This window comes from Amblyraja radiata, chromosome 27, assembly GCF_010909765.2.
Source record: "Amblyraja radiata isolate CabotCenter1 chromosome 27, sAmbRad1.1.pri, whole genome shotgun sequence".
Taxonomy (NCBI): Eukaryota; Metazoa; Chordata; class Chondrichthyes; order Rajiformes; family Rajidae; genus Amblyraja; species Amblyraja radiata.
Genome location: NC_045982.1, coordinates 24,814,837 through 24,886,925, shown reverse-complemented (window position 1 = coordinate 24,886,925; position 72,089 = coordinate 24,814,837). Strand labels below are relative to the sequence as shown.

The following is a 72,089-nucleotide window of genomic DNA, read 5'->3' as shown; positions in this document are numbered from 1 at the left end:
ACAAACCAAAAATGTACAACAGATGCATAAATCCGTGTTGGAGATGCGGCAGGTTGACAGAACATTCATAAAGCAAATAGGATTCAATTAATAAAGCAAATAGGATGCAAAGATATTAATATAAAAAAAAATTTAAATGATGTTGCATAAGACAACACATTGTTGGGATCATAAGACTAGAATTGCATAAGGTTATATGTTATATGTATTTGGTTACAGTCATCATACATTAGGAAGGTAATTAGGCATTAATGTGTGTTCCTCATGGCACGTTGTTGCCCCCTTGGATATGGGAGCTGCATAAGTGCAACAGAGTCTAGATCAAAGATCATAGTCCTACGATTTCTGGTTTAGAGGTTTAGCTGAATTTGTATGAGATCCTGAAAGAAATTAGATTATTTATCCTGCCCCATCTCTCCCACTTGAGAGCTCAGATAGTCGAGTCCTGGCAACGACTCGACTATCTGAGCTATAGGGAGAGATCGGGCAGGCTAAATAATATTTTCACTACACGACAGAAAGTACTAAATTTTTTCTCTGTGTTTATACAAAACATGTATACAAAACCCTGAAGAAGGGTTTCAACCCGAAACGTTGCCTATTTCCTTCGCTCCATAGATGCTGCCTCATCCGCTGAGTTTCTCCAGCATTTTTGTCACCCATGTGAGTTTTCGGTTACATATAACCATTTAGTTCACTGTTGACACAGTTCAGTGTTTGCACTGTTCAGATATTCAGTCTTCATAGCCATATTTTTTTGAGGGGGCTATTTGAATAAGCCAAAATGTTATTATAGAGGTGCTTAAATGTATTTTCTAGTACATAATACTGGAAAAATAGTTTAGCGTTAGACAGGAAGATTCGATTTGTAAAATGTTTGTTTGGAAGAGCTTGCTGCTTCTTTCTATAGCAGATATCTTGGGTGGGGAGGGGGGTTATGTCACTGCCAGTAACATTTTAGCAATTTATATAAACACATCATTACACACTAGTCATTTTCAACCTGCACTGACCCGTTGCTTCGTTTTCAGCCTGCAATTTGGTTCATTGTATTTACATTACAACTTAACGTTTTTCTTTATTATGCATGGCTGGACACATAAAGCTAGTGAGCTGGAATGTCAAAGGTTTAAACCATCCTGTTAAAAGAAGAAAGGTTTTTTCATATCTTAAACAACCCAAAACAGAAATAGCCTTCATGCAAGAAACTCATATCCGTTGCTCAGACAATGGCCGTCTCTTGTCAGGTTGGGTGGGGCAGGGGTTCCACTCTTCCTTTCAGGCTAAAGCCAGAGGAGTTTCAATCCTTATTAGTCAGAATATTTTCTTTGAGCCACATAATGTGATCTCTGACAAGTTTGGTCGGTATGTAATTGTGACTGGAAAATTCTACTTCGGAGTCATGTGAGTGACTACGTGAAGAACCCCGCCAGGACGCATGCGTGTCATATCTCTACACGCATTGCAACGAGTCACAGCAGGAGGAACGACGTTCCCCTTAGCGGCAAAAATTGAAAGCCGGGAACAGCAGGTAAGGAGACTCTGCGTTCCAGAATTTGAAAGTCGGGAACAGCAGGTAAGGAGACTCTGCGTTCCTTCCACTTACCTTACAGGTGGAGACATGGACCAGATCCACGAAGGCTGCGGAAAAGCTGGCGGGGGAGAACCACGGAGTTGCGGGCAGCCGGCAGCAGTAGCCAACGGCACGCCAATCTCCCGTAATGGGAACAGCTGTGCCCGACTTCGCTCCCGCACCGGCCACGGCCGGGCGGTAGAGCAAAGCAAAAAACTAACAGAGTCGTTGACTCCGATGAGTCCGACACTGAATAGCTGCGAGCGGCCAGTGCCCGTGCGCATTGGGGCCGGTTGGAGCAGCTTTAGGAGCAGCCGCGAGCGGCCAGTGCCCATGCGCATTGGAGCCGGTTGGAGCGGCTGGGAGCGGGGAACAAAGCAGCCGCGACGTCCAGTGCCCGTGAGCATTGGAGCCGGTTGGAGTGGCTGCAGGAGGAGCTCCAAAGTGGCAGACTCCGGGAGATGGAGGCTAGCCACAGTGGGCAGTTAGTAAGGCCCACAGCAGTACCTCTTGTGGGGCTGCACAGTGTTTCTCCCTCATCAGAGGGGAGCACGGAGGGTCAATCCTGGGCTGACTGCAGGAGCTGGAGCAGGAGCGGCTTCAGGAGCAGCCGCGATGGCCAGTGCCCGTGAGCATTGGAGCCGGTTGGAGCGGCTGCAGGAACTGGAGCAGGAGCGGCTTCAGGAGTAGCGGCTTCAGGAGCAGCCACGATGGACAGTGACCATGAGCATTGGAGCCGGTTGGGTGCCCGAGAGCATCGGAGCCAGCTGGAGCGACTGTTGGAGCAGGTAAGTGGCAGGCTCCGGGAGATGGAGACTAGTCACAGGGGGCAGCTAGTAAGTCCTACAGCAGTACCTCTTGTAGGGCTGCACAGTGTTTCTCCCTCATCTGAGGGGAGTATAGGGGGTCAATTCTGGGCTGAACCTGAAGAGGGGTGCAGAATATACCCCTTGTGCACATGGGGTGCAGGAAACCTATTGGAAGACAGTTACCATCAGGGAACTGCAAAACACTGAATGTTCCCAGTATTAACCAGTGTATTTGAAAACATGGCAGGGCCAGGGACTTGAAACAACAGAAAGTTCTGAAAGTCCTAACAGCGGGAATTACGGGTTTCGCCTGCACAATAAAGAAAAAAGAGATGACACAAGATCAGCAGGATGCACTGGCTTTATTTTGCAACTACCAATACGAGTAAACAGCATTAGGAAGAAGTGCCATCCATCCGGCTTTAGACCCTAATTTGCAGGCCTATGCAAACCTGGAACCTCCAAACCACCAATATTACTATTTGGAGGCAACTTATCAAAACAGGTAAAAGAACTTGACAAAGATTGAAAACCCTGGGGCTCATTAAAGCAACGTCTAAAAACTACTTCCTGGGGAATGCGCTAACCCTCAACACCGACCCAAGTACAGATCCAGACACCGGCACCCTAACGTCCACGGAGGATGCCGAAAAAGTAACAAAGCTACTAATAGTAACCATGGAGGAAGGTGGGTCTGGTTCCTTACGAGGTTGGTGGGAGATCACAATTCTATCTGGATGCATAGAATAAATTAACTACCGACATTTATATTTTCAGAAGTATAGGGTTATACCATAGAATTTATACAAAACATAATCCTCCAGTTCAGCATGTACCGAACCGAATGTTCGTGCTTACAGGCAAAGAGAAAATCAAAAGCGCATACTGAACTACAGTGCCCATATAAAAAAGGGGTAATGGAGGATATCCAACACGAATCACAGGATATCGTGTCCAAAATCTTTATCATAAAATAAATGGTGGTTGCCACATCATCATAGATTTGACTAATTTGAATACTTTCGTACTTTATATTCATTACTAGATGGGAACCTTTGTTACTGCTAAGCAGTTGATTCCTAGGTTACTACATGGCAAGCATCGTATTAAAAAATGCTTACTATACAGTACCCATTAGAGGTGACCACAGATGTTATTTAACACAATGGATCATCTGCGGTTCACCCTTAACACAATTCGCATGTCAGTGACTTTGCCGAAAGAAAAGGTTATAGCCGTAATGGAGGCTTGCAGCAAAACAAAACCATCCATCAGACTGGTAGCAAGAATAATTGGCATTATAGTGGCTGCGTTTCCAGCCACACAAATCGGACCTTTACATTATCAAAAATTACAGAGGGCAAATATTCGTGCACTCAAAAATTATGGGGGTCATTCTGACAGACCAATGAAGCTACCAACAGAGGCCACAATGAAACTAAAATGGTGGAAACATAACATTAGACATTGTTCCGATCCAAACATTATCAGCTACCCGTCTATGGAACTACATACTGATGCCAGTGCACTTGGATGGGATGCTACCAATTCCATCTCCAGCTGTGTGGGAGATGGAATGCACAGGAGGCATCATTATTACAAACACTGGGCATAAACTACCTGGGAATGTTGAGTGCATTCCATGGCTTTAGTCATATTGTTCAGGGTTATATCACCAGCATGTTAGACTACAAATTGACAACACCACCGTGGTAGCATATATCAACCATATGGGTGGAAACATATTGACATCATGTGACAATCTGGCCAACACGATTTGGCAATAGTGTATCCAGAGAGAGATATTTGGATATCAGCTACCTACTTACCAGGTAAACTGAATTTAGTGGCAGACAACAAGTCACGTTAATTCTATGAAAACACTGAATGGATGTTGGATAAAAATAAATAAAAAATTTATTGCTGAAATTACAGCACGGTATGGAACACCAGATATCGACCTATTCGCATCCATCCTCTCACCAGTTATCGAATTATGTTCATGGGAACCAGAACCTGGGGCAGTGGCTACAGATGCATTTTCGCTGCATTGGGGGATTATTTATTTATGCATTCCCTCCTTCTGCCTCATCAGTCGGGTATTTAGGAATATACAGTAGTCTCCGCATCTGGTATTTTGATAGTACCTGATTGGCCTACTCAACCATGGGTCCCGGTCATACACGACATGGTTTTAGAACCATGCATCACCATCCATCATAGACCTAATTTACTGGTTCTTCCCGCAACAAGGGGTAGTTACCCATGTCATAATTATATAAACCTATTAATTTATAGAGTTGAAAGCACCTCTACTACACCTGGGACTGACGGACCGAACAGTGGATATTATTTCAGCGGCCCACAGACAGTCCAACAAAAAACATAACTTGGTGTCTTCAAGAAATGGAAGTACTGTCACAACAATAAACATCACCCACAGATCTATGAACATCCAGTCTGTTCTGGAATTCCTGGCAAGCCTCCATTACGATGAGAGGCTCAGTCATAGTGCCATCAACTGCGCCAGAAGTGCTCTGTCAACATGCCTGTGGCAAGGAACAGAGCGGCATTCTGTTGGGACACACCCTGGTAACAAAACTCATGAGGGGCATTTTAATGTTAATCCCCCAAGAACCAGGTACTCCCAAATATGGGATGTGAGCATTGTACTGACCATGATCAGAAACTGGTCTCCAGCTACAGCTCTGTCCCCACAGAAACTGACTATGAAAACAGTCATGCTGATGGCCTTGGTCACGGCACAAAGGGTCCAGTCACTACAGAAACTAAGGCTGGACAACATGATTATTTCATCTGTAAATTTAACTTTTCACATCAATGAATTAGTCAAACAGAACAGACAGGGGTCAGCAGGCCTAAAAACAGAATTCAGGGCCTACCCGACAGATGGTCGTCTCTGTATTGTAACACACTTACTATTATATATGGAGTATACTAAGATCATCAGAGGGAAAGAAATGTCACTTTAATCAGCTACAAACAGCCACTCAAAACAGTGACAGTCCAGACCATATCTAGATGGCTAAAACAGGTCCTAATAAAGGCTGGAGTAGACACTAGCATTTTTAAATCTCACTCCACCAGGGCTGCAGCTACATCGGCAGCTATGAAGTTGGACGTTCCTATGGACCAAATCCTCAAGACAGCAGGATGGTCAACGGAGGAAGTGGCGGCGCTGTGATACAGCTGCGGCTCGCCTGCAGTCTGTCTGTTTTTACTTTTTATGTTGTTTTTTTTTGTCTAGTTTAGTACATTTTTTGGTTATTAGGTGGTGTTATGTGTGTGGGGGGAGGGTGAAACAGAGCTTTCTGTCTCTCCCTTCGGGGGAATGCGACTTTTTGTCGTATCCCCCTTCTCTTCCCCCGTCTGCGCTGAGGCCTAATGGCGGAGCTGGCGGCCTCCAACCTGCGACCGACCTCGAGGGTCCGGAGGTAGAGCCAGCCAGGACTCACCAACGCGAGGCTGGCCGTCTTCGAGCTGTGGCGACGTCCGGGTAGCGGCACGACTCGGCGCTCCGGTGAGGGCGAACGGTGCGGAGCTGAGACACTCCTGTGCGGCCGGCAAGGCTACCGGCTGGAAGGTGCTCCCGTGTGGGCGGCCCGGTGCGGGGCTGAGACGCTGCCGTGTGGGCGGACCGGCTCCCGGCTGGAAGGTGCTCTCGTGGGGGCAGCCCGGTGCGGGGCTGAGACGCTGCCTTGTGGGCGGCCCGGTGCGGAGCGGAGACGGTGCTACGGCGGCTGAGGCGGCGTTCTGGCGGCGGCGACCTGGATCCGTGGCTCGGCTGCGGGCCAGTGGAGGACAATGTCGGGAGCTCGCAGGTCACAGGCTGGTGTCTGTTTTCCGGAGCACCCGTTGTAACAGCTGCGGGCAGCTACGACCACCCCCCGGGCCGCGGAGCTTGAACCGTGGGACTGATGCCATCGCCCGGTGGGGTATCGCCTCGGCGCAGAAGGAGAAGAGGAGGGAAGAGACAGTAACTCTAAGACTTTTGCCTCCATCACAGTGAGGAGGTGTTTGGTGAACTCACTGTGGTGGATGTTAATTTGTGTTTATTGTGTTTTGTTATTATTACATGTATGGCTGCAGGCAACAGCATTTCGTTCAGACCGAAAGGTCTGAATGACAAATAAAGGATTCAATTCAATTCAATACAGTTATCTGTGATTTCACACCGCTGCTTTGAAGAATGACACGCATGCATCCTGGCGGGGTTCTTCATGTATTCCCTCAACGTTACTCCTCATAAAATGACGATCAAACTTCAAACTGGTAAGTTCTCGTTTAATCTTACTATTATACAATACACTGGTAGTATTTGGCAATGTGTATGCCCCTAATGTAGACGATGTAGGATTTTTCGAGCAGTTATTTTCATTACTTCCAGATCTGAACACATACTCTCTTATACTCGGTGGTGATTTCAATTGTTGGTTAGATCCTCTTTTAGACCGATCCTGTACTAACCCCAGTACAGTAAGTAAATCAGCTTGTTTCATCCAAGCCTTTCTCTCCCATTACGGTGTCTGCGATGTGTGGTGCTCTTTACATCCACAAGATAAGGAATACTTATTTTTGACTATAGAATTGACTATTTCATTCTTGATAACCAACTTGTACCCCTGGTTCATTCCTGTGACTATTAGAGTATTGTCATTTCTGACCATGCCCCTATTGCTCTGGCCTTGTCCCTTCCAGATCTCGCTCAAAAGAGCAGGCAGTGGCGATTCAATTCAACCTTGCTCTCGGATGATAAGTTTGTAGAGTTTATGGAAAGAGAGATAGCCTTTTTTCTTCCCACTAATATATCCCCTGAAATCTCTAGCCTGATCGTATGGGATGCCCTTAAGGCTTACCTTAGGGGGCAGATCATATCTTACACTGCTCAAATGAAGCGGAAATCCAATAATGAGCCTTTAGATCAGGCTCATCAAATTGGAGAAATTGACAAGCAATATGCGCAAACTCAAAATCCAACTCTTTATAATAGACGATTGGAACTGAAAACCCAATGTGACCGACTCACTCGCTCACTACTCGCTCACTACTCGCTCACTACTCACTCACTACTCACTCACTACTCGCTCACTACTCACTCACTACTCACTCACTACTCGCTCACTACTCGCTCACTACTCGCTCACTACTCGCTCACTACTCACTCACTACTCGCTCACTACTCACTCACTACTCGCTCACTACTCGCTCACTACTCACTCACTACTCACTCACTACTCGCTCACTACTCACTCACTACTCACTCACTACTCGCTCACTACTCGCTCACTACTCGCTCACTACTCGCTCACTACTCACTCACTACTCGCTCACTACTCGCTCACTACTCACTCACTACTCCCTCACTACTCGCTCACTACTCGCTCACTACTCGCTCACTACTCACTCACTACTCGCTCACTACTCGCTCACTACTCGCTCACTACTCGCTCACTACTCACTCACTACTCACTCACTACTCGCTCAATTGAACACATACTTTAAAAAAATAAAGCCATGTTTTATACATATGGAGATAAAACTGAAAAAATTACTTGCAAATCAACTTAAAGGTGCTAAAGCGAGACAGAATATTTCTAAAATTTGCATGCTTAATGGCCAGTTCACTTCGGATCACTTGCAAATTAATGACGCTTTAAGAGACTTTTATTCCCAGCTTTATACTTCAGAATCTCAACCGGATCATAAGGTAATGCATAACTTTCTGAGCAGTCTAAATATTCCCAAACTCTCATTAGATTTTAGGGAAAGATTGGATGAACCCATATCACAGGCAGAAATAGCTTCAGCCATTTCCTCAATGCAATCAGGCAAATGTCTGGGCCCTGACGGCTTCCCGGCAGAGTTGTTTTTAAAGTTCTCTCTACTCCTCTCCCCACAGTTGTGTTCCATTCTATCTGAATCCTACATACAAGGTTCTCTCCCTTCATCTTTTGTCGAAGCCTGTATTACTCTTATCACCAAAAAAGGTAAAGATCCAACCAAATGCGCCTGCTACAGACCCGTCTCCCTTCTAAACACGGATGCTAAAATGTTAGCTAAGGTTCTAGCTCGTAGACTAGAGAATGTCCTCCCTACTGAAGACCAAACCGGCTTTGTTAAGAGCAGACATTCCTTCCTTAACATATGTCGATTATTAGATATTGTCTACTCTGCTTCTGAGGATGTCCCTGAGTGTGTCATATCTATTGATGCAGAAAAAGCATTTGACCGCGTTGAGTGGGTCTATCTATGGGCTGTTCTGGACAAATTTGGTTTTGGAAGAACTTTATTTCATGGAACAGGTCACTATACTCTCATCTCAACTGCAAATAACAGATGGTGTCACCTGGTCCATGAACATCACTGGGATTGTCAAACGGGCCCATCAGCGACTGCACTACCTGAGGAAACTCAAACAGGTCTCACTTCCCACCAACATCCTCAGGACTTTTTACAGGGGCACGGTGGAGTCTGTACTCACGTACTGCATGAACACGTGGTACTCCAACTGTAACTGCTCAGACAGGAAGTCTCTGCAGAGGGTAGTGAGGGGAGCAGAGAGGATCATTGGTGTCTCGCTACCCTCGGTACAAGAACTGTTCCAAAGCCGCTGCCTGAAAAAAGCACTGAGCATAGCAAAGATTGCACCCCCTCCACACACATCTAGATCTCCTGCCATCAGGAAAGAGATACCGCAGCATCAAAGCTCAGACAACCAGACTGCTAAACAGCTTCCTTCCACAGGCTGTGAGGCTGCTAAACAGTCATTCCACCTGATTCTGCTGCTTTTGCACTGACAATTGAATAACTGGCACTGAGTAATAACTCTGGCACTGGCTCAGATGGCGGAACAAGATGGCGGAGGCTGGTTGCTAAAATGGGTCCTATATTCGCCCATGAATCTGCCCATGACCGTACTACATGTTTTGCGTAGGAGTAGGCCATCTTGCTCTGCTATAAGATCTTTGGGTCTATCTATGGGCTGTTCTGCACAAATTTGGTTTTGGAACAACCTTTATTTCATGGATCAGGTTACAATACTCTCATCCCACAGCCTCAGTTCGGACTAATTCCCAGTTGTCCAAGCCGTTCGACTTGCATCGTGGAACCCGCCAGGGGTGTCCTCCGAGCCCCATGCTTTTTGACTTGGCCATCGAACCACTTGCCATGGCCTTTCGCAGCTGTGAGGACATAGCCAGTATTTGGAGAGGCAGTACACAGCGTAAGGTCTCACTATATGCTGCCGACCTTTTGCTTTTTGTCTCAAACCCAGGCACCTCTCTGCATTCTGCTATGTCACTGCTCAATAATTTTGGTCAATTTTCAGGTTATAAAATAAATCTTGGAAAAAGCGAACTGTTTCCTATTACCTATAAAGTACAACCCTCGAATCTTACCAACTTACCATTCAAAATTGAAAAAAACAAGCTCTCATACGTGCATTTCAGTTACGAGTAAATACAAGGATCTTTTCAAAGAGAATTTTATTATTCTGTTAAACCAGATCAAACAGACGCTAACACAGTGGTCACTCCTGTCAATGTCACTTGTCGGCCGGATAAATTCAATCAAAATGACCATTTAACCAAAATGTTTGTACCTTTTTCAGGCCTTACTGGTTTTTATCGCCTGGTCCTTCTTTGACCATCTTGACTCAGTTATTTCCTCCTATATATGGAGAGGTAAGCGGCCTCGTCTTAATAAGGCCCACCTCCAAAAAACCAAGGCAGCTGGTGGCCTGACTCTCCCAAACGTTTGCTTTTATTATTGGGCTGCTAACCTGCGCTGCCTTGCATTTTGGTCTTTCTTTCACAGCCAGCCCAAATGCCCTGACTGGGTAGCCATGGAATTACACACAGATGATAATATTTCCATACCTGCACTACTTGGTTCCTCACTTCCGCTCCCCTCAATTAAATCTGTAAAAAATCCAGTGGTTAAACACTCTTTGAGGATATGGGTTCAATTCAGGAAATGTTTTGGGTTGCATAACTTTTCTACTGAGCCCTATTGCATCAAATCACCTTTTTAAACCATCAACTCAGGAACCTGTCTTTAAAAAACGGCATAGGAAGGGTATTGTGCGTTTAAGGACCTGTTTATGGGTAACACTGTCGCATCATTTGAACAATTAAGCAACAAATTCAATCTTCCAAAGTCAGATTTTTTCCGATACCTGCAAACAAGACATTATGTGTTCTATAAACTGCCCAGCTCTTCTATACCAACAGACACAACCCTTGTTGATACAGTTCTTACTTTAAACCCCTCAGAATAGACTTGTCTCAGCTTTATATGGCAGGATGTTGGATCTAAGACAAGCTCAAGGCAGCCTGGGAGGAAGACTTGGGCTTTTCTCTCTCGGAAGATACATGCAGTTCCATTCTTAAACTGGTTAATTCCACCTCTCTATGTGCTCGTCACTGCCTGATCCAATTCAAAGTGGTACATAGGGCTCATATCTCAAAAGCCAAATTATCTACAATTTACCCTGAGGTTAGTCCATTCTGTGTTAAATGTAAAATTTCTGAAGCCTCTCTTACACATATGTATTGGACATGCCCCAGCCTTAACAGGTTCTGGCTAGAGATATTTCATACATTATCCCAGGTGTTAAACATCAAATTGGAACCAAAGCCTCTAATCGCTCTTTTTGGGGGTCACTGGTGAGGAGGTTGGATTAACTGCAGATAAACGCCGCACTATATCTTGTGCTTCTCTTCTGGCTCGGCGAACAATCCTGCTCAGGTGGACGGAACCTACCCCGCCCACTCATACACAATGGCTGACAGATATTATGTCCTGCCTAAAGCTTGAGAAAATAAGTTACTCACTTCAACATTCAAATGGATGGTTTCAAAAAGCGTGGGAACCTTTTTTAAATGCATTCCAGGCTTTGTAAATGCTTGATCATCAAGTACAGTTTAACAGTCTATCCATTCATTTATCGTGGATTATTGTTGTGACAGGCTGATATTTGCATATGCTCACTGGCAGTGACTGGGGAGGGATTATTTTTGGTATCTCGTTTTTCTTTTATTGTTGTTGTCTTGTTATATGTTGGCATAAGTTCTTTTTTTTATTTATTCTTTATTTATTCCTCCGTACACTCTGTAACAAATAGACAACTTTGCACTTTGTTATGTCCTGAAAACTAAATTAAAAAGATTTTGATTTAAAAAAAAAAACGTACAAGGCATTGGTAAGGCCAATTCTGGAATATGATGTACAATTCTGGAGGCCAAATTATAGGAAAGATGTCAACAAAATAGAGAGAGTACAGAGGAGATTTATTAGAATGTTGCCTGGGTTTCAGCACCTACGTTACAGAGAAAGGTTGAACAAGATAGGTCTTTGGAGCGCAGAAGGTTAAGGGGGGACTTGATAGAGGTCTTTAAAATTATGAGAGGAATAGACAGAGTTGACGTGGATAAGCTTTTTCCATTGAGAGTAGGGAAGATTCAAACAAGAGGACATGATTTGAGAATTAAGGGACAAATGTTTAGTGTCAACATGAGGGGGAACTTCTTTACTCAGAGAGTGGTAGCTGTGTGGAATGAGCTTCCAGTGGAAGTGGTGAAGGCAGGTTCGTTTTTATCATTTAAAAATAAAGTGGATAGGTATATGGACAGGAAAGCACAAGATGGCGGCGCTGCCTTAGCAGCTGCGGCTCGCCTGCAGTCCGTCTGTTTTTTTTCTTTTTAGTGTTGCTCTTTTGTCCTGTTTTAGTTCATTTTTGGTTTATTGTGTATGTGTGTGGGTGGGGGGGAGTAAACATGGTTTTGGTCTCTTATTTCGGGGGGATGTGACTTCTCTTGTCGTATCCCCCGTCTCCGTCTCCGCCTGCGCCGAGGCCTAATAGTGGAGCTGGCGGCCTCGGAGCGGGCAGCGGCGACCCGACCTCGGAGCGGGCAGTGGCAGTGGCGACCCGCGCTCGGAGCTGGGGCAGTGGCGACCCGACCCCGGAGCGGGCAGCGGCAGTGGCGACCCGAACTCGGAGCGGGCAGCGGCAGTGGCGACCCGACCCCGGAGCGGGCAGCGGCAGTGGCGACCCTAACTTGGAGCGGGCAGCGGCAGTGGCGACCCGACCCCGGAGCGAGCAGTGGCGACCCGACCCCAGAGTGGGCAGCGGTAGTGGCGACCCGACCCCGGAGCGGGCAGCGGCAGTGGCGACCCGAACTCGGAGCGGGCAGTGGCGACCCGACCCCAGAGCGAGCAGTGGCGACCCGACCCCGCAGCGGGCAACGGAAGTGGCAGCAGCGATCCGACCTCAGAGGACTGGCCGCGGGCCCGGTGGACGACATCGTCGGGAGCTCGCAGGTTGGTGACCTGTTCTCCGGCGCTCCCGCGACAACAGCTGTGTCCTCTGGACTGGAGGACCGCAGCTTCGGCGGCTTCGACCACCCTGGGCCGCGGAGCTGAACCGGCCCGTTCGCGGAGCTTGGATTCAGCCGCGGGACTGACATTACTTGCCATCGCCCGGCGGGGTCACAACATCCGAAGCCTGGATCGCCTCGGCGCAGAGGGAGAATAAGAAGGGAAGAGACATAGACTGAAGACTTTTGCCTTCCATCACAGTGAGGAGTATTCACCTCACTGTGCTGGATGTTAATTTGTGTTTTTTGTGTGTGTTTTTGCCATTTTTTACTATATGTAGGACTGCAAGGCAACAAAATTTCGTACAGACCGCAAGGTCTGAATGACAATAAAGGCTACTTTACTTTACTTTACTTTACTTTACTTTAGATGGGACTAGGTGAGAGTATGTGTTCGGCACGGACAAGAAGGGCTGAGATGGCCTGTTTCCGTGCTGTAATTGTTATATGGTTATATGGTTATAGGTGGACGTGGGTCAAGTGAGAAGTGAGAAGCTGATAGCAATGGCAGACAGAGATCATCCAATTTAGGGAAACACAGAGGAGAAGCCCCTGGGATCTGCTCCCTGAGATAAGTCAGTGAATGACAGTTGTAATGTGCTGTAACTCAGTCAGATCTGTATTTAGTGTGGTCACCCCTCAATATGCAACCTTTCACCACCAGGCATGTAGAAATAAATTTTCACATCTGCACGACGACTGGATTCCCGAGAGCGTCTGATAGGTTTCGAAGAGCTTGATGCAAAATAAGAAAAATCAGTAATTAATTTTCTCCAGAAACAAACAGAAGTGTAATAGGGAGGTTACACATAAGGTTGTAAGGTCAAAGGGCGTGACTCACGGATTAGTTTAATCCTTCTGGAGTACAAGGCAGCTTCAGGCTTACACTGATAACACATGAAACACGTACGTTCTTATGTGTAAAAAACTACCAAAATTGTCAATTTTTGCGCTGTTCCACCCACCCCCTCCTTCTCAACACTCCTGCCCTCCCCGGAACTTTACCCCTGGCAGCCCAGCCATGCTGACCCGGGCCTGATTCTCCATGTGCTGTGGAAGGAACATAGGCACATTTTGGCTTTTTATTTCTGTCATTCATGGTAAGATTTACATAGTTGACATTGTTTTGAGTGCGAGATATACAGGATTACAGTGTTTCAAATATCAGCTAACCAATGACGGCAGTTCTTTGACAAGTACTCCGTATTTCGCTGTAGGAGATCTTGTCGACGAGTATTCTGGACCCACTGTCGACATCTGAAATTACAGAAAATATCATATAGGATTAATTTATAAGAACAATCTTATTATAAGATTAACTCATAAGAATATCTTATAGGATTGACATAAGAACTAATTTGATTATAACTACATACCTGCAGAATGGATGACATATCACTTAAATGCAAAAAATGTTTTCGGGGTAGGGGAAGACATGTATATTGAAGAAGCATTTTTCCTCTAATATGTCTATTCATCTTAAATGTAGACGAGATTAAAATCTTCTTACACTCGCATGCATGCCTTACAAGAAGAACAAACCAAAAATGTACAGCAGGTGCATAAATCCTTGTAGGAGATGCGGCAGGTTGACAGAACAATTCATAAAGCAAATAGGATGCAATTAATAAAGCAAATAGGATGCAGAGGTATTAATATAAACATTAAAAAATGATGTTACATAAGATAATACATTGTTGGGATCATAAGACTAGAATTGCATAAGGTTATATGTTATATGTCTTTGGTTACAGTCATCATACATTAGGAAGGAAATTAGACAGTAATGTGTGCTCCTCATGGCATGTTGTTGTTCCCTTGGATATGGGAGCTGCACAAGTGCATCTGAGTCTAGATCAAAGATCATAGTCCCTTCTACGATCTTTGGTCTAGATGTTTAGCTGAATTTGTATGAGAGGCTGAAAGAAATTAGATTATTTATCCTGCCCCATCTCTCGCACTTGAGAGCTCAGATAGTCGAGTCCTGGCAACGACTCGACTATCTGAGCTATAGGGAGAGATCGGGCAGGCTAAATAATATTTTCACTACACGACAGAAAGTACTAAATTTTTTCTGTATTTATACAAAACATGTATACAAAACCCTGAAGAAGGGTTTCGACCCGAAATGTTGCCTATTTCCTTCGCTCCATAGATGCTGCCTCAACGGTGAGTTTCTCCAGCATTTTTGTCACCCATGTGAGTTTTCAGTTACATATAACCATTTAGTTCACTGTTGACACAGTTCAGTGTTTGCACTGTTCAGTTATTCCAAAGTTGATATTCAGTCTTCATAGCCATATTATTTTTGGGGGGGGGCTATTTGAATAAGCCACAATGTTATTATAGAGGTGCTTAAATGAGGAGGAGGAGCCATCTTGGTGAACGGCTGCTAGCCAGCAGCCGTCCGTTTTAAATCCGTTTTTTTTAATAGTTTTTAGTGAGTCCTGTTTTTTGTTTGTAGGGGATATGGTCTTTTTAATGTGGGGGGGTAGGTGTAAACTTTATTTCTAGGTCCCTACCTGGTCGGTGTGGCTGCCTGTCGACCCGTCCTCGTGGCCTACCTGCGGGCTCGGAGCGCCGTTTCCTGGCGGGGACCGCCCAGCACCTCGGCTTCGGCGGAGGCACAGCATTGGAGCGCTGGAGCGGTGCGGAGTGGAGCGGGCGATGCCTTGCCTGGGTCGCCGCGCTGGAGCGACGCGCTGGAGCTCTGGCGAGCTGGACCGCCGAGAGCAACATCTCCGGGCTGCGGGTCTGCGGAGCGGAGAGGCGGCGTGCGGAGAGGCGGCAGTGCGGAGAGGCGGCGCCGACTTTTTCATCGGGAGCCTGGGAGCTCCAAACCGGCGCGGCCTTGTCGGCTTCGGCAGCTGCGGGATCCAACCAGGAAGCGGCTGTTCCAGGTGGCCCAGCCGGCGAAAGGACTCTCCCGACGCCGGGGCAAGACCACCCGGTGAGAACGGCCAGGGACATCGGGCCTCCGTAGAGGCAATTGCGGTGGCCTCAATAGGCCTGACTTTGGGGTGAACATGGGGTGGGGACTGGACATTGTGCCTTCCTCCACAGTACTATCCACTGTGGGGGGATGAATTTTTTGTCTAATTGTAGTCCTGTAGGTCTGTGTCCAAGATGGCTGCCGTGAAGAGAGAGTGGACGCTGGCGCGCTTTGGCTGCCGCTTCTCTCTCTTCACACTGTGTTTTTGATTTTCTGTTTTTGGATTGAATTCTGTTTTTAATTTGTGTGTAAGGTGTCCTTGAGATGTCTGAAAGGCGCCCATTAAATTTATTATTATTATTATTATTATTTTCTAGTACATAATACCGGGGAAATAGTTTAGCGTTAGACAGGAAGTTTCGAATTGTAAAATGTTTGTTTGGAAGAGCTTGCTGCTTCTTTCTATAGTAGATTTCTTGGGTGGGGAGGGGGGTTCTGTCACTGCCGGTAACATTTTAGCAATTTATATAAACACATCATTACACACTAGTCATTTTCAACCTGCACTGACCCGTTGCTTCTTTTTCAGCCTGCAATTTGGTTCATTGTATTTACATTACAACTTAACGTTTTTCTTTATTATGCATGGCTGGACACATAAAGCTAGTGAGCGGGAATGTCAAAGGCTTAAACCATCCTGTTAAAAGAAGAAAGGGTTTTTCGCATCTTAAACAACACAAAACATAAATAGCCTTCTTGCAAAAAACTCATATCCGTTGCTCAGACAATGCCCGTCTCTTGTCAGGTTGGGTGGGGCAGGGGTTCCTTTTCCTTTCTCTTCCTTTCAGGCTAAAGCCAGAGGAGTTTCAATCCTTATCAGTCAGAACATTTCCTTTGAGCCACATAATGTGATCTCTGACAAGTTTGGTCGGTATGAAATTGTGACTGGAAAATTATACAATACACTGCTAGTATTTGTCAATGTGTATGCCCCTAATGTAGACGATGTAGGTTTTTTCGAGTGGTTATTTTCATTACTTCCAGATCTGAACACATACTCCCTTATACTCGGTGCTGTTTTCAATTGTTGGTTAGATCCTCTTTTAGACCGATCCTGTACTAACCCCAGTACAGTAAGTAAATCAGCTTGTTTCATCCAAGCCATTCTCTCCCATTATGGTATCTGTGATGTGTGGTGCTCTTTACATCCACAAGATAAGGAATACTAATTTTTTCACATGTCCATCATACGTATTCTAGAATTGACTATTTCTTTCTTGATAACCAACTTGTACCCCTGGTTCATTCCTGTGACTATGAGGGTATTGTCATTTCTGACCATGCCCCTATTGCTCTGGCATTGTCCCTTCCAGATCTCCCTCAAAAGAGCAGGCAGTGGCGAGTCAATTCAACTTTGCTCTCAGATGATAAGTTTGTAGAGTTTATGGAAAGAGAGATAGCCTTTTTTCTTTCCCTAATATATCCCCTGAAATCTCTAGCCTGATCGTATGGGATGCCCTTAAGGCTTACCTTAGGGGGCAGATCATATCTTACACTGCTCAAATGAAGCGGAAATCCAATAAAGAGCGTTTAGATCTGGCTCATCAAATTGGAGAAATTGACAACCAATATGCGCAAACTCAAAATCCAACTCTTTATAAAAGACGATTGGAACTGAAAACCAAATGTGACCGACTCACTCGCTCACTACTCACTCACTACTCGCTCACTACTCGCTCACTACTCGCTCACTACTCGCTCACTACTCGCTCACTACTCGCTCACTACTCACTCACTACTCACTCACTACTCGCTCACTACTCGCTCACTACTCGCTCACTACTCGCTCACTACTCGCTCACTACTCGCTCACTACTCGCTCACTACTCGCTCACTACTCGCTCACTACTCGTTCACTACTCGCTCACTACTCCCTCACTACTCGCTCACTACTCGCTCACTACTCACTCACTACTCGTTCACTACTCACTCACTACTCGCTCAATACTCACTCACTACTCGCTCACTACTCGCTCACTACTCTCTCACTACTCGCTCACTACTCGCTCGCTCACTACTCGCTCACTACTCACTCACTACTCGCTCACTACTCGCTCACTACTCGCTCACTACTCGCTCACTACTCGCTCACTACTCGCTCACTACTCGCTCACTACGCACTCACTACTCGCTCACTACTCACTCACTACTCGCTCACTACTCGCTCACTACTGGCTCAATTGAACACATACTTTTAAAAAATACAGCCATGTTTCATACATATGGAGATAAAACTGAAAAATTACTTGCAAATCAACTTAAAGGTGCTAAAGCGAGACAGAATATTTCTAAAATTTGCATGCTTAATGGCCAGTTCACTTCGGATCACTTGCAAATTAATGACGCTTTAAGAGACTTTTATTCCCAGCTTTATACTTCAGAATCTCAACCGGATCATAAGGTAATGCATAACTTTCTGAGCAGTCTAAATATTCCCAAACTCTCATTAGATTTTAGGGAAAGATTGGATGAACCCATATCACAGGCAGAAATAGCTTCAGCCATTTCCTCAATGCAATCAGGCAAATGTCTGGGCCCTGACGGCTTCCCGGCAGAGTTTTTTAAAAAGTTCACTCTACTCCTCTCCCCACAGTTGTGTTCCATTCTATCTGAATCCTACAGACAAGGTTCTCTCCCTCCATCTTTTGCCGAAGCCTATACTACTCTTATTGTCAAAAAAGGTAAAGATCCAACCAAATGCGCCTCCTACAGACCCGTCTCCCTTCTAAACACGGATGCTAAAATTTTAGCTAAGGCTCTAGCTAGTTTAATGTCCTCCCTACTGAGGACCAAACCGGCTTTGTTAAGATCAGACATTCATTCTTTAACATACGTCGATTATTAGATTTTGTCTACTCTGCTTCTGCGGATGTCCCTGAGTGTGTCGTATTTATTGATGCAGAAAAAGCATTTGACCGCGTTGAGTGGGTCTATCCAAAGATCCTATAGCGGGGCAAGATAGGCTACTCCCGCGAAATGCAATGGGCTGACGTGTAGTACGTTATGGAGGGGATCCTGGGAATTTTTCAGCGCCCATTTTAGTAACCGGAGCATACCCGACCTGACCCGACTCGCAGTGTGATCCAAAGATCTCATAGCAGAGCTATAGGATCTTTGGTGTAATTCTGTTAGTTCACACTTGTGTTAATTCTTGTCAAGAATAAAATTTGACTCTGGTAATTGTCTTGTTTTACGGTTTTTTAAATCATTTCTTTTTAAATGGTTCATAGGCTGTGTTTGAGTTGATTTTGTATTAACCGGAACCTACCCGACCCGACCCGACCCGAAGGGTAATCAACGTTGCGGGGGAACAGTTTTTGTGTGTGATATAGGGTTAGATTCATAATTCTGTTAGTTCATAATTCTGTTAACTCTTGTTAAATAATATAATGTTTATAAATTTTGCCTCTGGTAATTTTATTTTTTAATATTTTTAAAATCATTTCTTTTTAAATGGATCATATGCTGTGTTTGAGGATTTTGTATTACACTTGCACTCTGTAATTCATTCATCTAATCACATTAATGTAATCACACTGTTCACATCTGCAGTATTTGGGAAAAAAATAGCAATATGAAGATTCCAGTTGCTCTAGCCCTGGAATGTTACTTAATGTTTTTGTGCTTATTTTCTATTTTCTATGGACTTGTTTCTCCACAAATAAAAAGGGGTCTGGTCTTCCCAATAGCCAGAGAGTGGAATGAGATCTGCCTGTGGGGTTATCTAATTGAAGAATTTCACAAAATTAAATTTGTTTTGAGCAAGATTTACAAAAGATGTATTACTTAAAGATGATTTTATTCCATGAGCATAAAACTGACTAGATTGTGCTGGAAAGAACACACATACATGAATGTGATATAGATGTATATAATCATATAACACACACAATTATATTTCTTCTGATTTTTATATCCAATGATGAACTTTATTTCAGACTAGACAAGGGACATTAAATAATAAAAATTGTAAACCTCCCCGCAACAACACACACACTAGGCCCTAACCCACTACCCCCCCCCCCCCCCCCCCCCCCCGGCACTCCCTCGACTCCCCCCACACTACAATGTCTCCCCCCCTCCTATGCTGTATTCCCTTAACGCACCAGCCCCCAACCCCCACATCTCTCCCCATGCTCTCTGCACCCCGGCCCCTACCCCAACTCTCTCCCCCAAAGATCTTATAGCGGAGCTCCGCTATAAGATCTTTGCTCTCTCCCTCCTCCGGCCCTACCCAACCCTCCTGCGCCACCACTACCCCACTTGCACTACTCCCCTCCTCTCTCCCCGCTGCCCCGGGCCGTGCACCTCCCTCTCCCCACTGCCGCGGGCTGCACACCCCCTCACCACGGGCCGCGCACCCTTTCTCCCGGCTGCCCCGGACCCCTTCTCCCCGCTGCCCCGGGCCGCGCACCCCCTCTCCCCACCCAAGTCAAAGACCTAAGTGAAGATACGGGAGAGGAGGCGGAAGCAAAGATCCGATCTTTGGCCGGAAGCAAGACGGTGGGACAAGATAGGGGAGCAAGATGGCGGAACAAGATGGCGGTGGCTGGTTGCTAAAATGGGTCCTATATTCGCCCATGAATCTGCCCATGACCGTACTACGTGTTTTGCGTAGGAGTAGGCCATCTTGCTCTGCTATAAGATCTTTGGGTCTATCTATGGGCTGTTCTGCACAAATTTGGTTTTGGAACAATCTTTATTTCATGGATCAGGTTACAATACTCTCATCCCACAGCCTCAGTTCGGACTAATTCCCAGTTGTCCAAGCCGTTCGACTTGCATCGTGGAACCCGCCAGGGGTGTCCTCCGAGCCCCATGCTTTTTGACTTGGCCATCGAACCACTTGCCATGGCCTTTCGCAGCTGTGAGGACATAGCCGGTATGTGGAGGGGCAGTACACAGCGTAAGGTCTCACTATATGCTGACGACCTTTTGCTTTTTGTCTCAAACCCAGGCACCTCTCTGCATTCTGCTATGTCACGGCTCAATAATTTTGGTCAATTTTCAGGTTATAAGATAAATCTTGGAAAAAGTGAACTGTTTCCTATTAACTGTGAAGTACAACCCTCGGAGCTTACCAACTTACCATTCAAAATTGAAAAAAACAAGCTCTCATACTTGGGCATTTCAGTTACGAGTAAATACAAGGATCTTTACAAAGAGAATTTTATTATTCTGCTAAACCAGATCAAACAGACACTAACTAAGTGGTCTCCCCTGTCAATGTCACTTGTCGGCCAGAAAAATTCAATCAAAATGACCATTTAACCAAAGTTTTTGTACCTTTTTCAGGCCTTACCGGTTTTTATCGCAGGTCCTTCTTTGACCACCTTGACTCAGTTATTTCCTCCTATATATGGAGAGGTAAGCAGCCTCGTCTTAATAAGGCCCACCTTCAAAAAACCAAGTGTTTAAGAAGGAACTGCAGATGCTGGAAAATCAAAGGTACACAAAAATGCTGGAGAAACTCAGCGGGTGCAGCAGCGTGTATGGAGCGAAGGAAATAGACAATGTTTCGGGCCAAACCCCTTCTTCAGACTGATGGGGGGTGGGGGGGGGGGAAAGAAAGGAAAAAGGAGGAGGAGGAGCCCGAGGGCTGAGGGATGGGAGGAGACAGCCCAAGGGCTGAGGAAGGGGAGGAGACAGCAAGGGCTAACAAAATTGGGAGAATTCAATGTTCATGCCCCCAGGATGCAGACTCCCCAAGCGGAATATGAGGTGCTGTTCCTCCAATTTCCGGTGCTGCTCGCTCTGGCCATGGAGGAGATCCTGAACAGAGAGGTCTGATACGGAATGGGAGGGGGAGTTGAAGTGCTGAGCCACCAGGTTGGTTATTGCGCACCGAGCGGAGGTGTTCGACGAAACGATAGCCAATGTATCACCGATGAAGATCAGCTGACATCTACAGCAGCAGATGCAATAGATGAGTTTGGAGGAGATGTAGGTCCTTGTCGCACCTGGAACGACTGCTTGGGTCCTTGAATGGAGTCGAGGGGTGAGGTAAAGGGACAAGTGTTGCATCTCTTGCGATTGCAAGGGAAAGTGCCCGGGGAGGGGGTGGTACGGGAGGGAAGGGAAGGGAAGAATTGACAGGGGAGTTACAGAGGGAGAGGTCTATGCGGAAGGCAGACATGGGGGGAGATGGGAAGATGTGGCGAGTGGTGGGGCCACGTTGGAGGTGGCAAAACTGATGGAGGATTACTTGTTGTATGTGACGGCTGATGGGGTGAAAGGTGAGGACTAAGGGGACTCTGCCCTTGTTGCGAGTGGGGGGATGGGGAGAGAGAACAGTGTTGCGGGGTATGGAAGAGACCCGAGTGCGAGCCTCATTTATGGTGGAGGAGGGGAAACCCCATTCCCTGAAGAATGAGGACATTTCAGATGCCCTGGTGTGGAACGCCTCATCCTGGGAGCAGATGCGGCGTGGAAGGATGAATTGGGAGTAGGGGACGAGTCCTTACAGGAAGCCGGGTGGGAGGAAGTGTAGTCCAGATAGCCCTGGGAGTCAGTGGGTTTATAGTTGATGTCGGTCAGAAGTCTATCACCTGCGATGGAGATAGTGAGGTTAAGGAATGGTAGGGAAGTGTCGGAAATGGTCCAGGTGTATTTGAGTGCAGGATGGAAGTTAGTGGTGAAGTGGATGAAGTCAGTCAGTTGTGTGTGGGTACAGGATGTGGCACCAAAGCAGTCATCGATGTAGCGGAGGTAGAGGTCGGGGATGGGACCCTGGTACGTATCGAACAAGGATTGTTCGACGTTCCCGACAAAGAGGCAGGCGTAGCTGGGAGCCATGCGGTGCCCATAGCTACGCCTTGTTGATAACCTGATCTGGGTTGTTGCGGAGTGTGTCGATGGCAGTACGTTCGGGGGAGTAGAGAAGTTGTGAGACAGGGGAGTGGAGTAGTTGAAGCGGTTGATGTCACGGGGGCTGCGGAGTGAGTCGATGTGATAACCTAGATTGGGTTATCAAACCCGCCGATAAGGGAGGTGCCGTGGTAGTCTGGCGCGTCGATCTATACAAAGCTGAGGGCACAGGCCAACTCTCGACACCTCCTCCTACTTACCCCTGGACCATGACTGTGGTAGCTGTGTGGAATGAGCTTCCAGTGGAAGTGGTGAAGGCAGGTTTGTTTTTATCATTTAAAATTTTACTTCGGAGTCACGTGAGTGACTACGTGAAGAACCCCGCCAGGACGCATGCGTGTCATATCGCTACACGCATTGCGAAACGTCAGACGCGGTGGAAGGACGTTCCTCCGCGGCGGCAGTTTAAAAGACGCTAATTGCAGGTAAGCGTTTACTCTGCGGTCTTTTTTGTTTCCATTTCCAACTACAGGTAGGAAAATGGAGAAAACAAAGAAGACAAGGGCTGCGACAAAGCTGGTGAGGGAGGACCGCGGAGTAGCGGGCAGCCAGCAACAGCAGCCGACGGCTCTTGGATCACCCGTAGTGGGATCAGCTGTGCCCGATGTCGCCTCCGCACCGGCCAAATCCACGCGACCGGGTGGCAAGGCTAGACACAAAACTAACAAGGTCGTGGACTCAGAGGAGTCCGACTTTCAACCACCGCGGGTGGCCAGCGACCGAGAGCGCTGGAGCCGGATGGAGCGGTGTGTGGAGCATTTGCTCCAACGTGACAGACTCCGGGAGATGGTCGGGTCACTGTGGGCCCTATGATAAACCCACAGCAGTACCTTTTCAAGGGCTTCACAGTGCTTCTACCTCATCGGAGGGGAGCACTGCGGGTCAGTTCTGGGCTGACCTGGAAGAGGGGTCCGCAGAAGAAAAGACAAGTGTGCATGGGGTGCGGGAAAAAGAGAACTTACTGGACATGGTGGCCAATTTTATACAGCCGGAACAGACTGGACAAAATCTGGAGCCAAAGCTTGCCGCCAGTATAGACTACATATCTCTAAACCAGTTACAAGAGCAGGCTGTACTGGACACCACAGGAAGACACCTGGCACCGGGCAATTGCATATCTCTGAACGTTCCAATAGTTAACAACTGTATATGGAAACACATTGGAACAGGAGTCAGGAGTATGGATGTAAAATTTAAAAAGCACTGAAATTACTGACCGCAGGGATAACAGCATTTGCCCGTACAGTGGACGACAGGGACATGTCCCAGGACCAACAAGATGCACTGCCACTATTCTGCAACACCCAGCATGAAATAAATAACATCAGGAAAAGTGCCATTCAACCCACACTGAACCCAAAATTCGCGGGACTGTGCAAACCTGGGACCACGAAACCACCCATACTCTTGTTCGGAGGCAACCTATCGAAGCAGGTAAAAGAGCTCGATAAGGAAGCCAAAACCTTGGGATTAATAAAAGGAACACCAACAAAAACCCACTACAGCCAAAGACAGCATCCTTACGCACCCACCAGCAGAACTGGAGAAAGCTCGAAGGCACGGTATTTCAAACATGAGGCTTTTTTAGGCCATGGCCCAGGCCGGCCTTCTTGGAAGATGCGGGGAACCCCAATGCCAACCAAACCGAAAAACCAGACACCAGCGCAACAACAACAGCGGAAAAACTACAAAAAGAAGTAAACCTGCCACTGGTAACAATGGAGGTAGGTGGTGGGTCTGGTTCCCTAAAAAATATGGAGAGCATGGAGGTTGGGGGGAGACTACACTGGTGTTTGAATGCATGGAGCATGTTAACAACCGATACTTACATCTTAAGCAGTATCCAGGGATATACAATAGAGTTTATACACAAGTACAGCCCTCCAGTTCAACATATACCGAACCGAGTGTTCGTGCTCTCTGATAAAGGAAAATCAGAGGCACAAGCTGAACTGGAGCGGCTTTACATATAAGGTGTAATTGAGATAACTCAACACGAACCATTAGAATTCGTGTCCAATATTTTTACCAAAATCAAAAAAGATGGTGGTTGTCGCATCATCATCGATCTGACAAAATTGAATACATTTGTACAATATATTCACTTTAAAATGGAAACCTTTGTTACTGCTAAACAATTAATTTCCAAAGGTTACTTCATGGCCAGCATCGATTTAAAAGATGCTTACTATACAGTGCCTATACGAGGTGACCACAGATGTTAGTTAAAATTCAACTGGATGGGACAACACTGGCAGTATAAGCACTGCCAAATGGGCTATCATCAGCCCCCAGGCTGTTCACAAAAAATTTAAAACCAGCCCTAGCTTTTCTACGGAAACGTAAACACATGGTTATGGCATATTTAGATGACATACTCATTGTGGGCAAAACTTTGGAATTGGCCATACAAACTGTAACAGCCACAAAACAGCTATTTGAAAAACTGGGATTTATCATCCATCCAGTTAAATCTAAACTAACGCTGTCCACTACTATGGACTATTTGGGGTTCACCATTGACTCAGTTCACATGATGGTGACACTACCTAAGGGAAAGGCTAGAGATTTAATAGAGGCTTGCAATAACCTCATTGACATCAGAAAACCATCCATCAGATTGGTAGCCCAGCCACACAATTTGGACCTCTACATTACCAAAACTTACAGAGAGCAAAAATACAAGTGCTCAAAATTAATGCAGGTCACTTTGACAGACCTATGAGACTACCAATCCAAGTAAAAACGGAACTAATATGGTGGATAGACAACATCTGGCTTTGTTCAAACTCAATCATTGTCAGTAACCCTTCCATGGTACTACAAACTGATGCCAGTGCACTTGGGTGGGGAGCCACCAATACCATCACCAGCTGTGGAGGTAGATGGACGCACAGGAGGCATCTTTCTTACTCACACTGGGCATAAACTACTTGGAAATGTTGGGTGCATGCCATGGCCTAAAGTCATATTGTACTGGGTCATATCACCAGCATGTTAGACGACAAATAAACAATACCACCGTGGTAGCATACATTAACTACATGGGTGGAAACAAATCGATATCATGTGACAATCTGGCTAATTCAATTTGGCAATGGTGCATCCAAAGAGATATTTGGATATCAGCCACTTACCTACCAGGAAGACTAAATTTAGTGGCAGACACCAGGTCACGCAAATTTAATGAAAACACCGAATGGATGTTGAACAAAATAGTACTTGCTGATATTACAGCAAAATATGGAACACCAGATATCGATCTATTCGCATCCAGACTAAACAACCAGATACCAAACTATGTTTCATGGGAACCAGACCCTGGGGCAGCAGCAACAGATGCATTTTCGCTGCATTGGGGGAAATTGTTTATTTACGCATTCCCTCCTTTCTGCCTCATCAGTCGGGTATTAAGGAAAATGCAACAAGACTCTGCGTCTGGTATTTTGGTAGTACCCGATTGGCCTACACAACCATGGTTCCCAGTGGTACAAAACATGGTGTTAGAATCATGTATTGCCATCCCACATTAACCAGACTTATTGCTACATCCCGTAACAGGGGATAGCCACCCATGCCCCATAAATATTTGAACCTATTCAATTGTAGAGTTTAAAAACACCACTTCTACAACTGGGACTAACGGACCGAACAGCGAACATGATCTCGGCGGCCCAAAGACAATCGACTAAAAAACAGTATCTGGTCTACATCAGGAAGTGGGAAATGTACTGCCATAAAAACAACATCACCAACAGAAACATGAACATCCCGTCTGTTCTGGAATATCTGGCAGGCCTCCACTATGATGAGGGGCTCAGTTACAGTGCCATCAACAGCGCCAGAAGTGCCCTGTCTTCCATGGCAAGGGACAGAGCGTTACTCTGTAGGGACTCACCCACTGGTAACAAAGCTCATGCGGGGAATTTTTAATACTAATCCCCAAAAAAAACAGGTACTCCCAAATTTGGGATGTAAGCATTGTCCTGAAGACGCTCAGAAACTGGTCTCCAGCATCAGCTCTGTCCCTACACAGACTGACTTTAAAAACAGTCATGTTAATGGCATTGGTCACGGCACAGAGGGTACAGTCACTGCATAAACTTAGACTGGACAACATGACTTCCTCACCTGACAATATTACGTTCCACATCTACGAGCTAGTAAAGCAGAACAGACAGGGATCAGCAGGCCTCAATATACTATTTAGGTCATACCCTACAGATGACTGTCTCTGTATAGTTAGACACCTGTCATTAAACATAGAGAAAACAAAAATCCTAAGAGGCAATGAGAAGGGACTTCTGATCAGCCACAAGCAACCTCACAAAAGAGTGACGGTCCAGACCATCTCGAGATGGCTGAAACAGGTGCTTACACAGGCTGGGGTGGATACTAACATTTTTTAATCTCATTCCACCAGGGCTGCAGCTACATCGGCAGCAATACAATTGGATGTGCCCATGGACCAAGTCCTCGAAGCAGCAGGATGGTCAGGGGAAAGAACATTCCAATTATTTTACAATAAACCAGTAATGAAATCTGGAACATTTGCAGAAAAAAATGTTAAGCTCTGTAAATTAATTCAAACCCATAAAAGGGTTATAATTTGTGTTAATAAATTTTATGATTTCAATGTCGAATTCATGTCCAAATTATGTTAACACTATTCCTCCTACAATCAAGGCAGACGTGATGCATGGACTCGTTTCCACGGCATGAAATCACAGAGCTCTAAAATCTTCACGTAGTCACTCATGTGACTCCGAAGTAAAATAGTAAGATTAAACGAGAACTTACCAGTTTGAAGTTTGATCTGTATTTTATGAAGAGTTACGATGAGGGATTACGTGCCCTCCGCTCCCACCCTTGATCATATACTTAACTGGTATCTCTTCTCTAATCTTACTATGTTTAGTCATTAAAGTTGTCTGTGATTTCACACCGCTGCTTTGAAGAATGACACACATGCGTCCTGGCGGGGTTCTTCACATAATCCCTCCACGTAACTCCTCATAAAATACAGATCAAACTTCAAACTGGTAAATTCTCGTTTAATCTTACTATTAAATTGGATAGGTATATGTACGGGAAAGGAATGGAGGGTTATGGTCTGAGTGCAGGTAGATGGGACTAGGTGAGAGTATGTGTTCGGCACGGACGAGATGGCCTGTTTCCATGCTGTAATTGTTATATGGTTATATGGTTATAGGTGGACATGGGTCAAGTCTCTTAGAATCACAGTGAGAAGCTGTCAGCAACGGCAGACAGAGATCATCCAATTCAGGGAAACACAGAGGAGAAGCCCCTGGGATCTGCTCCCTGAGATAAGTCAGTGAATGACAGTTGTAATGTGCTGTAACTCAGTCAGATCTGTATTTAGTGTGGTCACCCCTCAATATGCAACCTTTCACCACAGGGCATGTAGAAATACATTTACACATCTGCACGACGACCGGATTCCTGAGAGCATCTGATACGTTTCCAAGAGCTTGATGCAAAATAAGAGAATTCGTTATTTCATTTTCTCCAGAAACAAACGGAAGTGTAATAGGGAGGTTGCACGTAAGGTCGTAAGGTCAAAGGGCATGACTCACGGAGTAGCTCAATCCTTCTGGAGTACAAGGCAGCTTCAGGCTTACATTAATAACACATGAAACACGTACGTTCTTATGTGTTAAAAACTGCCAAAATTGTCAATTTGTGCGCTGATCCCCCGACCCCCTCCTTCTCCAGACTCCTGCCCTCCCCTGGCAACCCAGCCATGCTGACCCGGGACTGATTTCCCATGTGCTGTGGAAGGAACATAGGCACATTTTGGTTTTTTATTTCTGTCATTCATGGTAAGATTTATATAGTTGACATTGTTTTGTGTGCGAGATATACAGGGTTGCAGTGCTTCGAATATCAGCTAACCAATGACGGCAGTTCTTTGACAAGTACTCTGTATTTCGCTGTAGGAGATCTTGTCGACGAGTATTCTGGACCCACTGTCGACATCTGAAATTACAGAGAATATCATATAGGATTAATTTATAAGAATATCTTATCGAATTAAATTTTTACTACATACCTGCAGAATGGATGACATATTAATTAAATGCAAAAAATGTTTTCAGGGGTGGGGAAAGACATGTATATTGAAGATGCAATTTTCCTCCAATATGTCAATTCATCGTAAATGTAGAAGAGATTAAAATCTTCTTACACTAGCATGCATGCCTTACAACAAGCACAAACCAAAAATGTACAACAGGTGCATAAATCCGTGTTGGAGATGCGGCAGGTTGACAGAACAATCATAAAGCAAATAGGATTCAATTAATAAAGCAAATAGGATGCAAAGATATTAATATTAAAAAAATTTAAATGATGTTACATAAGACAATACATTGTTGGGATCATAAGACTAGAATTGCATAAGGTTATATGTTATATGTATTTGGTTACAGTCATCATACATTAGGAAGGTAATTAGGCATTAATGTGTGCTCCTCATGGCACGTTGTTGCCCCCTTGGATATGGGAGCTGCACTAGTGCAACAGAGTCTAGATCAAAGATCATAGTCCTACGATTTTTGGTCTAGATGTTTAGCTGAATTTGTATGAGATCCTGAAAGAAATTAGATTATTTATCCTGCCCCATCTCTCCCACTTGAGAGCTCAGATAGTCGAGTCCTGGCAACGACTCGACTATCTGAGCTATAGGGAGAGATGGGGCAGGCTAAATAATATTTTCACTACACGACAGAAAGCACTAAATTTTTTCTCTGTGTTTATACAAAACAAAACCCTGAAGAGGGTTTCAACCCGAAACGTTGCCTATTTCCTTTGCTCCATAGATGCTGCCTCACCCGCTGAGTTTCTCCAGCATTTTTGTCACCCATGTGAGTTTTCGGTTACATATAACCATTTAGTTCACTGTTGACACAGTTCAGTGTTTGCACTGTTCAGATATTCAGTCTTCATAGCCATATTTTTTTGAGGGGGCTATTTGAATAAGCCAAAATGTTATTATAGAGGTGCTTAAATGTATTTTCTAGTACATAATACTGGAAAAATAGTTTAGCGTTAGACAGGAAGATTCGATTTGTAAAATGTTTGTTTGGAAGAGCTTGCTGCTTCTTTCTATAGCATATTTCTTGGGTGGGGAGGGGGGTTATGTCACTGCCAGTAACATTTTAGCAATTTATATAAACACATCATTACACACTAGTCATTTTCAACCTGCACTGACCCGTTGCTTCGTTTTCAGCCTGCAATTTGGTTCATTGTATTTACATTACAACTTAACGTTTTTCTTTATTATGCATGGCTGGACACATAAAGCTAGTGAGCTGGAATGTCAAAGGTTTAAACCATCCTGTTAAAAGAAGAAAGTTTTTTTCGCATCTTAAACAACCCAAAACAGAAATAGCCTTCATGCAAGAAACTCATATCCGTTGCTCAGTCAATGGCCGTCTCTTGTCAGGTTGGGTGGGGCAGTGGTTCCACTCTTCCTTTCAGGCTAAAGCCAGAGGAGTTTCAATCCTTATTAGTCAGAATATTTTCTTTGAACCACATAATGTGATCTCTGACAAGTTTGGTCGGTATGTAATTGTGACTGGAAAATTTTACTTCGGAGTCACGTGAGTGACTACGTGAAGAACCCCGCCAGGATGCATGCGTGTCATATCGCTACACGCATTGCAACGAGTCACAGCAGGGGGAACGACGTTCCCCTTAGCGGCAAAAATTGAAAGCCGGGAACAGCAGGTAAGGAGACTCTGCGTTCCAGAATTTGAAAGTCAGGAACAGCAGGTAAGGAGACTCTGCGTTCCTTCCACTTACCTTACAGGTGGAGACATGGACAAGATCCACGAAGGCTGTGGAAAAGCTGGCGGGGGAGAACCACGGAGTTGCGGGCAGCCGGCAGCAGTAGCCAACGGCTCGCCAATCTCACGTAATGGGAACAGCTGTGCCCGACTTCGCTCCCGCACCGGCCACGGATAGGCGGTAGAGCGAAGCAAAAAACTAACAGAGTCGTTGACTCCAATGAGTCCAACTCTGAATAGCCGCGAGCGGCCAGTGCCCGTGCGCATTGGGGCCGGTTGGAGCAGCTTTAGGAGCAGCCGCGAGCGGCCAGTGCCCATGCGCATTGGAGCCGATTGGAGCGTCTGGGAGCGGGGAACAAAGCAGCCGCGACGTCCAGTGCCCGAGAGCATTGGAGCCGGTTGGAGTGGCTGCAGGTGGAGCTCCAAAGTGGCAGACTCCGGGAGATGGAGGCTAGCCACAGTGGGCAGTTAGTAAGCCCCACAGCAGTACCTCTTGTGGGGCTGCACAGTGTTTCTCCCTCATCAGAGGAGTGCACGGAGGGTCAATCCTGGGCTGACTGCAGGAGCTGGAGCAGGAGCGGTTTCAGGAGCAGCCGCGATGGCCAGTGCCCGTGAGCATTGGAGCCGGTTGGAGCGGCTGCAGGAACTGGAGCAGGAGCGGCTTCAGGAGTAGCGGCTTTAGGAGCAGCCACGATGGGCAGTTACCATGAGCATTGGAGCCGGTTGGGTGCCCGAGAGCATCGGAGCCAGCTGGAGCGGCTGTTGGAGCAGGTAAGTGGCAGGCTCCGGGAGATGGAGACTAGTCACAGGGGGCAGCTTGTAAGTCCTACAGCAGTACCTCTTGTAGGGCTGCACAGTGTTTCTCCCTCATCTGAGGGGAGTATAGGGGGGTCAATTCTGGGCTGAACCTGAAGAGGGGTGCAGAACATAACCCTTGTGCACATGGGGTGCAAGAAACCTATTGGAAGACAGTTACCATCAGGGAACTGCAAAACACTGAATGTTCCCAGTATTAACCAGTGTATTTGAAAACATGGCAGGGCCAGGGACTTGAAACAAGAGAAAGTTCTGAAAGTCTTAACAGCGGGAATTACGGGTTTCGCCCGCACAATAAATAAAAAAGACATGATACAAGATCAGCAGGATGCACTGGCTTTATTTTGCAACTACCAATACGAGTAAACAGCATTAGGAAGAAGTGCCATCCAACCGGCTTTAGACCCTAATTTGCAGGCCTATGCAAACCTGGAACCTCCAAACCACCAATATTACTATTTGGAGGCAACTTATCAAAACAGGTAAAAGAACTTGACAAAGATGGAAAACCCTGGGGCTCATTAAAGCAACGTCTAAAAACTACTTCCTGGGGAATGCGCTAACCCTCAACACCGACCCAAGTACAGATCCAGACACCGGCACCTTAACGTCCACGGAGGATGCCGAAAAAGTAACAAAGCTACTAATAGTAACCATGGAGGAAGGTGGGTCTGGTTCCTTACGAGGTTGGTGGGAGATCACAATTCTATCTGGATGCATAGAATAAATTAACTACCGACACTTATATTTTCAGAAGTATAGGGTTATACCATAGAATTTATACAAAACATAATCCTCCAGTTCAGCATGTACCGAACCGAATGTTCGTGCTTACAGGCAAAGAGAAAATCAAAAGCGCATACTGAACTACAATGCCCATATAAAAAAGGAGTAATGGAGGATATCTAACACGAATCACAGGAATTCGTCTCCAAAATCTTTATCATAAAATAGATGGTGGTTGCCACATCATCATAGATTTGACTAATTTGAATACTTTTGTACTTTATATTCATTACTAGATGGGAACCTTTGTTACTGCTAAGCAGTTGATTCCTAGGTTACTACATGGCAAGCATCGTATTAAAAAATGCTTACTATACAGTACCCATTAGAGGTGACCACAGATGTTTTTTAACACAATGGATCATCTGCGGTTCACCCTTAACACAGTTCACATGTCAGTGACTTTGCCGAAAGAAAAGGTTATAGCGTTAATGGAGGCTTGCAGCAAAACAAAACCATCCATCAGACTGGTAGCAAGAATAATTGGCATTATAGTGGCTGCGTTTCCAGCCACACAAATTGGACCTTTACATTATCAAAAATTACAGAGGGCAAACATTCGTGCACTGAAAAATTATGGGGGTCATTCTGACAGACCAATGAAGCTACCAACAGAAGCCACAATGGAACTAAAATGGTGGAAACATTACATTAGACATTGTTCAGATCCAAACATTATCAGCTACCCGTCTATGGAACTACGTACTGATGCCAGTGCACTTGGATGGGATGCTACCAATTCCATCTCCAGCTGTGGGGGAGATGGAATGCACAGGAGGCATCATTATTACAAACACTGGGCATAAACTACCTGGGAATGTTGAGTGCATTCCATGGCTTTAGTCATATTGTTCTGGGTTATATCACCAGCATGTTAGACTACAAATTGACAACACCACCGTGGTAGCATATATCAACCATATGGGTGGAAACATATCGACATCATGTGACAATCTGGCCAACACGATTTGGCAATAGTGTATCCAGAGAGAGATATTTGGATATCAGCTACCTACTTACCAGGTAAACTGAATTTAGTGGCAGACAACAGGTCACGCTAATTCTATGAAAACACTGAATGGATGTTGGATAAAAATAAATAAAAAATGTATTGCTGAAATTACAGCACGGTATGGAACACCAGATATCGACCTATTCGCATCCATGCTCTCACCAGTTATCGAATTATGTTCATGGGAACCAGAACCTGGGGCAGTGGCTACAGATGCATTTTCGCTGCATTGGGGGATTATTTATTTATGCATTCCCTCCTTCTGCCTCATCAGTCGGGTATTTAGGAATATACAATAGACTCCGCATTTGGTATTTTAATAGGACCTGATTGGCCTACTCAATCATGGATCCCGGTGATACACGACATGGTTTTAGAACCATGCATCACCATCCATCATAGACCTAATTCACTGGTTCTTCCCACAACAAGGGGTAGTTACCCATGTCATAATTATATAAACCTATTAATTTATAGTTGAAAGCACCTCTACTACACCTGGGACTGACGGACCGAACAGTGGATATTATTTCAGCGGCCCACAGACAGTCCACCAAAAACAGTACTTAGTGTCTTCAAGAAATGAGAGTACTGTCACAACAATAAACATCACCCACAGATCTATGAACATCCGGTCTGTTCTGGAATTCCTGGCAAGCCACCATTACGATGAGAGGCTCAGTCATAGTGCCATCAACTGCGCCAGAAGTGCTCTGTCAACATACCTGTGGCAAGGAACAGAGCGGCATTCTATTGGGACACACCCTGGTAACCAAACTAATGAGGGGCATTTTAATGTTAATCCCCCAAGAACCAGGTACTCCCAAATATGGGATGTGAGCATTATACTGACCATGTTCAGAAACTGGTTTACAGCTACAGCTCTGTCCCTACAGAAACTGACTATGAAAACAGTCATGCTGATGGCCTTGGTCACGGCACAAAGGGTCCAGTCACTACAGAAACTAAAGCTGGACAACATGATTATTTCATCTGGAAATTTAACTTTTCACATAAATGAATTAGTCAAACAGAACAGACAGGGGTCAGCAGGCCTAAAAACAGAATTCAGGGCCTACCCGACAGATGGTCGTCTCTGTATTGTAACACACTTACTATTATATATGGAGTATACTAAGATCATCAGAGGGAAAGAAATGTCACTTTAATCAGCTACAAACAGCCACTCAAAACAGTGACAGTCCAGACCATATCTAGATGGCTAAAACAGGTCCTAATAAAGGCTGGAGTAGACACTAGCATTTTTAAATCTCACTCCACCAGGGCTGCAGCTACATCGGCAGCTATGAAGTTGGACGTTCCTATGGACCAAATCCTCAAGACAGCAGGATGGTCAACGGAGGAAACTTTCCAATGACTTTATAACAAACCAGTCATTGAACCTGGAACATTTGCAGAAACAAATTTAAGTTCTGTAATATAATTTACCCCATAAATAGGGGCAATAATTAGTGTTAATATATTTATCGTTGGGTTTCAATATCGTATTGATGTCTAATGATGTTAACTCTATTCTCCCCACAATCAAGGCAGATGTGATGCATGGACTCGTTACCACGGCATGAAATCACAGAGCTTTAAAATCTTCACGTAGTCACTCACGTGACTCCGAAGTAAAATAGTAAGATTAAACGAGAACTTACCAGTTTGAAGTTTGATCATTATTTTATGAGGAGTAACGTTGAGGGAATACGTGCCCTCCGCTCCCACCCTTGATCATATACTCAACTGGTATCTCTTCTCTAATCTTACTATGTTTAGTCATCACAGTTATCTGTGATTTCACACCGCTGCTTTGAAGAATGACACGCATGCGTCCTGGCGGGGTTCTTCACGTATTCCCTCAACGTTACTCCTCATAAAATAATGATCAAACTTCAAACTGGTAAGTTCTCGTTTAATCTTACTATTATACAATACACTGGTAGTATTTGTCAATGTGTATGCCCCTAATGTAGACGATGTAGCTTTTTTCGAGAGGTTATTTTCATTACTTCCAGATCTGAACACATACTCTCTTATACTCGGTGGTGATTTCAATTGTTGGTTAGATCCTCTTTTAGATCGATCCTGTACTAACCCCAGTACAGTAAGTAAATTAGCTTGTTTCATCAAAGCCTTTCTCTCCCATTACGGTGTCTGCGATGTGTGGTGCTCTTTACATCCACAAGATAAGGAATACTAATTTTTGACTATAGAATTGACTATTTCATTCTTGATAACCAACTTGTACCCCTGGTTCATTCCTGTGACTATTAGAGTATTGTCATTTCTGACCATGCCCCTATTGCTCTGGCCTTGTCCCTTCCAGATCTCACTCAAAAGAGCAGGCAGTGGCGATTCAATTCAACCTTGCTCTCGGATGATAAGTTTGTAGAGTTTATGGAAAGAGAGATAGCCTTTTTTCTTCCCACTAATATATCCCCTGAAATCTCTAGCCTGATCGTATGGGATGCCCTTAAGGCTTACCTTAGGGGGCAGATCATATCTTACACTGCTCAAATGAAGCGGAAATCCAATAATGAGCGTTTAGATCTGGCTCATCAAATTGGAGAAATTGACAAGCAATATGCGCAAACTCAAAATCCAACTCTTTATAAAAGACGATTGGAACTGAAAACCAAATGTGACCGACTCACTCGCTCACTACTCGCTCATTACTCGCTCACTACTCACTCACTACTCGCTCACTACTCACTCACTACTCGCTCACTACTCACTCACTACTCACTCACTACTCGCTCACTACTCGCTCAATTGAACACATACTTTAAAAAAATAAAGCCATGTTTTATACATATGGAGATTAAACTGAAAAAATTACTTGCAAATCAACTTAAAGGTGCTAAAGCGAGACAGGATATTTCTAAAATTTGCATGCTTAATGGCCAGTTCACTTCGGATCACTTGCAAATTAATGACGCTTTAAGAGACTTTTATTCCCAGCTTTATACTTCAGAATCTCAACCGGTTCATAAGGTAATGCATAACTTTCTGAGCAGTCTAAATATTCCCAAACTCTCATTAGATTTTTTTTTTAATATATTTTTTTATTAAAGGTAATCAATTACAATGCTTCAAACAACTTTATATCAAATTAATTCAATTTGCATTAAGTAAAACACTAGTAATACTTATCTACTATTTTTTTAGAAATAATGATAGAGAAAGAATAGAACAGTTATAAATCATTAAGAGAGTGATTAAATAATAATTTGATTATATATAAGAAAGAAAAAAAATTAAAAAAAATAAAAATAAAAATAAAAATTTAGAAACCACAATATGTATTATTAATAACACTACTACAAGTGATATTATCGATAAAGATATATGTTAATTCCAATATAAAAATGAATTATTCTCACCAAATCCCGCAGGGTGCACGCCGAGCTGTGTTGCCAAGAACAGCTACTTCTCTAAATACTGTATATATGGAGACCATATCTGTTCAAAAGAATTATACTTGTCCAATAGGACAAATCTAATTCTTTCCAGATGTAACGTCTCCATCATCTCTGTTGCCCACATTTTGGTTGTGGGGGATAATGTTCCCTTCCAAAATTTCAATATGATTTTTTTCCCAATTATCAAACAGTAATCAAAGAAATTTCTTTGATTTACTGTAAGTGATAGATGTAAATCCGGAATTCCAAATATTATTAGTTTTGGGTTAGGGTCCAATTTAACTTTGATGACTTCAGAAATAACTTTAAAAATTTCTGTCCAGTAATAATTCAATTTAGGACATGTAACGAAACTATGTATTAAATTTGCCACTGCTTTCTTGCACTTATCACAAATAGCGGAAAGATTCGGAAAAATACTATTTAATTTAGTTTTCGAATAATGTAACCTATATAATACTTTAAATTGTATCAGTATATGTCTGGCGTTTAATGAACACCGGTGTATTCGTTGTAGACTTTCTTCCCAGTTTTCTTTTGTTATAGCCAATCCCATTTCATTTTCCCATGCTTGACGATATATTTCCGTTATTGGATTCTCCTTATCCAAAATGATGTTATATATATAGGCTATTAATTTTTCTGTATTTGGATATAAATTAAACAGTTCGTCTAACAATCCTGCTTCTTTATTTTTATAATCTTGTGTATTGGATTTAATATAATCTCTAATTTGTAAATACCTAAACAAATGTTGTGGAGACAATCCATAAATATCTTGTAACTCCTGGAATAAAAGAAATTTTCCTTTTCTATAAAGGTGTTCTATCCTTGTAATTCCTAAATCATCCCATTGTTTAAACCCCCCATCTAATATAGCAGGTTTAAACGATGGATTATTCATAATTGGTAATCTAAATGAGAGATTATCCAAATGTAGAGTCTTAACTATTTGTTTCCAAATACGTCTATTATTATATATTATTAGGTTGTCTTTATAATTTTTTTTTTGTACTTCCGTTGGTGCAAAAATTATCGAACCTACATTGAAAGGTAGACAGTCTTCCTTTTCTATATTTAACCATGTCGGTTCATGATCCATATTTACCCACCAGAAATTCATATTCTTAATCTGAACAGCCCAAAAATAATATAAAAAGTTTGGAAGTGCTAATCCTCCATTTATCTTAGCTTTGCATAGATGTTTTTTATTTATTCTGTGATTTTTATAATCCCAAATAAAACTATTGACAATATTATCAATTTAAAAAAAAAAAGTTTTCGGAAGAAAAAAAGGAATAGCCTGAAACAAATATAACAACTGTGGTAGAAATACCATCTTTATGGCACTTATTCTACCAATCATGGATATAGGAAGTGTTTTCCAATATAAAATATTTTTTCTAAGTTTATCTAATAGTTGAGGATAGTTGGATTTTATTAATGAGTTATGAGTTTTAGTTACGTTAATCCCTAAATATTTAAGTTTGTCTGTAACTACTTTTAATGGGTATTGTTGTAATGTATTTAGATTTATTCCTGTTAATGGCATAATCTCGCTTTTATCCCAATTAATCCTATACCCAGAAAATGCACCAAACTTAGTTATAATGTTTAGCAGGTTGGGAATACTAATTTCCGGTTTTGTAATATAAATCAAAACATCATCTGCATATAAAGAAATTTTATTAATTGTTGTATCAGTATTATAGCCATATATTTCAGGTTCAGATCTAATTTTTTCCGCCAATGGTTCTATCACCAATGCGAACAATAAGGGTGATAACGGACATCCCTGTCTGCATCCCCTAGAGAGTTTGAATTTGGCTGATAAAATTTGGTTAGTCAAAATTCTTGCCATAGGATTCGAGTATAAAATTCTTACCCATTTACAAAATCTATCCCCCAATTGAAACTTTTCCATTATATTAAATAAATACGTCCATTCCACCTGATCAAACGCTTTTTCTGCATCTAGTGATATAACCGCTAGTTCCGTATCTCGTATTCTTTTTGAATATATAATATTAAACAAACGTCTGAGATTATGGGATGAGTAACGTTTTGGGATAAAACCTGTTTGATCATAATGTATTAATTTAGAGATCACTAAACTTAATCTCCTAGACAAGACCTTAGTTAATATTTTTTGGTCTGTATTTAAAAGGGCAATCGCTCTATATGATCCAGGATCTTCCAAATCCTTATCTACTTTAGGGATGAGTGTAATTGTGGATTCATTTAGAGATTCTGGTAATTTTCCTTGGTCATATGCATATCTATACATTATTTGTAATCTTGGAGAAATCAGATCTTGAAATTTTTTATAAAATTCTGCACTCAGGCCATCTGGGCCCGCTGCTTTTCCGTTATTTAGCGAACTAATTGATTCTATAATGTCTTTTACTGTTATTTCAGCATTTAACAATTCTCTACCTTCCTGATCTAAGCTATTGATTTGACATTCTTGTAAAAATATTTCCATACTATCTGTTTGTCCTGTTAGTTTTGACGAATAAAGATTTTTATAATATTGTAAAAATCTATCATTAATATCTTTTGGAGTAATTAATATATTTCCATACTCAGATCTAATTCCGTGTATCATCTTCTCATCTTCTAATTTTCTAAGCTGTTGTGCTAGTAATTTTTGTGGCTTATCTCCAAATTCAAAATACACTTGCTTAGTTTGTTGAAAAAGTTTAATCACTTGATTAGAATATATTTTATTTAATCTATATTTTACTGATGCAATTTTATTACTTAACTCTTTGGAAGGCTGTTTTATATTTTCATTATCTAGACGTTTTATCTCATTTTCTAAATTTTGTTCTATTTTTCGATTTTCTTTATTGAGATGTGCTTGTGCGGATATTATTGCGCCACGCATGAATGCCTTAAATGTGTCCCAAAATAGTGATGGAGAAGTTTCAGGATTATCATTAGTTTCAAAAAATAATTTAATCTGATCCATCACATATTTACAACAGTCATTGTCCTTTAATATCTGAGGGTTAAATCTCCAGGTAGTAGTTTTATTAGATATATCTTTTAATTTTATCTTAAATGTTAATGGCGCATGATCCGAGATGATAATATTATGATATTTTGCATCATACGTAAAAGGAAGTAATTTAGAATCTATTAAAAAATAATCTATCCTCGAATAGGTTCCATGTACGGGCGAGAAAAAAGAATATTCTCGTCCGGATGGGTTATCTAACCTCCAGATGTCTTTAATATTAGATGTATTGATAAAAGCATTTATGAATTTACTTGATTTCGAGGCAGCTTTCCTTTTTGCAGATGATCTATCTAGATAGTTATCTAAAGTACAATTTAAATCACCTCCAATTATTAAATTGTGTTGAGTGGATATAGGAAGATTATTAAATATTTTCTTAAAAAATAGTGGATTATCAAAATTAGGGGCATATATATTCATTAAAATTACCTTTTTTGAATATAATTCCCCTGTAATTATTACATATCTGCCTTCTTTATCCTCTATAATAGAACTTTGTATGAAAGGTATACCTTTGCGAATAATTATTGCAACTCCTCTAGATTTATGAATAAATGTAGAATGATACACCTTAGAAATCCATTTAGCTGTTAATCTATGTTGAGCATCTTTTTTAAGATGAGTCTCTTGAAGGAAAATGACATCTGTCTTCAATCTGTTCAACTGAGCTAACACCTTTCCCCTTTTAATTGGTTCATTAATTCCTTTTACATTCCAACTGCAGAAGGTTACTCCATCACCCCCAGTCTTCACCTTTATATCATGCATTTTACTATTAGGGTGGCTTTTTTTGGAGTAGCCTTCTTGACTCCCCCAGCTCCCCGTTGCACCCGGACATCAATCCAATGAGAATTTCTATCCACCTTAATCCGCATCTATGTCTTCTTAAACTAAATACATAATATCCTTCACATCTACATTCAAATAATATATAATATAAGATCAATAAAAAACAAAAACAATAAGAAATATCAATAATAAAAAAAAAGTAAAGGGTGTTAATAGGGTGCTCAGAAAAAAAAGAAACTACACTTGTATAGTGTGTAGTATGTGAAAGTGAAAGCCACACTAACGTGGCCATTAATCTAAAGACTTCCGTTTTTTTAATAAAAAAAAAAGATGTTAATTATACCAGCTCCTATCTCAAATGCTATATATATTGGGGTGGGGTACTAACTTTATATACTTAGTACTTAGTAATTATTTCTATTATTCATATTACTATTTGCTAATTACTAATATCAATTGTATTTAATACTATAATATGTAATACTATTATCATGGAATAATTAAATATTTTCTAATAATTAATACAGAACTACAACTAAATGTCCATTATTCCACTTCCTTCTAAGTGAGTATTTCATAACCACAGGTCGATGATAAAAGTTCAGTCCTCTCCTTCTCCCTCGGGTTCTTCCTCCGCGTCTTCTCTCTCTTCATCTTCTGGCTTTTGCTGTATGCCTTGGGCGAATTTCAATGCTTCAGTATGCTTAACGAAACGATATTCCTTGTCATCATAAGTTACTCTCAGTGTTGCTGGGTACATCAAGCCATATCTCAGATCCTTAGTATTCTGTAAATTCCTCAGGATACCTTTTGTTTCTTTAAATAGTGATCTTTTCTTGGCCACTTCTGCGGGGTAGTCTCTAAAAATACTGATGTTGTCTCCCTCGTATTTCAGGTTTCTCTTTTTTATTATTATCTTCATCATTTCTTCGAAGACATGGTCAAAGGCCACTTTTACAATCATTTGTCTGGGCGATGAACCTATCCCAGGAACCCGTCTTAGAGCCCTATGTGCACGGCTCAACAGGGGTTCATGATCCAAATTCAGAATATCCATTAAAAGTTTTGCAACAAATTTTCGAGGATCTTGACTCCCCTCACGACCTTCGCTCAGACCAACTATACGCAAATTTTTACGGCGTTGGCGTCCCTCCAGATCAATACATTTCTCGTTTGTTTTACGTAATAATTCTAAGAGGCGTTTGTTCTCGGCACGGAGTTTTTCGGTCTCCTTAGTATTCACTTCAGCAATCTTAGTTAGCTCTTTAATTGCTTCGCCTTGTTGGTCTAGCGAAATTATAGTAGGATCTATCTTGTCATCCAGCTTTCTTTCCATCCCAGTAGCTATATCCTTTACCTCCTCCATTTGAGTTTGTAACTCGGCATTAGCCTTTTCCTTCCACTCATCCATCATACTTTTTACCGTCGTTATAACTTGTTTTATTAAGTCTTCTTTATTTTTCTCGTGAGACACCAGCATATCCGCTTTTAAACTTTTTATCTCCTCCATATACTCCATATACTCCTTCCTCTGCTTCTTTATCTCCTCCATATACTCCTTCCTCTGCTTCTTTATCTCACCTAGAATGGTAGTCTTGAGTTCCTCCATTTCAGCTTTCCTCTGTGAGACATCTTCTTGAGAAGCAGAAGCAGCACCCGAGCTGAGGCCAGTTTCCCTTCTCGTAGATTTTTTTCCAGTGGTGGGGGGAGGGGAGCGCTGGGTCATAATTTCTTCTTAAAATCGCGCGCCTGATGACGTCACGCACCTTTTAAACGCTGCCGGAGCCGTTCGCAATCGATCTCCTGTGGTAAGTGCGTTTGTTTGACCCTTTTACCCCCGTTTTAAATTCAGTTTTTTTCGGAGCTGTAATGGCGCGATTCCACTCACATCGTGGCGCCAACCGGAAGTCTCTCCAAACTCTCATTAGATTTTAGGGAAAGATTGGATGAACCCATATCACAGGCAGAAATAGCTTCAGCCATTTCCTCAATGCAATCAGGCAAATGTCTGGGCCCTGACGGCTTCCCGGCAGAGTTGTTTTTAAAGTTCTCTCTACTCCTCTCCCCACAGTTGTGTTCCATTCTATCTGAATCCTACAGACAAGGTTCTCTCCCTCCATCTTTTGCCGAAGCCTATACTACTCTTATTGCCAAAACAGGTAAAGATCCAACCAAATGCACCTCCTACAGACCCGTCTCCCTTCTAAACACGGATGCTAAAATGTTAGCTAAGGTTCTAGCTCGTAGACTAGAGAATGTCCTCCCTACTGAAGACCAAATCGGCTTTGTTAAGAGCAGACATTCCTTCCTTAACATATGTCGATTATTAGATATTGTCTACTCTGCTTCTGAGGATGTCCCTGAGTGTGTCATATCTATTGATGCAGAAAAAGCATTTGACCGCGTTGAGTGGGTCTATCTATGGGCTGTTCTGGACAAATTTGGTTTTGGAAGAACTTTATTTCATGGAACAGGTTACTATACTCTCATCTCAACTGCAAATAACAGATAGTGTCACCTGGTTCCAGGAACATCACTGGGATTGTCAAACGGGCCCATCAGCGACTGCACTACCTGAGGAAACTCAAACAGGTCTCACTTCCCACCAACATCCTCAGGACTTTTTACAGGGGCACGGTGGAGTCTGTACTCACGTACTGCATGAACACGTGGTACTCCAACTGTAACTGCTCAGACAGGAAGTCTCTGCAGAGGGTAGTGGGGGGAGCAGAGAGGATCATTGGTGTCTCGCTACCCTCGGTACAAGAACTGTTCCAAAGCCGCTGCCTGAAAAAAGCACTGAGCATAGCAAAGATTGCACCCCCTCCACACACATCTAGATCTCCTGCCATCAGGAAAGAGATACCGCAGCATCAAAGCCCAGACAACCAGACTGCTAAACAGCTTCCTTCCACAGGCTGTGAGGCTGCTAAACAGTCATTCCACCTGATTCTGCTGCTTTTGCACTGACAATTGAATAACTGGCACTGAGTAATAACTCTGGCACTGGCTCAGGTCACTTAAATCAGCGGCCCTGGACATTTTACGACTTTTTTTTAAATTGTATTTTAATGTTGCTTTTTTACCTGCACTTTTTTTTAACTATTCGTACTGTTTCTATCAGGAACTGGATTGTTTTTATTTATGTGGGAAATGTTTAAGTTTTTATGTGCGATGCTCCGGTATTCCCTGAGAAACGTCTTCTCATTTTGCACTGTACAATTTGTTGCTTTGCATGATGACAATAAAGAATGATGATGATGATGATGATGATCCCACAGCCTCAGTTCGGACTAATTCCCAGTTGTCCAAGCCATGCGACTTGCATCGTGGAACCCGCCAGGGGTGTCCTCTGAGCCCCATGCTTTTTGACTTGGCCATCGAACCACTTGCCATGGCCTTTCGCAGCTGTGAGGACATAGCCGGTATTTGGAGGGGCAGTACACAGCGTAAGGTCTCACTACATGCTGACGACCTTTTGCTTTTTGTCTCAAACCCAGGCGCCTCTCTGCATTCTGCTATGTCACTCCTCAATAATTTTGGTCAATTTTCAGGTTATAAAATAAACCTTGGAAAAAGCGAACTGTTTCCTATACCCTATAAAGTACAACCCTCGAATCTTACCAACTTACCATTCAAAATTGAAAAAAACAAGCTCTCATACGTGCATTTCAGTTACGAGTAAATACAAGGATCTTTTCAAAGAGAATTTTATTATTCTGTTAAACCAGATCAAACAGACGCTAACGCAGTGGTCACTCCTGTCAATGTCACTTGTCGGCCGGATAAATTCAATCAAAATGACCATTTAACCAAAATGTTTGTACCTTTTTCAGGCCTTACCGGTTTTTATCGCCTGGTCCTTCTTTGACCATCTTGACTCAGTTATTTCCTCCTATATATGGAGAGGTAAGCGGCCTCGTCTTAATAAGGCCCACGTCCAAAAAACCAAGGCAGCTGGTGGCCTGGCTCTTCCAAACGAAACGTTTGCTTTTATTATTGGGCTGCTAACCTGCGCTGCCTTGCATTTTGGTCTTTCTTTCACAGCCAGCCCAAATGCCCTGACTGGGTAGTCATAGAATTACACACAGATGATAATATGTCCATACCTGCACTACTTGGTTCCTCACTTCCACTCCCCTCAATTAAATCTGTAAAAAATCTAGTGGTTAAACACTCTTTGAGGATATGGGTTCAATTCAGGAAATGTTTTGGGTGGCATAACTTTTCTCTACTGAGCCCTATTGCATCAAACCACCTTTTTAAACCATCAACTCAGGAACCTGTCTTTAAAAAACGGCATAGGAAGGGTATTGTGCGTTTAAGGACCTGTTTATGGGTAACACTGTAGCATCATTTGAACAATTAAGCAACAAATTCAATCTTCCAAAGTCAGATTTTTTCCGATACCTGCAAACAAGACATTATGTGTTCTATAAACTGCCCAGCTCTTCTATACCAACAGACACAACCCTTGTTGATACAGTTCTTACTTTAAACCCCTCAGAATAGACTTGTCTCAGCTTTATATGGCAGGATGTTGGATCTAAGACAAGCTCAAGTCAGCCTGGGAGGAAGACTTGGGCTTTTCTCTCTCGGAAGATACATGGAGTTCCATTCTTAAACTGGTTAATTCCACCTTTCTATGTGCTCGTCACTGCCTGATCCAATTCAAAGTGGTACACAGGGCTCATATCTCAATAGCCAAATTATCTACAATTTACCCTGAGGTTAGTCCATTCTGTGTTAAATGTAAAATTTCTGAAGCCTCTCTTACACATATGTATTGGACATGCCCCAGCCTTAACAGGTTCTGGCTAGAGATATTTCATACATTATCCCAGATGTTAAACATCAAATTGGAACCAAAGCCTCTAATCGCTCTTTTTGGGGGTCACTGGTGAGAAGGTTGGATTAACTGCAGATAAACGCCGCACTATATCTTGTGCTTCTCTTCTGGCTCGGCGAACAATCCTGCTCAGGTGGACGGAACCTACCCCGCCCACTCATACACAATGGCTGACAGATATTATGTCCTGCCTAAAGCTTGAGAAAATAAGTTACTCACTTCAACATTCAAATGGAAGGTTTCAGAAAGCGTGGGAACCTTTTTTAAATGCATTCCAGGCTTTGTAAATGCTTGATCATCAAGTACAGTTTAACAGTCTATCCATTCATTTATCGTGGATTATTGTTGTGACAGGCTGATATTTGCATATGCTCACTGGCAGTGACTGGGGAGGGATTATTTTTGGTATCTCTTTTTTCTTTTATTGTTGTTGTCTTGTTATATGTTGGCATAAGTTCTTTTTTTTAATTTATTCTTTATTTATTCTACCGTACACTCTGTAACAAATAGACAATTTTGCACTTTGTTATGTCCTGAAAACTAAATTAAAAAGATTTTGATTTAAAAAAAAAAATGTACAAGGCATTGGTGAGGCCAATTCTGGAATATGGTGTACAATTCTGGAGGCCAAATTATAGGAAAGATGTCAACAAAATAGAGAGAGTACAGAGGAGATTTATTAGAATGTTGCCTGGGTTTCAGCACCTACGTTACAGAGAAAGGTTGAACAAGATAGGTCTTTGGAGCGCAGAAGGTTAAGGGGGGACTTGATAGAAGTCTTTAAAATTATGAGAGGGATAGACAGAGTTGACGTGGATAAGCTTTTTCCATTGAGAGTAGGGAAGATTCAAACAAGAGGACATGATTTGAGAATTAAGGGACAAAAGTTTAGGGTCAACATGAGGGGGAACTTCTTTACTCAGAGAGTGGTAGCTGTGTGGAATGAGCTTCCAGTGGAAGTGGTGAAGGCAGGTTCGTTTTTATCATTTAAAAATAAAGTGGATAGGTATATGGACGGGAAAGGAATGGAGGGTTATGGTCTGAGTGCAGGTAGATGGGACTAGGTGAGAGTATGTGTTCGGCACGGACTAGAAGGGCTGAGATGGCCTGTTTCCGTGCTGTAATTGTTATATGGTTATATAGTTATAGGTGGACGTGGGTCGAGTGAGAAGTGAGAAGCTGTCAGCAATGGCAGACAGAGATCATCCAATTTAGGGAAACACAGAGGAGAAGCCCCTGGGATCTGCTCCCTGAGATAAGTCAGTGAATGACAGTTGTAATGTGCTGTAACTCAGTCAGATCTGTATTTAGTGTGGACACCCCTCAATATGCAACCTTTCACCACTAGGCATGTAGAAATAAATTTTCACATCTGCACGACGACCGGATTCCTGAGAGCGTCTGATAGGTTTCGAAGAGCTTGATGCAAAATAAGAAAAATCAGTAATTCATTTTCTCCAGAAACAAACAGAAGTGTAATAGGGAGGTTACACATAAGGTTGTAAGGTCAAAGGGCGCGACTCACGGATTAGTTTAATCCTTCTGGAGTACAGGCAGCTTCAGGCTTACACTGATAACACATGAAACACGTACGTTCTTATGTGTAAAAAACTACCAAAATTGTCCATTTTTGCGCTGTTCCCCTGACCCCCTCCTTCTCAACACTCCTGCCCTCCCCGGAACTTTACCCCTGGCAGCCCAGCCATGCTGACCCGGGCCTGATTCTCCATGTGCTGTGGAAGGAACATAGGCACATTTTGGCTTTTTATTTCTGTCATTCATGGTAAGATTTACATAGTTGACATTGTTTTGAGTGCGAGATATACAGAATTACAGTGTTTCAAATATCAGCTAACCAATGACGGCAGTTCTTTGACAAGTACTCCGTATTTCACTGTAGGAGATCTTGTCGACGAGTATTCTGGACCCACTGTCGACATCTGAAATTACAGAAAATATCATATAGGATTAATTTATAAGAACAATCTTATTATAAGATTAACTCATAAGAATATCTTATAGGATTGACATAAGAACTAATTTGATTATAACTACATACCTGCAGAATGGATGACATATCACTTAAATGCAAAAAATGTTTTCGGGGTAGGGGAAGACATGTATATTGAAGAAGCATTTTTCCTCTAATATGTCTATTCATCTTAAATGTAGACGAGATTAAAATCTTCTTACACTCGCATGCATGCCTTACAAGAAGAACAAACCAAAAATGTACAGCAGGTGCATAAATCCTTGTAGGAGGTGCGGCAGGTTGACAGAACAATTCATAAAGCAAAAAGGATGCAATTAATAAAGCAAATAAGATGCAGAGATATTAATATTAAAAAAATTAAATTATGGTATATAAGATGATAGAAAGATTAAACGAGAACTTACCATTTGAAGTTTGATCTTCATTTTATGAGAAGCTAAAGTGAGGGATTACGATAAGAGCCCGCCAGCCCGCATGCGTGTCGATCTTCAAAGCAGCTGTATCAAACCACAGAATAGTTGTTGACCTAACCTATAGGAAGATTAACGAGCTTAGAACTACCGAATGATCTTTGTGAGAAGTAGGGTTGGGAGTAGAGGGCACGTATCCCCTCACTTTAACTTCTCATAAAATAAAGATCAAACTTCAAACGGTAGGTTCTCGTTTAATTTTTCTATTTTATTTCGAAGTCACGTGAGTGACTAAATGAAGACTTCAAAGCTCGGTGGTTTCATGCAGTGACACAATCTGTGTGTGAAACACTTAAACAGATAAACCATTAATGGTAGAAAAAAACATGAGTTATTAATATCATTACGCTAACTTGCATACATAGCCATTGTTCTTAACCGGACCGTAGTCCCAATAGACTGTTGAGTTAGACAATGGATGACATATCACATAAACGCAAAAAATGCTTTCAGGGGTGGGGAAAGACATGTATATTGAAGACGCATTTTTCCTCTAATATGTCAATTCATCTAGCATGCATGCCTTTCAACAAGAACAAACCAAAAATGTACAGCAGGTGCATAAATCCTTGTAGGAGATGCGGCAGGTTGACAGAACAATTCATAAAGCAAATAGGATGCAATTAATAAAGCAAATAGGATGCAGAGATATTAAGATGATAATTAAAAAATGATGTTACATAAGGTAATACATGTTGGGATCATAAGACTAGAATTGCAAAAGGTTATATGTTATATGTATTTGGTTACAGTCATCATACATTAGGAAGGAAATAAGGCATTAATGTGTGCCCCTCGTGGCATGTTATTGTTCCCTTGGATATGGGAGCTGCACTAGTGCAACATAGTCTAGATCAAAGATCATAGCCCCTTCTACGATCTTTGGTCTAGATGTTTAGCTGAATTTGTATGAGAGGCTGAAAGAAATTAGATTATTTATCCTGCCCCATCTCTCCCACTTGATAGCTCAGATAGTCGAGTCCTGGCAACGACTCAACTATCTGAGCTATAGGGAGAGATCGGGCAGGCTAAATAATATTTTCACTACACGACAGAAAGTACTAAATGTTTTCTCTGTATTTATACAAAACATGTATACAAAACCCTGAAGAAGGGGTTTGACCCGAAACATTGCCTATTTCCTTTGCTCCATAGATGCTGCCTCACCCGCTGAGTTTCTCCAGCATTTTTGTCACCCATGTGAGTTTTCGATTACATATAACCATTTAGCTCACTGTTGACACAGTTCGGTGTTTGCACTGTTCAGTTATTCCAAAGTTGATAATCAGTCTTCGTAGCCATATTTTTTTTGGGGGGCTATTTGGATAAGCCAAAATGTTATTATAGAGGTGCTTAAATGTATTTTCTAGAACATAATACTGGAGAAATAGTTTAGCGTTAGACAGGAAAATTCGATTTGTAAAATGTTTGTTGGGAAGAGCTTGCTGCTTCTTTCTATAGCAGCTTTCTTGGGTGAGGAGGGGGGTTATGTCACTGCCAGTAACATTTTAGCAATTTATATAAACATTATACACTAGTCATTTTCAACCTGCACTGACCCGTTGCTTCATTTTCAGCCTGCAATTTGGTTCATTGTATTTACATTACAACTTAACGTTTTCCTTTATTATTCATGGATAGACACATAAAGCTAGTGAGCTGGAATGTCAAAGGTTTAAACCATCCTGTTAGAAGAAGAAAAGTTTTTTCGCATCTTAAACAACTCAAATCAGAAGTAGCCTTCATGCAAGAAACTCATGTCCGTTGCTCAGACAATGGCCGTCCCTTGTCAGGTTGGGAGGGGCAGGGGTTCCACTCTTCCTTTCAGGCTAAAGCCAGAGGAGTTTCAATCCTTAGGGAGTTAGAAGAAAGGCCGTAGTGATAGGGGATAGTATTATTCGGGGGGTAGATAAGGTTCTCTGCGGCCAGCAGAATATGTCCCGAAGGCTGTGTTGCCTACCCGGTGCTAGGGTTAAGGATATCTCTGCGATGCTGGAGAGAAATTTGCAGAGGGAGGGGGAGGATCCAGTGGTCGTGGTCCATGTGGGGACCAATGACATAGGAAGGACGAGGAAGGAGGATATGCTGAAGGAGTTTGAGCAGTTAGGGAATAAATTAAAAAGCAGAACCTCGAGGGTACTGATCTCCGGATTGCTACCTGAGCCACGGGCCAAATCGGCGAGGGTACGTAAAATTAAAAAGCTGAATGCGTGGCTCAAAGACTGGTGTGGGAATAATGGGTTTGGTTTCTTGGGCCACTGGCACCAGTACTGGGACAGGGGGGATCTGTTCTGTAAGGACGGACTTCACCTGAACGGTGCTGGGACTGGGGTCCTGGCAAATCATATAACTAGGGCAGTAGAGAGGTCTTTAAACTAAGTAGCGGGGGGGAGGTATCAAGGGGGGTAATAACGGCAGGGGTAGAGGAAATAGAGCAGGGTATCAGTGGGGAAGCGGAAAGTCAAAATGTGACAGGAGACAGAATGTGTGAAGATAAAGCTCTAGATGTAAAAGGGGCAAAAACGGAAAGGAAGGGTAGTAAAAATCATCTGAAAGTGCTTTATCTAAATGCACGGAGTATTCGTAATAAGATAAATGAATTAACGGTGCAATTAAGTATATATAGTTATGATATCGTGGCCATTACGGAGACATGGCTGCAAGGGGATCAGGACTGGGAGTTAAATATAGAGGGGTACTCGACAATTAGGAAAGATAGACAGGAAAGAAAGGGAGGAGGGGTGGCCCTTTTAATAAGGGAGGGAATAACGGCAATAGAGAGGAAGGATATTGCGTTGAAGGATCAGGATAGTGAAACAGCTTGGGTACAGATAGAGAATAACAAGGGGAAAAAAACACTAGTGGGTGTAATTTATAGACCTCCAAACAGCTGTGACGCTGTTAGTCAGAACATAAATCTGCAAATAGTTGACGCATGTAAAAAGGGAACTGCTGTAATCATGGGGGACTTCAATTTTCATATTAATTGGGCAAACCAAACTGGGCAGGGTAGACTAGAGGAAGAGTTTATAGAATGTATTAGAGACGGGTTCCTAGAACAGTATGTCACAGAACCAACAAGGGGGGAGGCAATCTTGGATCTGGTCCTGTGTAATGAAGCAGGATTAATTAAAAATGTCATAGTTAGGGACTCGTTGGGAACAAGTGACCACAATATGGTCGAATTCCATATTCAAATAGAAGGGGAGCAGGTTGAAACTCAGGCTAGGGTGCTTAGTCTAAATAAGGGGGATTATGAAGGTATGAGGACTGAGCTGATCAAAGTTGACTGGGATAGCAGACTCAAGAATAAGACGGTACATGAGCAGTGGTGTACGTTTAAGGGTCTACTGTATAACCTTCAAGAAAAATTTATTCCTATGAAGAAAAAAAGGGGTAAGGGTAAGAACAGTCAGCCATGGCTCAGTAAAACTATAAAGGATAGTATTCGGCTGAAGGCAAGGGCATATAAGGTAGCCAGAGATAGTGGGAGGGTAGAGGATTGGGAAGCATTTAAAGGTCAGCAAAAAATAACTAAGAGATTAATTAAGACGGGGAAAATAGACTATGAAAGGAATTTAGCGAACAACATAAAAACTAATAGTAAGAGTTTTTATAGCTATATAAAAAGAAAAAGGGTGGCTAAGGTGAACGTTGGTCCATTGGAGGGTGAGACTGGAGAGTTGTTGGTGGGGAACATGGAAATGGCAAAGGCATTAAACAAGTATTTTGTATCAGTCTTCACCATAGAAGACACAAAAAATATTCCAACGCTGGATAAACAGGGGGCGGTAGGAATGGAGGAGCTAAATACTATTAAGATCACCAAGGAGGTGGTATTAGGGAAATTAATGAGACTGAAGGAGGATAAATCCCCTGGGCCTGATGGATTACATCCAAGGGTCTTGAGGGAGATAGCGGTGGGGATTGTGGATGCATTGGTGATAATTTTCCAAAACTCCCTGGAGGCAGGAACGGTCCCAGTGGATTGGAAAATGGCCAATGCAACACCTATATTTAAAAAAGGAAGTAAACAGAAGGCGGGTAACTATAGACCGGTTAGTCTAACATCGGTGGTGGGTAAAATGTTAGAGACAATTATTAAAGAAACACTAACGGGGCACTTGGATAAACATGACTTCATCGGACAGAACCAGCATGGTTTTATGAAGGGGAAATCCTGTTTAACGAATCTGCTCGAATTCTTTGAGGAAGTAACAACCCGGGTGGATAAAGGGGAACCGGTGGATGTGGTATACTTGGACTTCCAAAAGGCTTTTGACAAGGTGCCACATAAGAGACTATTGCTAAAAATAAAAAATTATGGGATTGGGGGTAATATATTAGCATGGGTAGAGGATTGGCTAACGAATAGGAAGCAGAGAGTGGGGATAAATGGTTCATACTCGGGATGGCAACCGGTAACTAGCGGGGTTCCACAAGGGTCGGTGCTGGGACCCCAGTTGTTCACAATTTATATAAATGATTTGGAGGAGGGAACCAAGTGTAATATATCAAAATTTGCGGACGATACAAAAATGGGAGGAAAAGTAGGGGATGAGGAGGATAGGAAGAGTCTGCAAAAGGATATAGATAAGCTAGGTGAGTGGGCAACAACTTGGCAGATGAAATTTAATACTAATAAATGTGAAGTCATTCACTTTGGGAAAAAAAATGATAGGGCAAGTTATTTTCTAAATGAGGAGGAGCTGCATTGTAATGCAACGCAAAGGGATCTAGGGGTATTAGTACATGAATCACTAAAAGTTAGTATGCAGGTGCAGCAAGCAATCAGGAAGGCCAATGGAGTTTTGGCCTTTATTGCTAGGGGGATTGAGTATAAAAACACGGAGGTCTTGCTGCAGCTGTACACAGTATTAGTGAGACCACATTTGGAATACTGTGTACAGTTCTGGGGTCCATACTTAAGAAAGGATGTACTAGCCCTGGAGGCAGTGCAGCGAAGGTTTACAAGATTAATTCCTGCAATGAGGGGATTGACATATGAGGAAAGGTTAAGTAGGCTGGAACTCTACTCTTTGGAGTTTAGAAGAATGAGAGGCGATCTCATTGAAACATATAAGATCGTGAGGGGCCTTGATCGGGTGGATGCACCGAGGATGTTCCCAATGATCGGGGAAACTAGAACTAGGGGACATAGTTGCAGAATAAGGGGGGGCTCTTTTAAAACTGAGATGAGGAAGAACTTCTTCACCCAGAGGGTGGTTAATTTATGGAATTCACTGCCCCAGGGAGCAGTGGAAGCAGAAACTTTAAATATATTTAAGACTAAAATAGATGGTTTTTTAGCTGCCAAGGGGATAAGGGGCTACGGGGAGAGGGCAGGGATATGGACCTAGGTATGGTTAGTATAGTAAGACCTGAGTGATCTCCTGGACAAGTGTCGATCGCCTGGATTGGGGTCGGAGAGGAATTTCCCGGATTTTTTTCCCGAATTGGACCTGGGTTTTTATCCGTTTTTTTGCCTCCCCCAGGAGATCACGAGGTTCTTGGGGTGGAGAGGGGTGATAGCGGTATAAAGGGGAGGGTAGTGTCGTGTGTTCTGTGTCTTGTGTCTACTGTTTGTGGGTAAGTGTGTCTGTTTAGTGTTCAGCCATGAGCGAATGGCGGTACGGGCTCGACGGACCTGGTGGTCTACTCTCGCACCTACTTTCTATGTTTCTATGTTTCTATGTATCAGTCAGAACATTTCCTTTGAGCCACATAATGTGATCTCTGACAAGTTTGGTCGGTATGTAATTGTGATTGGAAAATTATACAATACACTGGTAGTATTTGTCAATGTGTATGCCCCTAATGTAGACGATGTAGGTTTTTTCGAGCGGTTATTTTCATTACTTCCAGATCTGAACACATACTCCCTTATACTCGGTGGTGATTTCAATTGTTGGTTAGATCCTCTTTTAGACCGATCCTCTAATAACCCCAATACAGTAAGTAAATCAGCTTGTTTCATCCAAGCCTTTCTCTCCCATTACGGTGTCTGCGATGTGTGGTGCTCTTTACACCCACAAGATAAGGAATACTAATTTTTCTCACATGTCCATTATACCTATTCTAGAATTAACTATTTCATTCTTGATAACCAAATTGTACCCCTGGTTCATTCCTGTGACTATGAGAGTATTGTCATTTCTGACCATGCCCCTATTGCTCTGGCCTTGTCCCTTCCAGATCTTCCTCAAAAGAGCAGGCAGTGGCGAGTCAATTCAACTTTGCTCTCGAATGATAAGTTTGTAGAGTTTATGGAAAGAGAGATAGCCTTTTTTTTTTCCACAAATATATCCCCTGAAATCTCTAACCTGGGATATGGGATGCCCTTAAGGCTTACCTTAGGGGGCATATCTTACACTGCTCAAATGAAGCGGAAATCCAATAAAGAGCGTTTAGATCTGGCTCATCAAATTGGAGAAATTGACAAGCAATATGCGCAAACTCAAAATCCAACTCTTTATAAAAGACGATTGGAACTGAAAACCGAATGTGACCGACTCACTCGCTCACTACTCGCTCACTACTCGCTCACTACTCGCTCACTACTCACTCACTACTCACTCACTACTCGCTCAATCGAACACATACTTTAAAAAATAAAGCCATGTTTTATACATATGGAGATAAAACTGAAAAATTACTTGCAAATCAACTTAATGGTGCTAAAGCGAGACAGAATATTTCTAAAATTTGCATGCTTAATGGCCAGTTCACTTCGGATCACTTGCAAATTAATGACGCTTTAAGAGACTTTTATTCCCAACTTTATACTTCAGAATCTCAACCGGATCATAAGGTAATGCATAACTTTCTGAGCAGTCTAAATATTCCCAAACACTCATTAGATTTTAGGGAAAGATTGGATGAACCCATATCACAGGCAGAAATAGCTTCAGCCATTTCCTCAATGCAATCAGGCAAATGTCCGGGCCCTGACGGCTTCCCGGCAGAGTGTTTTAAAAAGTTCTCTCTAATCCTCTCCCCACAGTTGTGTTCCATTCTATCTGAATCCTACAGAAAAGGTTCTCTCCCTCCATCTTTTGCCGAAGCCTATACTACTCTTATTGCCAAAACAGGTAAAGATCCAACCAAATGCACCTCCTACAGACCCGTCTCCCTTCTAAACACGGATGCTATAATTTTAGCTAAGGTTCTAGCTCGTAGACTAGAGAATGTCCTCCCTACTGAAGACCAAGCCGGCTTTGTTAAGAGCAGATATTCCTTCCTTAACATACGTCGATTATTAGATATTGTCTACTCTGCTTCTGAGGATGCCCCTGAGTATGTCGTATCTATTGATGCAGAAAAAGCATTTGACCGCATTTTAGTGGGTCTATCTATGGGCTGTTCTGGACAAATTTGGTTTTGGAAGAACTTTATTTCATGGAACAGGCCACTATACTCTCATCCCACAGCCTCAGTTCAGACTAATTCCCAGTTGTCCAAGCCATTCGACTTGCATCGTGGAACCCGCCGGGGTGTCCTCTGAGCCCCATGCTTTTTGACTTGGCCATCGAACCACTTGCCATGACCTTTCGCAGCTGTGAGGACATAGCTGGTATTTGGAGGGGCAGTACACAGCGTAAGGTCTCACTATATGCTGACGACCTTTTGCTTTTTGTCTCAAACCCAGGCACCTCTCTGCATTCTGCTATGTCACTGCTCAATAATTTTGGTCAATTTTCAGGTTATGATAAACCTTGGAAAAAGCGAACTGTTTCCTATTAACTGTGAAGTAGAAAGCTCGGATCTTACCAACTTACCATTCAAAATTGAAAAAAACAAGCTCTCATACTTGGGCATTTCAGTTACGAGTAAATACAAGGTTACTATACTCTCATCTCAACTGCAAATAGCAGATAGTGTCACCTGGTCCAGGAACATCACTGGGATTGTCAAACGGGCCCATCAGCGACTGCACTACCTGAGGAAACGCAAACAGGTCTCACTTCCCACCAACATCCTCAGGACTTTTTACAGGGGCACGGTGGAGTCTGTACTCACGTACTGCATGAACACGTGGTACTCCAACTGTAACTGCTCAGACAGGAAGTCTCTGCAGAGGGTAGTGGGGGGAGCAGAGAGGATCATTGGTGTCTCGCTACCCTCGGTACAAGAACTGTTCCAAAGCCGCTGCCTGCAAAAAGCACTGAGCATAGCAAAGATTGCACCCCCTCCACACACATCTAGATCTCCTTCCATCAGGAAAGATATACCGCAGCCTCAAAGCCCAGACAACCAGACTGCTAAACAGCTTCCTTCCACAGGCTGTGAGGCTGCTAAACAGTCATTCCACCTGATTCTGCTGCTTTTGCACTGACAATTGAATAACTGGCACTGAGTAATAACTCTGGCACTGGCTCAGGTCACTTAAATCAGCTGCCCTGGACATTTTACGACTTTTTTTAAAATTGTATTTTAATGTTGCTTTTTTACCTGCACTTTTTATCTGTAATATATTTTTTTATTAAAGGTAATCAATTACAATGCTTCAAACAACTTTATATCAAATTAATTCAATTTGCATTAAGTAAAACACTAGTAATACTTATCTACTGTTTTTTTAGAAATAATGATAGAGAAAGAATAGAGGAAGAATAAATCATTAAGAGAGTGATTAAATAATAATTTGATTATATATAGGAAAGAAAAGAGAAACGAAAAAAAAAAAAAAAAAAAAAAAAAAAAAAAAAAAAAAAAAAAAAAAAAAAAAAAAAAACATTTTTAGTAACCACAATATGTATTATTAATAACACTACTACAAGTGATAGTATCAATAAAGACATATATGTAATTCCAATATAAAAATGAATTATTCTCACCAAATCCCGCAGGGTGCACGTCGAGCTGTGTTGCCAAGAACAGCTACTTCTCTAAATACTGTATATATGGAGACCATATCTGTTCAAAAGAATTATACTTGTCCAATAGGACAAATCTAATTCTTTCCAGATGTAACGTCTCCATCATCTCTGTTGCCCACATTTTGGTTGTGGGGGATAATGTTCCCTTCCAAAATTTCAATATGATTTTTTTTTCCAATTATTAAACAGTAATCAAAGAAATTTCTTTGATTTACTGTAAGTGATAGATGTAAATCCGGAATTCCAAATATTATTAGCTTTGGGTTAGGGTCCAATTTAACTTTGATGACTTCAGAAATAACTTTAAAGATTTCTGTCCAGTAATAATTCAATTTAGGACATGTAACGAAACTATGTATTAAATTTGCCTCTGCTTTCTTGCACTTATCACAAATAGCGGAGAGATTCGGAAAAATACTATTTAATTTAGTTTTCGAATAATGTAACCTATATAATACTTTAAATTGTATCAGTATATGTCTGGCGTTTAATGAACACCGGTGTATTCGTTGTAGACTTTCTTCCCAGTTTTCTTTTGTTATAGCCAATCCCATTTCATTTTCCCATGCTTGACGATATACTTCCGTTATTGGATTCTCCTTATCCAAAATGATGTTATATATATAGGCTATTAATTTTTCTGTATTTGGATATAAATTAAACAGATCATCTAACAATCCTGCTTCTTTATTTTTATAATCTTGTGTATTGGATTTAATATAATCTCTAATTTGTAAATACCTAAACAAATGTTGTGGAGACAATCCATAAATATCTTGTAACTCCTGGAATAAAAGAAATTTTCCTTTTCTATACAGATGTTCTATCCTTGTAATTCCTAAATCATCCCATTGTTTAAACCCCCCATCTAATATAGCAGGTTTAAACGATGGATTATTCATAATTGGTAATCTAAATGAGAGATTATCCAAGTGTAGAGTCTTAACTATTTGTTTCCAAATACGTCTATTATTATATATTATTAGGTTGTCTTTATAATATTTTTTTTGTACTTCCGTTGGTGCAAAAATTATCGAACCTACATTGAAAGGTAGACAGTCCTCCTTTTCTATATTTAACCATGTCGGTTCATGATCCATATTTACCCACCAGAAATTCATATTCTTAATCTGAACAGCCCAAAAATTTACCTGCACTTTTTAAAAACTATTCGTATTGTTTGTATCAGGAACTGGATTGTTTTTATTTATGTGTGAAATGTTTAAGTTTTTATGTGCGATTCTCCGGTATTCCCTGAGAAACGTCTTCTCATTTTGCACTGTACAATTTGTTGCTTTGCATGATGACAATAAAGAATGATGATGATGATGATGATGATCCCACAGCCTCAGTTCGGACTAATTCCGAGTTGTCCAAGCCATGCGACTTGCATCGTGGAACCCGCCAGGTGTGTCCTCTGAGCCCCATGCTTTTTGACTTGGCCATCGAACCACTTGCCATGGCCTTTCGCAGCTGTGAGGACATAGCCGGTATTTGGAGAGGCATTACACAGCATAAGGTCTCACTACATGCTGACGACCTTTTGCTTTTTGTCTCAAATCCAGGCACCTCTCTGCATTCTGCTATGTCACTCCTCAATAATTTTGGTCAATTTTCAGGTTATAAAATAAATCTTGGAAAAAGCGAACTGTTTCCTATTACCTATAAAGTACAACCCTCGAATCTTACCAACTTACGGTTCTTTTGAAAGAGAATTTTATTATTCTGTTAAACCAGATCAAACAGACGCTAACACAGTGGTCACTCCTGTCAATGTCACTTGTCGGCCGGATAAATTCAATCAAAATGATCATTTACCAAAATGTTTGTACCTTTTTCAGGCCTTACCCGTTTTTATCGCCAGGTCCTTCTTTGACCATCTTGACTCAGTTATTTCCTCCTATATATGGAGAGGTAAGTGGCCTCGTCTTAATAAGGCCCACCTTCAAAAAACCAAGTGTTTAAGAAGGAACTGCAGATGCTGGAAAATCGAAGGCACACAAAAATGCTGGAGAAACTCAGTGGGTGCAGCAGCATCTATGGAGCGAAGGAAATCGACAACTTTTCGGGCCGAAACCCTTCTTCAGACTGATGGGGGGTGGGGGGGAGAGGGGAGAAGAAAGGAAAAAGGAGGAGGAGGAGCCCAAGGGCTGAGGGATGGGAGGAGACAGCCCAAGGGCTGAGGAAGGGGAGGAGACAGCAAGGGCTAACAAAATTGGGAGAATTCAATGTTCATGCCCCCAGGATGCAGACTCCCCAAGCGGAATATGAAGTGCTGTTCCTCCAATTTCCAGTGTTGCTCGCTCTGGCCATGGAGGAGATCCAGAACAGAGAGGTCTGATACGGAATGGGAGGGGGAGTTGAAGTGCTGAGCCACCGGGAGGTCAGGTTGGTTATTGCGGACCGAGCGGAGGTGTTCGGCGAAACGATCGCCAAGCCTCCGCTTGGTCTCACCGATGTAGATCAGCTGACATCTAGAGCAGCAGATGCAATAGATGAGGCTGGAGGAGATGCAGGTAAACCTCTGTCGCACATGGAACGACTGCTTGGGTCCTTGAATGGAGTCGAGGGGGGAGGTAAAGGGACAAGTGTTGCATCTCTTGCGGTTGCAAGGGAAAGTTCCCAGGGAGGGGGTGGTACGGGATGGAAGGGAAGAATTGACAAGGGAATTACGGAGGGAACGGTCTTTGTGGAAGGCAGACATGGGGAGAGATGGGAAGATGTGGCGAGTGGTGGGGTCACGTTGCAGGTGGCGAAACTGATGGAGGATTACTTGTTGTATGTGACGGCTGGTGGGGTGAAAGGTGAGGACTAGGGGGACTCTGCCCTCGTTGCAAGTGGGGGGATGGGGAGAGAGAGCAGTGTTGCGGGGTATGGAAGAGACCCTGATGTGAGCCTCATCTATGGTGGAGGAGGGGAACCCCCGTTCCCTGAAGAATGAGGACATTTCAGATACCCTGGTGTGGAACGCCTCATCCTGGGAGCAGATGCGGCGTAGACGGATGAATTGGGAGTAAGGGGTGGAGTCCTTACTGGAAGCAGGGTGGGAAGAAGCGTAGTCCAGACAGCCATGGGAGTCAGTGGGTTTATTGTGGATGTCGGTCAGAAGTCTATTGCCTGCGATGGAAATAGTGAGGTCAGGGAATGGTAGGGAAGTGTCGGAAATGGTCCCTGTGTATTTGAGTGCCGGATGGAAGTTAGTGGTGAAGTGGATGAAGTCAGTCAGTTGTGTGTGAGTGCAGGATGTGGCACCAAAGCAGTCATCGATGTAGCGGAGGTAGAGGTCGGGGATGGGGCCCTGGTACGTATTGAACAAGGATTGTTCGACGTACCCGACAAAGAGGCAGGTGTAGCTGGGGCCCATGCGTGTGTCCATAGCTATGCATTGTATTTGGAAGAAATGGGAGGAGTCAAACGAGAAGTTAATGAGGGTAAGGACCAGCTCCGGAGGCAGAGGAGAGTGTCAGTGGCCGGGTATAGGTTACTTCTCTGGTCGAGGAAGAACCAGAGGGCTTTGAGACCATCCTGGTGGGGGATGGAGGTGTAGAGTGACTGGACGTCCATGGTGAAGATGAGTGGGTGAGGGCCTAGAGAATGGAATATGCGGAGACGACGGAGAATGTCTGAGGCGTCTTGAACATAGGTAGGGAGGGATTTAACCAAGGGGTATAGGATGGAGTCAAGGTATGTGGAAATGAGTTTGGTAGGGCAAGAACAGGCAGAGACAATGGGTCTACCGGGACAGTCAGGTGTGTGGATTTTGGGGAGAAGGTAAAACGGGCCGTGCGGGGCTGTGGAACAATGAGGTTGGAGGCTCGGGCGGGCAGGGCGTGGGAGTTGATGAAGTCGGTGATGGTGCTAGAGATGGTGGCCTGGTGCTCATCAGTGGGGTCATGGTCCAGGGGTAAGTAGGAGGAGGTGTCCGAGAGTTGGCGCGTGGCCTCAGCTTTGTAGGGATCGACGCATCAGACTACCACGGCGCCTCCCTTGTCGGCGGGTTTGATAACCCAGTCTGGGTTGTTGTGGAGTAAGTCGATGGCAGTACGTTCGGGGGAGAGAGATTGGAGTGAGACAGGGGAGTGGAGAAGTTATCAAACCCGCCGATAAGGGAGGTGCCGTGGTAGTCTGGCGCGTTGATCTCTACATAGCTGAGGGCACACGCCAACTCTCGACACCTCCTCTTACTTACCCCTGGACCATGACTGTGGTAGCTGTGTGGAATGAGCTTCCAGTGGAAGTGGTGAAGGTAGGTTCATTTTTATAATTTAAAAATAAATTGGATAGGTATATGTATGGGAAAGGAATGGAGGGTTATGGTCTGAGTGCAGGTAGATGGGACTAGGTGAGAGTATGTGTTCGGCACGGACGAGATGGCCTGTTTCCATGCTGTAATTGTTATATGGTAATATGGTTATAGGTGGACGTGGGTCAAGTCTCTTAGAATCACAGTGAGAAGCTGTCAGCTACGGCAGACTGAGATCATCCAATTCAGGGAAACACAGAGGTGAAGCCCCTGGGATCTGCTCCCTGAGACAAGTCAGTGAATGACAGTTGTAATGTGCTGTAACTCAGTCAGATCTGTATTGAGTGTGGTCACCCCTCAATATGCAACCTTTCACCACTAGGCATGTAGAAATAAATTTACACATCTGCACGACGACCGGATTCCTGAGAGCGTCTGATACGTTTCCAAGAGCTTGATGCAAAATAAGAGAAATCAGTAATTCATTTTCTCCAGAACCAAACGGAAGGGTAATAGGGAGGTTGTATTGTATTGTATTGTATTCAAATTTATTGTCATTGTCTCAGTTAGGGACAACGAAATGAATTTCCCTTACAGGCAGTATCATAAAAATAATAAATAAATAAATAATAATAAATAATAAAACATATTAAAAATAAAATAGAATTTAAAAAAAAGCACAAACAGTGAAAGTCCACGACACAACATAACACAGTGGCACCAAGGTGAGGAAGGCACCATAGTCCAGCCAGCCTCCACTCCGTTCTTCCCAGATGTTCATTCGTGGTCGAGGCCCTGGGTGGCCCGATGTTCAGGCCCTCACGCCGGGCTGGTGGAAGGCCGACGCCGAACCCTGACGGTGAACATCCTCCTCAGCGGCCCGGACCTCCCGATCAGCCACCTCCCGCAGCCGGAGTCCGCAGCTCCCGTGTCCGCAGTGCCCGAGCCGGGCAGAGTCGCAGGACCCCGCGCTGTCCATCAGCGCCGCCCGCGTTGGGAGCCCGCAAACCGCAGCTCCATGATGTCGGTGCCACAGGTCCAGCACTCCGGGCTCCAGACGGCGATCCCCGGTAAGGCATCGCCAGCCCCGTGATGTATCAGCGCTGTCCCGCCGCTGCTGGAGCTCTGGTCGATCCCGGCAGGAAAGGCCACGCCAATCCAGTAGGTAGGCCGCTGGGGGGGGGGGGGGGGAGTGAGGACGCGACTCGAATAATAGTCGCGTCTTCACCAGGAAGCGGCTGAAGGACGGTATCCCCCGCACCGTACCCTCTTCCCCCATATAAAAACACAAAAACCCCACAAAAAAATACACTTTTACATAACTAAATAAACAAAAAAACAAAAAGATACCGGGCTGTAGGTGGAGGCTGCTGGCACCAGCGCCACCGGAAGTACAACACCGGAAGTACAACGTAAGGTTGCACGTAAGGTCGTAAGGTCAAAGGGTGTGACTCACGGAGTAGCTTAATCCTTCTGGAGTACAAGACAGCTTCAGGCATACACTAATAACACATGAAACATGTACGTTCTTATGTGTTAAAAACTGCCAAAATTGTCAATTTTTGCGCTGATCCCCCGACCCCCTCCTTCTCAACACTCCTGCCCTCGCCGTAACTTAACTCCTGGCGGCCCAGCCATGCTGACCCGGGCCTGATTCCCCATGTGCTGTGGAAGGAACATAGGCACATTTTGACTTTTTATTTCTGTCATTCATATTAAGATTTACATAGTAGACATTGTTTTGTGTGAGAGATATACAGGGTTGCAGTGGTTCGAATATCAGCTAACCAATGACGGCAGTTCTTTGACAAGTACTCCGTATTTCACTGTAGGAGATCTTGTTGACGATTATTCTGGACCCACTGTCGACATCTGAAAATACAGAAAATATCATATAGGATTAACATAAGAATATTTTATAGGATTAACCTATAAGAACTAATTTGATTATAACTACATACCTGCAGATTGGATGACATATCACTTAAATGCAAAAAATGTTTTCAGGGGTGGGGAACGACATGTATATTGAAGACGCATTTTCCTCTAATATGTCAATTCATCTTAAATGTAGAAGAGATTAAAATCTTCTTACACTAGCATGCATGCCTTATAACAAGAACAAACCAAAAATGTACAACAGGTGCATAAATCCTTGTTGGAGATGCGGCAGGTTGACCGAACAATCAGAAATCAAAAAGGATCCAATTAATAAAGTAAATAGGATGCAGAGATATTAATATAAAAATTAAAAAATGATGTTATATGATAATACATTGTTGGGATCATAAGACTAGAATTGCATAAGGTTATATGTTATATGTATTTGGTTACAGTCCTCATATATTAGGAAGGAAATTAGGCATTAATGTGCGCTCCTCGTGGCATGTTGTTGTTCCCTTGGATATGAGAGCTGCACGTGCAACAGAGTCTAGATCAAAGATCGTAGTCCCTTCTACGATCTTTGGTCTAGATATTCAGCTGAATTTGTATGAGAGGCTGAAAGAAATTAGATTATTTATCCTGCCCCATCTCTCCCACTTGATAGCTCAGATAGTCGTGTTCTGGCAACGACTCGACTATCTGAGCCATAGGAAGAGATCGGGCAGGCTAAATAATATTTTCACTACACGACAGAAAGTACTAAATTTTTTCTCTGTATTTAAACAAAACATGTATACAAAACCCTGAAGAAGGGTTTCGACCCAAAACGTTGCCTATTTACTTCACTCCATAGATGCTGCCTCACCCGATGAGTTTCTCCAGCATTTATGTCTACCTTCGATTTTCCAGCATCTGCAGTTCCTTCTTAAAAATGGTTTCTCACCTTTCGTTTTTCGTGGGAACCTGAAAACAGCTCGGGTCAGCTACATTGGCGTGGAGCAAATTATAGCAGAGCAGTACGGAGATGTGGACACTGCCACGACAGAAGCTGGTTACGGGAATGTCGCTACTACGGCTTTTTCACGGAGTGGTCCATCTTGCTCCGCTCTAAGATCTTTGGGTGTGACTTCAGTTGGAGGAATACCAACAGGATTGGTGTCTCACCACGGCAGTGGTAATATAATAATCCAGCCAGTGGTGGGAACAGGATAAGCAAGGGTAAAGAGCTCCCTCTGGTGTTGTAAACCGGTAACGCTCTCGGTGAGCTGTGCGGAAACTTGAGGACAAACTGATCAGTCAGATACTTATGTCAGAGCGACACCTGGAGCTGCTTTGTTCTTCATCAACTCTGAGGATGAGACACCTTCTCCCAATGGTCGCCCCATCATTATGTTGGGGCCTGCCAGAGGTGGTGGCAGAAACAGATGCCACATAAATAGTCCCCCTGAGTAGGCACTGAGTCTTTTTTTTTAAATCAAATTGAACTTTATCCAGAATAAAACATTCATACAAAACAAGAACTTTGCTAAAGTTCTTCTGACATTCTCAGTCTATACATACATTCATTTGTGCAATATCGTAGTTTTCACAAATATTTTACCCAGCATCCTTGCCATTCATGTGGCCTTCTGGGGAAATATCCTTTCCTACATTTGAGGGGTGTCTCCACCACACCCTGCCCCAAATGAGCAGCAGCGGTAGGACCCTAGACTGTGGTCCACCCCCACAGAGCCTTGCAGTTGGCTACCAGGCTTCAATACTCACTGTGTCAATCTCTAACAAGCCGGCCTCACCTCAGGTGGGTCCATTTCCCTGGGCACAAGCTGCTGCAATTTATATTCTGCTGAACCCAGTCACAGGCAATCGCAGGAAGGAACTGTGGAGGTGGAGCAAACTCTGCTGCCATCCAATACTCAAATCCGTGATGGTCGGAGAGGGAGAGGCACACATTCATGTATTGGATTCTTGCCATGAGGTTGTGGTCAGGACCTCTGACAGCTGATTCCTGGAATACATGCTAAACGTTTGGGTACTGCCTGGACTCACCCCTGGGAACGTGTCCGATCAGGGAATGAGTGGGTACAACTTAGACTTGGAGCCATATAGCACAGGAACAGGCATTTAGACTCAACTTGTCTATGCCGACCAAAATGCCCCATCTACATTAGTCCCAGCTGACAAGATTTGGCACATATCCCACTGAAACTTTCTTATCCATGTTCCTGGCCAAAGTCCCGCTCAACGCTGTGTGGAAAGAGTTGCCCATTAGGTTCTCTTAAATCCTTCCTCTCTCAAATAAAACCCATGATTGATTACCCTACTCTGGCTAAAAGACTCTGTGCATTCTCCTTACACATTCCCCTCCTGATTTTATACACCTATATAAGATCACCCTTCAGTCTCTAATGCAGGACAAACTCTGGCGAGTGATGAGTGGATTCAGGTGAGGGGAGGTTTCTGTTAGGCAGATGGTTGGTCAAAGGTCAAAGATGGAAGAAAAAAGGCGTGAGCTATGGATAGAAGCTGAAAATGTTATACTTAATGCCCCGACTAATGCAGGCAAGCATTCCATACGCCTCTTTACCACTCTATTTGCTTGTTTTGACACTTTCAGGAGCAATGGATTTGTTTCTCAAGATCCCTCCGTAGATCAACGCTGTTAAGGGTCTTTCTGTTAACTGTATAGTTTCCACTTACATCCAACCTCACTAAGTACAACACCTCACCTTTGCTGGGATTATAAAACATCTGCCATTTCTCCGGCCATTTCTATAGCTGATTTATATCCCACTGTGGGATATGCAAAGAACACCTTTAGTATCTCGCCTACATTCTCTGACCAATCACAAATTCCCTTCTTTATCCTTGAGCAGTCCTAACTTATCCCTGGTCACCCTCTTGGAAGGTGGGTAAATCCCTGGCGTCTGATCAAGTGCATCGTGGGACATTGTGGGAAGTGAGGGGAGATTTTACAGGGGTCAAGGCAGAAAGACATGATCATCTTCAGCCACAGGGGACAGAGCAGAGACTGGGGTGGGGGGGGGGGATAAATTTGTGACTTTACTTCAGAAGGCTGCAAAGACAAGCCTGGGAACTACAGGCCAGTGAGCCTAACATCGTTGGTGGGGCATTGGTTGTGATGAGTTAATTACCTAAACTAATCCACCAGGCCACATGTAAAGCACAAAGGGCAGACGGGGTTGGAGTGACACACAGGCACGGAGAGTGGAGTAACTAACAGGAAACAGAGCAACAATAGATGGGTCAATCAGTAAAGGGCCTGTCCCACTTGGGCGTCATTTGCGCGTCACGCAGATGGCGCACGAAGATTTTGTACAACCCAAAATCCTGGGACACAGCCCACGACCCCGCGTCACTGCTTATGTCACCACGCACCATGCGCGCATAAGTGGATCAGTCCCTTAACTCGTGGGAAAGTCATGAGGATGTTGGGCCTCAACTGTTTACATTCCACATTAGTGATGGATGAAGCGACTGAGTGAACTGTAGACAGATTTATGGTGAACAAAGACTCGTGGATGAACAAGTTGTGAGGAGGGCACAAGGAGCCTGGAAATGGATATGGACAGGTTAGTTGAGTGGACACTAGCCGTATACACCGATTAGGGCTGGATCTCCTTATCATTAGGGTTATTGGCATGGCTTCAGGCCACTTTAAACCTGTCTCATGATATAATTTAGTCTAGAGTATTCCGTTTTGTCTTTCAACTGCCCCTGATGATTGTGGGTGATATGAAGCAGAATAAATGTTGTTGCATTGGAGTCCCTTCATTTGTCCCTTTACAAGTAAACCAGTAAAGTAGGTCCATTGTCACTTGATATAACCTCTGCAATGCCAAATCTCGGTATTACTTCTTTCAGTAGCACCTTGGCTACTGTTGTGGCATCACTGCGGTGGGTGGGAAAGGCTTTTAGGCATCTGGAAAACAAGGAAATCTACATTTAACAACACATACTTATAACTCATACATTCAGGCATTTGTATAAATGTATTTGCATATAAATTTGCATACAAAAGGTCCCCGTGGATGGGGTTGTGAAGCAGGCTGTACATTGGGAGATTTTCTCTTGTTATACTTTTGATATGTCATACTTTAGCAGTAACTTTATCAGTAAAAGCAGCAAAATTAATACTATTCCTCCTTTTGCAGCATGTGTAAAGTGATGACACACATGTGCCAACCAGGGTAGGAGTTGATTAGGGGCAACTCTGCGGCCGGCCGTCACAGGAGACCTAATGATCATTAGGTAATTAAAACCATTTGGCATTGATCCACAATTGGTGCTCAGAAACATCGCCAGCAGCGTGTATCTCTATTATTTCATTAATAGAGGGCCCTGGGAATTACAATTTTGTAGACACAGGTGTTACTGTTTTATTTCTGAGAGTAAGGTGGCTGCTGCTCGGAGTGCTGCCTCAACTCGGGCATTGCTGAAGGAGATATCATCCATCATGTGTGCGGAACATTTCACTACTGGTTCACCCAGTAAGGTGATACACTATGGAAAACTGCTTCAATTGGCGAGCTAAATCGGGCGAGGGTAGCCGCCGAGTTTCGAACCCTCCGTGAGTTTAGGGACTTGCTCAGTCTGGTGCAAAATCTCTTCCGGCAGATTTGACAGAAGAAATCCGCTGGACATTTCTACGGCCAGGAAAGCGGCTCAGCAGCGTACTGTGGAGCAAAGATCGATCTTTGCTCTGCTATAGGATCTTTGGTCATGGCCATCCACTGCAGCTAAGGGAGTTTCCAGCCGTAACGACTAATGTGCCAATGGAATCCAGCTCCTGCGGCCGAGAGGGTGGAGTTATTCATGTCCAACCGTCTCACCACTGGAACACTGCAATCCCCAAAGTATCTAGGTGTGGTCCTCGATCGCATGTTATCGTATCGCTAACATGTTGAGAACACCAAGGCAAAGGTCAACACTCGGAACAATGTCATCGAAAAATTGGCAAACAGCTCATTTGGAAGTGACCCAACAACAATCCGCACTGCAACCCTGATACTCTGTTTCTCAGTGGCAGAATATTCAAGCCCCGTGTGGAGCCGCTCTAAACATGCACGCAAGGTGGACTCTGCATTGAACACTGCCTGCAGGAAAACCACAGGATGCCTGAAGCAGACAAAGGTTGAACATCTGTACAAGCTGGCTGGCATCCTAGCCCTGCTCCTACAGATGTTCAACCTTTGCTGTCTCAACCTCTCTACCATGGTCATCAGTGGCTGCCGATATCTTCGACTGGCACGGGAAGCACTATCTCGTGTTAGTGGACTCGTACTCGAACTGGTTTGAAATTGACTTCCTGCCAACCACCTCCTCAGAGATGGTCGTTCAGAAGCTCCGACAACACTTCTCTGTACATGGCATTCCAGCTCGTCTCCAGACTCATAACGGGACCCAATTCACCAGCCAAAAGTTCAAAGTCTTTGCCAAATGATGGAACTTTCAACATGTCACCAGCACCCCAGAATATCCACAGTCCAACGGACTCAACGAACGCGTCTACCCAACATAATTTCCTGAATAATGCGAAATTCATTCAGTTCCTCCGTCACCCTAGATCCTCTGTCCCCTATTACATCTGGGAGATTGTTTGTGTTTTCTTCAATGAAGGCAGAACCAAAGTACCTGTTCAACTCATCTGCAATTTCCTTGTTCTCCATAATAAATTCACCAGTTTCTGTCTTCAAGGGACCCACATTTTCTTAACTAATCTTTTCCTTTTCACATACCTAAAGAAGCTTTTATCATCTGTAGATTAACCCTTATTAATCCATGCCCTTTATAACCTTCACTACACAAATGTGCATGCCATCCTTTTAAGACCACTACGGTAATCACACAAAGACACACTCTCTCTCCCTCTCTCTCAGGACCAGTTGATAAGCGAGACGCATGCAACACTGACTGTTGACAATGCTCAAGTATACTTGATGTAATAAAGTTGGACTCTATTATGATTGTGTTTTATTCATTGAGCCAACACTAAACATGGTGTCAGAAGCGGGGTACGAACCCACCAGTCTGTCGGTCTTCCCTCCCTCTCTGCGACTGCTGCTCCAGCGATTCATCTGCCGGTGGCAGCGCCATCCCTGCCTTCCCCGGTGTCCCAATCTCCACTGGTGTCTTCTCCTCTACGTTCCCCCGACATGGAACTTGCTTCCCCAGCAAAGAAGGAGGTGTCTGCCGGAGGTTATTATCGTACACGTGCAGGTCATGTCTGCAAGCCTAACCCGCTAATTGGGAAATTTACTGGCTACACCTGAACAGTGCATGACCTGTTTAGTTTATGTGCTCTCACATGCATTACAATATTAGATACCGCCTTTTAAGAGCACTACGGTAATCACACCAAGTCACTCTCTCTCTCTCTCAGGACTAGTTGTAAGCGAGACGCATGCAACACTGACTGTTGATAACACTCAAGTATACTCGATGTAATAAAGTTGGACTCTATTATGATTGTGTTCTATTCATTGAGCCACCAAAAAACACCAAGCTCCATTATATTCTTGGCTAGCTTACCTTCGTAATTCATCCTTTCTCCCTGTATTGCCTTTTTAGTTACCTTCTGTTGTTCTTTAAAAGTTTCCTAATCCTCTGGCTTCCCACTCATCTTTGCAATGTTATACGTCTTCTCTTTTAGTTTTATTGCGGAGGCACTTTACAAACTCCCATTTAATGTGATCGTGGCTGATCATCCCCAATCAGTTACCTTGCTTGTCCTGTTCCCACCACCTGAGCCAAAACCTTTGCATGTGTTATTCCGTATGAATGAATGAATGAATGAATGAATGAGTTAATTAGCCAAGTATGCACATACAAGGAATTTGCCTTGGTGCTCTGCCCGCAAGTGATAACATGACATACAGTGACAGTTAGGAATGACACATAAAACACTAATAATAAAACATCGATTAAACATGTGAATTAAATAATATACCAGAGCAAAAGGAGGCTCCAGATATTTGGTTATTGAGTAGAGCTACTACTCGTGGAAAAAAGCTGATTTATGTCTGGCTGTGGCAGCTTTGACCGTCCGGAGTCGCCTTCCAGAGGGAAGTGATTCAAAGAGTTTGCGACCAGGGTGAGAGGGGTCAGAGATGATCTTACTGGCTCGCTTCCTGGCCCTTGCAGTGTACAGTTCGACAATGGAGGGAAGGTTGCAGCCAATAACCTTCACAGCTGATCGAACGATTCACTGCAGCCTCCAGATGTCGTGCTCGGTGGTTGAGCCAAACCAGACCATGATGGAGAAGGTGAGGACAGACTCTCCGATGACCGTATAGAATTGGACCATCATTGCCTGCGGCAGATTGTGCATCCTCAGCTACCGCAGGAAGTGTATCCTCTGTTGTGCCTTACGTGTCCTCAGTCTGATAACTCTGGGGCTGCATCATTACATTTCAGACACTGCCGTGGTGAGACACCAATCCTGTTGGTGTACCTCCAGCAGAAATCACACCAACAGTATTACACTTCCGAAGATAGACACAACATGCTGGAGTAACTCAGCGGGACAGGCAGCATCTCTGGAGAGAAAGAACGGGTGATGTTTCGGGTCGAGATCCTTCTTTGGACCCGAAACGTCACCCATTCCTTCTCTCCAGAGATGCTGCCTGTCCCGTTGAGTTACTCCAGCATTTTGTGTCTCCGGTTTAAACCACCATCTGCATTTCCTTCCTTCCTAAATATTACACCTCCCTTTGTTTCTGGAGAAGCCAAATTTTTGATTTCTCCTATTTTGTCGCGCTTTTGGAAACCTCTCAGAGGCTGTTAGGAATCCAGTCGTCGTGCAGATGTGTACATTTATTTCTACATGCCCTGAGGTGAAAGGTTGCATATTGAGGGGTGACCACACTAAATACAGATCTGAATGAGTTAAGGCACATTTAATAACTTCACCAGAAGGACTGTAGTGGTTCCAGCCAGTTCACCACCATCTCTCCAAGGGCAATGAGTGATGTGCAATAAATGCTGGTTATGCCATTGATCCTCAGGGATTGAAACATTAATAAAGACATTTTAAAAAGAATATGTTCCAGGTGATTGGTGAATGAGGATTCCTTCGCTACACAATGGTTTCAAAGTTAACAAGATGTCTGCAACTCTAGGCAAAAATCAACACTTCACTTGCAACAAAATGAATCCGCTCCCTTCCTTCCATTGTCAACCTTCCTCCTTTCTTCAACCAGTTTCAATGCTGTTACAGTTTGCAATGTTCAGAGAAGGCCAAGCTTCCAGTGCCATTCCTCCATGAGCAATACCTCGCCCCTCACATATTGCCATCACTGACATTACCATTGCAGAGTCACTTTGCAAGCACAGGGACCTAAGAAGCAACCTAGACAGTTGAAACATAGGAAATGGGATCAGAAGCTGCTTGGCCCCAACCTAATGCTGATGCAGGATTACCTTTAGATTTTAGATTTTCGGGATACAGCTCAGAATCAGGCCTTTTGGCCCACCGAGTCCGCACCGACCCCAGCGATCAGCCCGTACTCTAGCACTATCCTACACACTAGGGACAATTTACAATTAATTAAAGCCAATTAATCTGCATAGCAGTACGTCTTTGGAATGCCGGATGAAACCAGAGCACCCAGAATAAACCCATACAATAGGTATGTTGCAAAACTTACCTTCAACAGCGCTGCAGTTCTGTCGCTGCCCATGTGCGCGACTTTGGCGCCTTTGAGAGGGGGGCGGGTTTAAAACGCGATTTTCTCTAGGCTATTCAAATCGAGGTTGTTCAGCCTGCCTAGTTGCTGATGAAAAATCGCTGCGACATTAGTTCGCTGCAGCTATTTTTAAACTAAATTGGGTTATTTAATTTTTATAGTAGATTAAAAATCATCCTCAAATTCCGCGAATCCCGACAATGGAACGGATCTTATGTAGGGGACAAGACAAGGTAGGTTGTTTATTTTTACATTAAAAAATGCTTCTTAAGATCCCTTTATTCAAATTTTTAAGTTGCGAGTAAGTGACTTGGGAGCCCATTCAAACCCACAGTATCTTTCATGCCGCATATGGGCTTCAAATCCACCGCAATGGCAACGTTCCAAACCATCGCGTTCCAGAAAAACCTACTCGCAAGCTGATTTAAATGGCCATTAATTTACAGCAATTGAACACTAAATTCCTTCCATTTGGCCTATAAATTAATGTCAATGAGATTTAAAAATAATGTTTTATTATTTATTCCTGTGTGAATGTTCTTTGGACACTTAGGCTATTTAAAAATGTTAATCTTTTCTTAAGAAGTGGATAGATGTTTAGATCTAGTAATTTAATTTTGGAATTAGCTACAATTGGGTAACTAACTAATTATATGCTTTAATTTCAGGTCATCCAAGTAAGATTGTTTAATATTTGTTTCAGAATGCTTCAATCCATAATAACTGAACATTTATTTCAGTTCTCTTAATTTTTAATA

General features: G+C 43.3%; 1 long non-coding RNA gene across 1 annotated transcript; it reads right to left on the bottom strand.

The window, feature by feature from the left end:
* Window positions 1-22,595: 22,595 nt before the first annotated feature.
* On the bottom strand, window positions 22,596-49,013 carry LOC116988647. The gene is made up of 3 exons (XR_004416010.1): window positions 49,001-49,013; window positions 40,652-40,657; window positions 22,596-22,702 (listed from the first exon to the last, which is right to left on the bottom strand). It is a non-coding gene; the product is annotated as an uncharacterized LOC116988647 (long non-coding RNA).
* Window positions 49,014-72,089: the final 23,076 nt, after the last annotated feature.